Genomic DNA, 72,089 nt, shown 5'->3' with positions numbered 1-72,089 from the left:
TATGCTTTCCCACGGTGCCGCCAGCCACCGCGTCATGGTGAGCGGAGATGGCGGCAACGTAAACCTTGAGAGTGGAGGGCGACAGCCTACTGTCCAGCTTCTCTTGAAGGAAAGAGAGCACAACACTGATCTGGCAAGATCGGGGGTCTTCTCTGCGAGAGACACACCACTCAGTGAATAGACTCCACTTCAGGGCGTAGGCGCGCCTCGTAGAGGGGGCTCTAGCCTGAGTGATGGTATCAACCACCGCGGGCGGCAGGTTACCTAAGTCTTCCTCGCGTCTATGGACCACACGTGGAGGTTCCAGAGATCAGGACGAGGGTGCCAGACGGTGCCTTGTCCCTGAGAAAGTAGGTCCTCTCTCAAAGGGATCTGCCATGGGAGGGCCGTTGCGAGGAGGGAGAGCTCTGATATCCAGGTCCGGTTGGGCCAGAGGGGCGCAACTAGCAGAACCTGCTCCTCGTCCTCCCTGACCTTGCACAGTAACTGCGCGATCAGGCTCACTGGGGGAAACGCATACTTGCGTATGCCCCGAGGCCAGCTGTGGGCCAGTGCATCCGTGCCGAGAGAGCCCTCGGTCAGGAAATAAAACAACTGGCAATGAGCGTACTCGGGGGAAGCAACAGATCGATCTGGGTCTCCACGAACCGCGCCCATATCAGCTGGACAGACCCGGGGTGGAATCTCCATTCTCCAGAGTGAATCTGCTGCCGTGAGAGCACATCGGCTGCACAGTCGAGCATACCTGGGAAGTGAATGGCGCGCAGCGACTACAGCCGCGGGTGACTCCAGAGGAGCAGACGGCGGGCGAGCTGAGACATGCGGCGAGAGCGCATACCCCCCAAATGGTTGATATACGCTGCTGCCGCCGTACTGTCCGTCCTGACCAGCACGTGTTGCTGCTCCAGCACCGGAAAAAAACGGCGGAGAGCAAGGAACACTGCCAACAGCTCTAGGCGATTGATATGCCAACACAGCTGGGCACCTATCCACAGGCCCGCAGCTGCATGCCCGCGACACACGGCTCCCCAGTCTGTGCTGGAAGCATCTGTTGAGACAACAATATGACTGGAGGCCTGTCCCAGAGGCACACCGGCCTGCAGGAACGAGGGGTCGTTCTAGGGGCTGAGGGTGCGGCGACATAGCGCAGTAATGGAGACTCGGTGTGTGCCTGCATGCCATGCGCGTCTTGGAACTCGATCTTGACTGCAAACCAATCCTGAGGACGAACGCATCGGAGGATGCGCCTCTGCGTAAGCATTCTGAACGACAGCTTGAGAAGGCAGAGATTCAAAACGCGCAGATCTAGGATTGGCCGTGACCCACCGCTCTTTTTGGGTACGATGAAGTACGGGCTGAAAAACCCGCTCTTCATCTCGGCTGGAGGGCAGCAATCTCCTCTCGCAAGACAGGGGCGGACAGGGGCTATTGACCCTGGTAAAATACCCGCCCGTGAACTTGGGAGGCCATTTCGAGAACTGAAGTTCGTAGCCGAGTCTGATCGTGCGTATGAGCCACCGCGAGGGGCTGGCCCGCGCTAACCAGGCAGGCAGAGCCCTCGCTAATGACGTCATCGCAGCAATCGCTGACGTACCCGCGGAGGGGCAGCACGGAGCGGGTGTGCTGATCCGGGGAGCGCGAGGGTCCCACAAAAGAGCTGGAGGAGAGCGATTCGCTCTGGCTCCGCACCCTGACTCCGGAAAAGGGGCTTGGGGGCTGGGAGAAGGGAGACCGTCCCCCCAGCACCCGTGAGCCGCTGGCGGAGCATGCAGACTCTGCGAGCTGAGAGGCGGCGCGTCCCAGACTGGCAGGGCTTGCAGTGCTTGTGAGCCACTGGCGGAGCACACCGAACCTGCTAGCTAGAGAGCACAGTGTCTCAGACTGGCAGATTTCGGGCTGTCACATCCGGGGAAGTGAAAAAGTGCCCTTTCATTTCATGGCAGTAAAAGGTGCCGTTGGAAATGGTGCCCCGCCCTCCAGCGGTGAAGAGCAAGTTCCCTCTTCTCCAGATGACCTGTCCCAGGGATGCTTCGCGGTCCGTTGCCGGACTTAGCGGCGTTCTGGGCTGGGGGAGCTGCCTGCTTCCGAGGTGCTCGACGCGCTCGCTTCGCCAGAGGCGTGTGCGGGGGCAGTGCAGCTCTCGTAGGCGGGCGCCTTCGGCGAGGAGCAGGTATGGATAGCACGGCGGGCGGAGCGGGCTACGGATCCGCCGATAAGACATCACCCATCAGACTGCTCTCTCACTGCCTCGAATTCCTGGGTGAATTCGCAGACAGTGTCGCCGACCAGCTTGGGATATGGACGAGTCAAGTAAGCGGACTTTGTCGACTTCGCGGATACCAGCCAAGTTCTAGTCAGGGGTGGCGCTCCTGGATCACTAATGTGGACATCGTCCTCCCCAAAGCACACGCAGCGGACTCAGTGGTCCGAGGAGCTTAGTCGGCTGCTGTGCGAAGCTCATAAGCCTGGGTTGGACCCACCCTCGTGCAGCTCGGCCAGCGCCTGCGCTTGGTAGAGCTGGTAGGTGGCTATCGCTTGCAAGGCGGAAGCAGCCTGGTCCGTAGCTTTGCAAGCTCTGACTCCGGGGAGCAGAAACTTACAGGCTTTGGATGGGAGACGAGGCGGACCCCACCTAGAAGAGGCGCCGCGCGGACTAACCGCCATAGAGCACTCAACCTGAGGAGTTGCCACATACCCCCTGGCCGCTCCACCACCAAGTGTGGTGAGGGTGGAGGACATGCAGCACGAGCAGAAAAAAGTGCTCTTTAAGACCGCGTGAGCCTACTGTGCGTCACCGGGAAGAAGGGAACGCCCCTCTAGTCAGTCTGGCCGCGGAGCTGGGGGATAAACCATCTCCAACCCACGGCCGAAGCAGCCCGGGAAAGCATGGCTAACACGTCCGTTTCAGTATCCGTTTTGACAGCGCTCACCTGCCCGAAGGGGGCGAGCAGGTCCGGATCATCGTCGGACAATGAAAGCCCACCCTCCGATGCCGCGGGGGACATTTGATCTCCGGTGTCAGCGAGCGTGAGAGCTACCATCTGATTAGACGGATCACTCCCAGTACCCGAAGCTTGGATGGAGCGCTTGGAGGAGCGAGAGGTCCGCGAGCCCTTAGACGGCGGATTATCTCTCGCTGGAACCCTCAGATCTGCCCGAGCGCCTGCTGCAGAGCAGGAGGCGACTAGGGTGGCTCGCTCTCTTACGAAAGCTAGCCGCGATCTCAACCGCGCAACGGTCATGGCATCGCAGTGACGACATGAACCGCCCCCGAGCACCACATTAACATGCTGGACCCCCAAACATGTAATGCAGTGAACGTGCCCATCATCCGGAGCCAGGAAACCCCGCAACCAGAAACGCACAGTCGGAGCGCCGTCCTGAAAAGGACGTGCTGCACGACTGTGTTGCTCTTTTAGGATGCTTTGCAGCAATACGCACCGCTCTTGGAGGACCGGACCCAAAGGGACGCCAGGCAAGGGAGAAACCCAGCTCGACCGTCTGCCGCTGCGTGGACTCACTCTGGACCGGGAGACATTCTTTCGCTCGAAGTGGCTGTAGACAGCAGGAGGAACCCTCATGAAGCTCGATCAGAAAGTCTCTGAAGCGAAAAGGATAGCGTCTGCTGGCACCAGGTGTGCTTATATACTCAGTTGATTGCATATGCTGCACACCTGCGCAGGCTTGCGCTGCCAATTCATTCTTAATTGGCCCGTTCAATACTCTTTCAGACGAGTAGCTTCTGAACCGAATCTCCCATACGTGGATTTAGAACATCAAATCCACTTATAGTGCTGGAGTTCCCCCCGAAGGGGAACCATATATCTTATCCATCAATACTTAACTGTTTCCACATGTGTTGCTCTATTTTCATCCATTTCCTGTGACACCTTAGTTGTTTACTCAGGCTTTCTCCCGGTCTCTTCTCATCCACTTCTTGTGACCCTTAGTTGTTTACTCAGGCCATTTCCCCTTTCTAACTCTACATAGCACCTTAATTCTTCTAATGGTATGCAAGTCCACAAGCAGACCACACACACACAACCCGAATATACAGATCAACCTCACACCTCACGATCGTTTTACAATCGTTTTACAATGGTTTTACAATCATTTTACCATCGTTTTATAATTGTTTTAACATCGTTTTACAATGGTTTTACAATGGTTTTACAATGGTTTTACAATCGTTTTACCATCGTTTTACAATCGTTTTACAATGGTTTTACAATGGTTTTACAATTGTTTTACAATGGTAATTGTTTTACAACGGTGGTAAAACAATTGTAAAATGATTGTAAAACTATGGTAGAAAGATTGTAAAACGATTGTAAAACGATGGTAGAACAATTGTAAAACGATCATAAAACGGTGGTAAAACAGTGGTAAAACAGTGGTAAAACGGTGGTAAAACGATGGTAAAACAATTGTAAAACGGTGGTAAAACGATCGTAAAACAGTGGTAAAACGATGGTAAAACGATGGTAAAAAGATTGTAAAACGGTGGTAAAACGATCGTAAACGGTGGTAAAACGATTGTAAAATGGTGGTAAAACGGTGGTAAAGCGATGGTAAAACGATTGTAAAACAATCGTAAAACGATGGTAAAACGATGGTAAAACGATGGTAAAACGGTGGTAAAACGGTGGTAAAACGATTGTAAAACGGTGGTAAAACGATGGTAAAACGATCGTAAAACGGTGGTAAAACGATTGTAAAACGGTGGTTGTAGAAAAGGCTCTAAGGAAAGCTAGACTTTTATTAACAGACTTGTATTCTGAAAACTTAAGAGTGCATTTCCTGATGCTTCCAGTAGGAGGCGTTACAGTTATAGTTTCACTTTTCTGCTGCTTTCATTATTCAGTCAGAGATCAACGGCTGTGCAGCTAAAGTTTAATCCTTTCACTCCTGAAGTTCGTTTGGTGTTTTAAGTTTTTCAAGTGTTAGTGCATGACCATAAAGTAAGTTTTTCTCTTTATTTCTGTATGTTTTAGCCTTGTTGAAGTGTATTAGTATACATTTACATCTGTATGGGCATGCCCAGACATGCAATGCTTGATGCTTCATGTCCGATCGAGTGATGATTAAGCTATATAGAGACAGCTAAATGCCTCATTAGCCACTATAAATGTTAAAATCTTTTATACTGCAGTTATTAATCAATATTATTGCATTTGTGGTGATGTTTGGGCAATTATTTAATTATTAATGCACTTGGATTCAGTATTATTGCTGATAATGTATCATCATTATTTGTAAGATTTATATTATTTAGAGCTATAATTGTTATTTAGGATAAGCCTGTAAGCTTTATTATATCTAACTAAGCAAAGATTGATTATTTTGTGTACATGTACCCATTCACCTGTACTAATTTATCCTCATGTTATTTGTTATGTTATTTTTAGACTAAATATCAATACACTTTGGAAAGAAGTTCCAGTCTCCTCATTTGTTGTGTCCTGACCGACACCCAGGATTGTTTGCTGAACATAATTTGAACTAGAGCCTAGCAGTTTCCTTTCCTCTCCAACAAACTGGTCCTTCGAGCCGGATATAGCATTCATTCCTGATATTATGGAGTCTGATGAGGAGATGGTTTGTAAGACCCGACCTAAACGCCAAATACGTCCACCAGCCCGATGTCAAGACTTCCAAGTGCAATATGTAAGGAGCCGACCTATGACTGAACATGCTACCTCCTATTCATGTGAAGTCCCAGCCCAAGTGACACCTTTTCAGTCATCATGGATTAATCATGAATACATAGATGATGATACTGCATATCCTACAGGCCATCAGTTAAGACCATCTGACTACAGTTATACAGCACGCAGTCAATCCTTACCTCAGTCCTTTACCCCAGTCCAGCAGCCTAATTACCCTGAGCCTGAACTTTATAGTGAGCTTCAAGCTATTCGTAGAGAAAATGCGCAGCTGCTGCAGTCACAACAAGCCTTTCATGCTGACTTAATGGAGTTAAATGCAGTTCGTACTGAGTTCAAAGAACTGGTTAAAGTTGCTCAAACCCTTAGAGCCGATCTCCATACTACCTCACAACATGACAGTGCTACAAGGCAACCAGTGTCCCAACCTCCATTAAGTATTCCTACTTCTACTGATGATGAAGAGTGGCCTGAGCCCCCTGCTTGGCCTGAACCAGAGTCAGAACTGATAAATTTTATGGAGAATGTGAAGTTATCAAACCCTAGCACTGTGAATTACCGAGCCGAGGTACCAAAGTATGTTAACATCTCACAGACTCCACATTTGCAAGGATGTCAGTCTTCTAAGTCTTACGCTCGTGTCCAGATGTGCCCAGATGTGCTTCCCCCACCTCCAACACCTGAAGATCTCAAAGTGTTATTATCCTCAGTTGCACAGCCCCAGTATTACAGTCCCTCACGTGCCCAAATTCCTTTCTCATCTTCTCAGTATGGAGTCATGTCAGATCACCCGTGCCATTCAGCTCATCCAATGAAGGTAAAATCAAACATGCCATCTCTAACCCACCCTACAGGATCAGAGTATGTTTATAGAGGGCCTACCCCTACTATCCCTAAATTCAGTCGACCAGATCCTAGTGAGTTTGCCAGACTTCGCATAGCTTTAGAAAATCTGCTTCCGCCCGATGGGACAGAACTGTTTAAATATCAGATACTGGTTGACCACCTAAAGTTGGATGAAGCTAAGCTGATTGCAGATGCATTTCTGAATTCTCCCACTCCATTTACTGACACCATGTTGGCTCTTCATGAGAAATTTGGTCAGCCCTACCAACTGGCACTGAGAAAAATTGCAAGTGTTCTAGAGGCCCCTGATGTAAAACGTGGGGACACTGTTGGATTTCAGAAGTTTGCTCTCCAAGTACAGTCGTTGGTGGGTCTGTTGAAGACATTAGGGCCCAGAGGTTTGGACTCGAGTCATGTGACTTGGACTCGAGTCAGACTCGAGTCATGAATTTGATGACTTCAGACTCGACTTGACAAAATATAAAAAGACTTGCAACTCGACTTGGACTTGAACATAAATGACTCGGACTTTCACTTGGACTTGCGCCTATTGACGTAAAGACTTGCTACTTTCTATAAAAAGCCCAAAGATAAAAAGTATGTTGACACAGAACGCTCTATCTCTGCGTGTGTGTGTGTGTGTGTGTGTGTGTGTGTGTGTGTGTGTGACAGAAAGCATGCACGCATACTTTCGACCACTAGCGCTTTGTGGCGCACTTCCGTGTTTTTGCACCAGCGGGAAATTTGAAGATGCCATTTTCATTCTGACTCGGAGAGTGAAATAAACACATCCCGATCTGCTCCTTTTGTTTTATTCAGCGGATTTACAACATCTGTCAAAGGTAAGAGACTTTACTACTTGCAATGTGTTACTGTTGTGCAAAAGCATTATTTTACTGTTGTGTATAAGTCAATGAACTTCAGTTTTTTTTAAACCAAATTTACCCTCTCGTGATTTATTTCATATAATTATGAATGAACATGGCTGTAATTTATGTTTTTGCACTTGGTCGTTTGTGTCAATGTGCATATAATGTTTTATTTTTGTGTTTTGCCCATCCTCTGACAGTATTTTCTAACTATTTAATTAGTAGTAACATTAATTACATGCCATAATAACTAGATATATAATTTATTTTTAAAGCTCTTAAAACTGTAAAAAAAAAAGTTTTTTGTTATTTTCTGGTGACATTTTGCAATAAGGTTTCTTTTGTTAATCTATGTACTAACATGAACTAATAATGAACTATACTTCTAAACCTTTATTAATTATAGTTTAACATTTACTATTGCATTATTACAATTTAAAGTTATGCTTGTTAACATTAATATTAATGCACTGTGAGTTAACAAGAATTAACCAATAATTTTATTTCCATTAATAAAAGCATAAAATAATGAATACTGTAATGAACTGCACTGCATTGTTTGTTCACATTAGTACATGCATAAACTTAATTAATTAATACAACCTTATTGTAATGTGTTACATTTTTCATATTTTGGATTAATACTATTAATTTTATTTAGTATTTATAACCTTAAAGGTATTTTTATTATTGTTGATGTTATGCCCCTTAGCAATATTTTAGTCCTCTATATGGTTTTTAATTAAATTTTTATTCTAAGATTGTAATGTAATGCATATATATTGTTAAATTTCTGTTTGTTTGTTTTTCTGTATTTCCCCCTCTATATTTAAGGATTATCTACTATTTTTAAAGTACTTAAAACCAACCTCTAATAAAAATACAATTAACAATCACATTTTGTTTCATGAGTGTCTTTGTTCCTGTTTTGTAGGACTCTTATTTTAACAGATTTCATTTGGAAACACTTGACTGATCATTGAATTAAAGTATTACCTTTATTATCACTCAATGAGATCATTTACTTGTGAGTTGAATTACTCCATTTGTAATTGTTTTTAAATAAACTAAAAACGAAGACTTGTTTTATTCAGTTTGTTATATGTGAACTTCTCTACTTTACATATTAAAAGATATTTAAAACCACTATGAATGTATTTAAACTAATATTTAAATTTATATAACTGTTTCACTGGTGGTATTTCTATTTTAATTTATTTAGCACATTTATTGGCTATTCAAACATGAAAACAAGTTTTAGATACTTTGTGGCTCTAATAAATGGTTAAACATAACAATATCCCTGCAGAAAAATCCAGCTTAAACCAGCCTATGCTGGTAAGCTGGTTTTAGCTGGTCGGCCAGGCTGGTTTTAGAGGGGTTTTGGTCATTTCCAGGCTGGTTTCCAGCCATTTCCAGCCTGGTCTTAGCTGGTCAGGCTGGAAACTGACCAGCAAAATCCAGCTAAAACCAGCTTGACCAGCCTGGTTTAAGCTGGACATAGCTGGTTTTAGCTGGTCATCTCCCAGCCTGACCAGCTAAGACCAGGCTGGAAATGGCTGGAAACCAGCCTGGAAATGGCCAAAACCCCTCTAAAACCAGCCAACCAGCCTAGGCTGGTTTAAGCTGTTTTTTCAGTAGGGATTTTTGACAAAATGTTCTAAAATGATTGTTTGCAAGTGCCTAAGTGGGATTCGAACCCTGTTCTTTATGAAAAGAAAGAAAAATCTGATTGGCTCTGACATTACTTTCACCAGTGGGCACGTACTTCAATCTGATTTGCTAGTCTCTCTGCATTTGCTTGAGTTTTGTCCACACTGGCGCTTGATAATTTTCCTGCTCTCCAGAGATCCTCCTGATAAATTGATTATTCCAGAATGTTGATATGTTTTTTATATTGCTACACTATTTAGTAACAATACAAGAAAAACTATGAGGTTAAGGTAAATTCTATAATAAATACTAGTGTTTTTGAGAGTTAGGTATACTGCCTATGTTTAAGCCTAGTATTATTTACAAGTTGTTAATGAATGCTTCAGCATACTGTAGTATTAAGAATAGTGAACTAATAAAATTAAATACAGAGTGTAGTTTTACTACAGTAAAGTGTGGTGAATTGTAGTATAATATACCCAATACTGTAAAAAAAACTACAGCACTGGGTCATTTGTTTATATTACACTTGTGTTACCATAGCAACTATAATATTACCCCAACAGATTAATTAAAGTATTTTACTATAGTACTGTTCAAAACCCTGTCAATGCCAATAGATGTGTTCAGGGGCCCTGTGGAACAGCTTTTCCTCAAAATGAAGAGGATGACATGGAAAATGTCCTCCACAATCTCATCAATAATGTGGAAGACAGCAGAGACTAGTTCACTTTATTTTAGTTGCCATGATAAAATGGGATTGATAGTGAGATTTATTTAAAGAGTGAATAGTACAGTAGGCTATAATGCCAAATCAAGTTTTTCCTTATTTTTATCACAGTTACATTTCTGCTTGCGTTAGTTATATTTTTGTTTAAATGTTTTTTATTTGATTAGTATGGTGAACCTTTTGGATGTTTATTAAATGTTTGTAAAACAAAATGGATTCTTTATATCCAACCTCTATTCTCTGTGTCTTTAAGTGTTTGAAACTGGAAATATCTCATCATAAAACATACAGCCAAAACGTTATGGTTTATTAAATAAAAAAATTAATATGTAAGTCTATTTTAGTATTTTGGTTATTGTTAATAAATAGTGCCTCAATATAAATCATATCAAAAAGCACAAAAGGAAGAGGAAACACAAGACACAAATTCTATATATTATCTCTGAGAGCGCGCAGGAAAATGTGTGCGTGAGCAGTGCATATTTAAAAGTGAGAAAATTTGCGCGTGAGCAGCGTATATTTGAGAGCTCGCAAGCAGTTTTGTCCACAGAGGAAATCGGTGCACGAGCATCACACAAGGTAGAGAGCAAAGTTCTTCATTGTTATGTGAAGAAAACAACGTTATTGTTTGTATGAAGTAGCCTACTTCATTTAGAATATGTGCTACCATTTTACATTGCTGCTAGACAGATTTGCATCTCCATCTCTTTAGCACACACAAGATTCAATTGACAAAATAACAATTTCACTCAATTTTACTTTGCAGCATACAGGAGTTGTTGATCTACTGCTGCCTCATTGAGGTTGTTTATGTAGTTTTAGTTAATCACAAGTTGATCACTGAAGACATAACATAGCACAACTAAACTTAATGAATTAGACAGCAGCAGACCTGCAATTTCTGTGTGATGTGAGGCAAAATTGAGTATTTTTTTGGTGGAACTCATTCTTGTGCATATAGCAGGATAATGAGAGAAATAATTTTTGAGAAATTGTTATAACTTTTCTTGAAATTCAAATTTACATACAATAATTATTTCTCTGAAAAAGCTCAGATGATTTCTTCCTGATTTTGAAAGTTTCTGATTGGCTAACTAACAACATTTGAGTTAATTGGAGGTACAACTGTAAATAGTATTTAAAAGAAAACTTAAAACACACTGCTTCCTTGTGTGACAACATGGGAAATTTAATAAGAAAAAGCCAGATTACAATTTGCTAAATTACACTGGGAAAAATAAGAATTTTGGAGACATGTTCTGTGGTCTGATGGGACTAAGATTGAACTGTTTGGCCATAATGATTTGGAGGACAAAAAGGGAAGCCTATACAAGTCTAGGGACACCATCCAAACTGTGAAAAATGGGGGTGCCAGCATCATGTTGGTGGGGTGTTTTGTTGTAGGAGGGACTGTTCCACTTCACAGCATAGATGGCATCATGAAGAAAAAACATTATGTAGAAATACTGAAACAACATCTCAAGACATCAGCCAGGAAATTAAAATTTGGGCACAAATGAATCTTCCAAACGGACCATGACCCCAAGCATATTGCCAAATCAGTTAAAATGTGCTTTAAGGACAACAGAGGGAATGTTTTGGAGTGGCCATCACAAAGACCTGATCTCAATCCTATTGAAAATTTGTGGGCAGAGTTGAAAAAGCTTGAGCGAGCAAGACAGTCAACAAATCTGACTCAGTTACACCAATTCTGTCAGGAGGATTGGGACAAAATTCCATCAAACTATTGTAAAAAGCTTTTGGAAGGATACCCAAAACAGTTGACCAAAGTTATACAGTTTAAAAGCAAAGCTAAAAAATACCAAGGAAATGTATGAAAACTTTTGACTGTTTATAAATGATTAAAAAATTATCTCAAAAAAAAAAAAAAAAATTATCTCATTATTTTGCCATTTAGCAAATGTAAATCAATAAGGTAAGTCTAACCAACCTAAAATAGTAAACATTTAGTATGATTTACCATCAGACGTTTTTTTTTTTTTTTATTTAATGGTTATGTTCCTTTTTTTTTTAGAGTTTATGTAAACTATATATATATATATATATATATATATATATATATATATATATATATATATATATATATATATATATATATATATCCTTTTAAGGCCCAATGTGTTTTTACATGCATTTTGTATTTCTCTTTGCTATTGGGCTTATTGGAGTCTAATTACAATAAAACCTTAGTATTATCTTTAGATATGATGTACTTTTAGAGAAAAATTATGTCCATATATGTGGAATCGTGGTCTAAATTGACATAAAACGTTTTTTTCCTGACTGTTTTTTAATGCAATAATAACACATTCATATTTTTAACATGTTTGACTATCAGAGAGTAAAGCTATTTTTTTATTTTTTGCTCATTTTGGACAGTTAAAAATAGTGTTTGAGACATTTCATATGCTGCAAAATATGTTGCAGGATCAGGATGATGCTGTATGTGTAACAAAATATAAAGCATTCAAAAATGTTTATATATATATATATATATATATATATATATATATATATATATATATATATATATATATATATATATATATATACATACATACACACACACACATACACAGACACACACACACACACACACATATATATATATATATATATATATATATATATATATATATATATATATACGTACATACACGTGTTCTGTGTCAAGTAGCTCATTTATTTAGTTTATTTCTTTACTTTGAAGAACACGTGCAAATATACTTAAATAAACTGTTCTGCTATGATAACGTCATATATGACAATACTCTGACCACACAATTTATTTTAAGCTTTTCTTTCATTTTGATCTCAAATATACCAATCTGCAAGCTGTAAAATGCAGTTGAGTTCACTAGATGGCAGCAAGACATAACACACCACATGTTATATGACTTGTCAGTAGCTGAAGAGGATGACAAGGCCTTCATTGATATATTGTATGTGCGCTGTGTTTAAATGATTCATGGCTGCTATTATAATTGACTTTTACATGCAAACAGTGTGAGCCTGACACCACTCACAACACGGCTATCAACAGATTTGAAGCTAATTGTATTGCCTTAGTGCTTAAAGGTTACTCAATCAACAGTATCTACCACTGGCTAATTAGTAGCCAGAATCAAAAGTTGAAACAGAAGCTAATTAGCAGAACTAAAAGACTGACATTGAGTGATTACTGATATTTGTATCATCACTATTGATTCAAGTTCATATGAGCAGAAAATGAATGTCAGCGTAGTGATTTTATTAATGAGTTGAAACAACAAATTTACTGGTTTTACTACAGTAATGCAGACATACTTATGTAATTATGTGCAGACATAGTGATTTGTCTTTTTTGCACTGCACTGACATTCTGTATAATGATACGCATAATAGGGTTAATATGAATAGAGTTCTCATTCTAATGTGATTTATTCTTTTTTTGCTTAATAATTTATAAAAGCAAAATCAGACTTGGATTTGAAATGTCGTTATGGCACTGCATGAATACAGTAGAAAATGTGCCTTTTATACAAGTACGAAAACTTTAAGAGCAATCTGCTTCGCAGTTTTTTCCCATCTGTATAAAAGACACACAGCAACCAGAAATCCTGCTGAATGATAGTGAATCAAATACTTTTTGCTCAATAAAATGAAAATCAGTTCATAACTTTTTTGAAATGGAATTTTCTTTTTTTTATGCCATCAAATTAAAAAATAAACCTATCATTACAATAATACACAACCTGGCCACTTTATTGGGTACACCTTAGTACTAAGTTGTACCCCCTTTTTTCTTCAGCCTTTCCTTAATCATTCGTGGTATAGATTTACCATGGTACTGGAAATATTTAATAGAGATTTTGGTCCATATTGACATATTAGCATCACGCAGTTGCTGCAGGCTGCACATCCAGGATGTGAATCTGCCCTTCCACCGCATCCTAAAGGTGCTCTATTGGATTGAGTCCTGGTGACTGTGGTGACCATTTGAGTACAAGAATTCATTTTTATGTTCAAGAAACCAATCCGAGATATTTTGCGCTTGGTGACATGGTGCGTTATCCTGCTGGAAGTTGCCATAAGAAGATGGGTACATTGTGGTCATAAAGGGATGGACATGGTCAGCAACAGTATCGGCTGTGGCATTGATGCTCAATTGGTACTTATTATGGGCCCAAAGCGTGCCATGAAAATATCCCCCACACCATTATACCACCACCAGCAGCCTGAACCATTGATACAAGGCAGGATGGATCCATGTTTTCATGTTGTTGACACCAAATTCTGACCCTACCATAAACAAGTCAAGACTCATCAGACCAGGCAACGTTTTTTCATCTTCTATTATCCAATTTTGGTGAGGCTGTGCAAACTGTAGCCTCAGTTTCCTGGTCTTAGCTGACAGGAGTGGCACACGGTGTGGTCTTCTGCTTGTTACGTGTTCAGAGATGCTCATCTTCTTATCTCAGTTGTAACAAGCGGTTATTTGAGTTATTGTTGCCTTTTTATCAGCTCGAACCAGTCTGGCCATTCTCCTTTGACCTCTGGCATCAACAAGGCATTTGCACCTACAGAACTGCCACTCACTGGAAATTTTCTTTTGTCAGACCATTCTCTGTGAACCCTGTGTTGTGCGTGAAAATCCCAGTAGATCAGCAGTATCTGAAATACTCAGACCAGCCCGTCTGACACCAACAACCATGCCATGTTGAAAGTAATTTAAATCACTTTTTTTACCCATTCTGATGCTTGGTTTGAACTGCACACACACACACACACACACACACACACACACACACACACACACACACACACACACACACACACACACACACACACACTGCTAAACATTAAAGTTTTTCAATAGTTTTAAGACAACTCAGATGAGAGGTTTTTATCCACTTCAAATGTTGACTACTGTGTATGTGTGTGTGTGAGGGAGAGAGTGTGTGTATTTCAGCAATTCAGCAATGTTCAATCAAGAATGAACTGTTCACAAAGCTGATTTTTCTTTTCTTTTTTTTTTTTAGGGGGATTTGGCTTTAACGTTTCTTCTATATTCTAACTCTTCTTCTTATGCTGCTGTTTTCAGATTTCAAGCACAGTAAGAGCTGCTCTAATGGGAATAACACACAAGAATGAATACAGTACATTAAAGTGCCAAGCATGGGGCACTGCTGCTGACTGTCTCTGTCTGCTACAAAGAATATTTGTAAGAGATGTTTTTTCTTTTGCTCCAAATATTTATGCTCTATCTTATATATTGTCTTCCAAAAAAAAAAAAAAAAAAGAAAGAAAAATCTTTTCAGCTGAAATCGTTCAGATCTTCTTCAAGGGGCTTGTGTTGGTACTGGAGTCCACATTATTGTTTCTCAAATAGAGATAAATATATACGTTGACAAAAACCTAAGCACTTTAAACCTAAAGTTAAAGCAAGCTTTTTCTGCTTTTATTCTCCTTCTCACATTAAAAGTGAAGTTATTCTGCTGCCTTGTATTTTAATTCCTAAACAAACTGTTTTTAAATCAACACATTTTCATGGGAATTTGTAACTCTTTTAAATTTTGCCATTTTACTGGCTAATTATTTATTTATTTATACAGTTCTGTACAATTGGCTTTAAAAAACACCTAAGTTATTTTGGACATGTACAAGTGGTTGGTACAACTTCAAGACATTATAATGTTGGAGTTATCCACAGTGTGAGTGAACATGGTACAAATGAGTACATCAAAGATCTGGACTTTAGCTGCTGACAAAATCTCCTTGTTTATTGCACAAAGAAATGATCATGATTAAGAATGATTGCATTGCTTTGTATAATTGATATTTGATACTGTACTCTGTTTTTGTTTTTATGTTAACTTCTATTCATTGGATACCCCAGGTTCAAGAGACCGCAGGGGAAGGGGGTGGGAGTATTTGAATTGATATGTTTCATTATATAGTTTTTTCAGCCTGTAAGTTTTGTTAACAATTACAGTAATTAATAAAAACAAACAAATAAACAAACAAACAAACAAACAAATGCACATCTCACAACAAGAAAAAAAAAAACACAACAAAGTTAACATTTGTAATATTTTTAAATAATTTTCATTTGTTTATTGCAAATAACGGAGACTTTTTGACCTTAAATATTTTTAGTTAACAGCTGAATATTAGTATTTACTTTATTTGTTAAAATACAAAGAAATTAACCATTTTGAGCAGATTTTTAATAATTAAGTCCATGTCTTATAAGTGATTTACTGAAACATTGATGCAATCAAGTCAATCAAAAATAGAAACAAAGCTAAACTTCATAAACTCTATCAAAAGATAGCAATAAATGTCACACGGAATTCCTCATTAGCCCTCTTCTATCGTATGAAGCACTACAGAAATAAAATCGGCTATTTTAAGGCATCCTGAAAAATCCCCCTCGGTTGAGTTGGCTCTCTGGTGCTGTTTTACTTTATGTGAAAACAGACATCCTGATATGATCTTATAGTGCTTTGGGTGGACAGCAGTAAATAGATAAGCACTAAATGTCTCTTACATTTATTTCGTATGCAGCAGGGGGTCTCTTGTCCAACTTTTGACCTGAAAGAATGTTTGCATCAGATGAAAGTAAGCCTAAACCTTGTTATGAGGCACCCTAGGGACCCACAAGGGTTGGTTATACCACACAGAAGGGTTGGTTCATTGATTTAGGCTTCTTGGTTTGGTGTGTTCCTCTAATCGGTATAATGTTGAAGCCTGTTGGCCTGATACAGCATGTTGAAGAGAGTGCTCAGACTGATTATTCAGCTATGAATCAGTGTGAGTGTGATTGTGATATTAATGTGATAATGGTACTAAAAGCTGTTTTGTTTACACTTTGTTTATATGCGTAGGAAATTCGGTAAACAGGAAAACAGACTACTGCCTCTTGGGAGGAAAGACGGGTCCCCTTGTGCAGATGCCGAACATGCTCTCTTCTTTCAGTTGGCTTTCATCAGTTTGGTGTGTTTACACACATCTAATGGCTGGGACACACCAAGCCAATACCAAAAACAAACACCAATGAAGCTTAACTGTGTTTTTGCCTTGTGTTAGATCATGTCTGGACCAAAAAAAAACTGGACATAAACACACCAAACAGATAAATGGCTTAAAAACACCAAAGTTATCATTTATAATACTAGTTTTAAATAATTTACTTTTGTTTATTGCAAATAGCGAAGACATTTTGACCTTATATATTTTTAGTTAACAGCTGACTATTAGTATTTACTGTATTTTGACCTTATATATTTTTAGTTAACAGCTAACTATTAGTATTTACTGTATTTTGACCTTATATATTTTTAGTTAACAGCTGACTATTAGTATTTACTGTATTTTGACCTTATATATTTTTAGTTAACAGCTATTAGTATTTACTGTATTTTGACCTTATATATTTTTAGTTAACAGCTGACTATTAGTATTTACTGTATTTTGACCTTATTTATTTTTTGTTAACAACTGACTATTAGTATTTACTGTATTTTGACCTTATATATTTTTAGTTAACATCTGACTATTAGTATTTACTGTATTTTGACCTTATATATTTTTAGTTAACAGCTGACTATTAGTATTTACTGTATTTTGACCTTATATATTTTTAGTTAACAGCTGACTATTAGTATTTACTGTATTTTGACCTTATATATTTTTAGTTAACAGCTAACTATTAGTATTTACTGTATTTTGACCTTATATATTTTTAGTTAACAGCTGACTATTAGTATTTACTGTATTTTGACCTTATTTATATTTAGTTAACAGCTGACTATTAGTATTTACTGTATTTTGACCTTATATATTTTTAGTTAACAGCTGACTATTAGTATTTACTGTATTTTGACCTTATTTATTTTTAGTTAACAACTGACTATTAGTATTTACTGTATTTTGACCTTATATATTTTTAGTTAACATCTGACTATTAGTATTTACTGTATTTTGACCTTATATATTTTTAGTTAACAGCTATTAGTATTTACTGTATTTTGACCATATATATTTTTAGTTAACAGCTATTAGTATTTACTGTATTTTGACCTTATTTATTTTTAGTTAACAGCTGACTATTAGTATTTACTGTATTTTGACCTTATTTATTTTTAGTTAACAACTGACTATTAGTATTTACTGTATTTTGACCTTATATATTTTTAGTTAACATCTGACTATTAGTATTTACTGTATTTTGACCTTATATATTTTTAGTTAGCAGCTGACTATTAGTATTTACTGTATTTTGACCTTATATATTTTTAGTTAACAGCTAACTATTAGTATTTACTGTATTTTGACCTTATATATTTTTAGTTAACAGCTGACTATTAGTATTTACTGTATTTTGACCTTATTTATATTTAGTTAACAGCTGACTATTAGTATTTACTGTATTTTGACCTTATATATTTTTAGTTAACAGCTGACTATTAGTATTTACTGTATTTTGACCTTATTTATTTTTAGTTAACAACTGACTATTAGTATTTACTGTATTTTGACCTTATATATTTTTAGTTAACATCTGACTATTAGTATTTACTGTATTTTGACCTTATATATTTTTAGTTAACAGCTATTAGTATTTACTGTATTTTGACCATATATATTTTTAGTTAACAGCTATTAGTATTTACTGTATTTTGACCTTATTTATTTTTAGTTAACAGCTGACTATTAGTATTTACTGTATTTTGACCTTATTTATTTTTAGTTAACAACTGACTATTAGTATTTACTGTATTTTGACCTTATATATTTTTAGTTAACATCTGACTATTAGTATTTACTGTATTTTGACCTTATATATTTTTAGTTAGCAGCTGACTATTAGTATTTACTGTATTTTGACCTTATATATTTTTAGTTAACAGCTAACTATTAGTATTTACTGTATTTTGACCTTATATATTTTTAGTTAACAGCTGACTATTAGTATTTACTGTATTTTGACCTTATTTATTTTTAGTTAACAACTGACTATTAGTATTTACTGTATTTTGACCTTATATATTTTTAGTTAACAGCTGACTATTAGTATTTACTGTATTTGTTAAAATACAAAAGAATTAATCATTTTGGACAGAATTTTAATTATCGTCTCTGTCTTACAAGTGATTCACCAAAGCATTGATGCAAATAAGTCAATCAAAAATAGAAGCAAAGCTAAACTTCATAAACACTATCAATAGATAGCAATAAATGTCACCCAGAATTTCTCATTAGCCCTCTTGCTTCAAATTGACTAATTTGAGGTGTCCTGAAAAATCCCTTTCAGTTGAGTTGGCTCTCTGGTGCTGGTTTACCATTTGTGAAAACAGACATCCTGATATGATTATAAAGTGCTTTGGGTGGACAGCAGTTAATAGATAAGCACTAAATGCTCCTACATTCATTCCATATGCAGCAGGGGGTCTCTGGTCTATCTTCTGACCTGAAAGAATGTTTGAATCAGAAGAAAGTAAGCCTAAACCTTGTTATGAGGCACCCTAGGGAGGCTTACCATTAAAAACAAAAGATCTGTTTGAACTGTTTCCAGCTCCAGGTGTAAAGCTGCCACTGGAGTGTGTCTCAGCACCGAGCGGCATATTCTTTTGTGTTGGTAAAATAGATCTGAGACCTTGAAGCTTAACTTGGTCAGACAACCAGCAGTCTGAGAGATGAGCTGAAAGTCTAGTTACTCATTTGCAGCGGGCAGCTTGTTTGTCTTCCTGTCATCCTCATTGTGAATCACTGGTCTTATTATCAAAACCTTGCTAGTGTAGTCTTTGATGTATCGGGACAGCAAAACATCTATCTGAAAGAGATTGAGTGCAAATAGAGGAGAAAAAAGAAAGAAAAACTCAAATGATGTACTGAGACGGTCTCCATAGAAACGCTTCCCTTTTTTTATTGGTTTGTCTTTTGTCTCTATACCTCATTTTCATCTTTGGGTGTTGCGGTGAGGATATTAACATGCCCAGACGTTTCAAAGGTTACTGACTGCCATCTCGTTGTTCTTTTCATCAGTTCATCTCCCTGCTGTTCATATCCACCAGTGGCCCTTTGAATTAGCATGTGAACTGGTGGAATCTTCAGCTCTTTGTAATAAAGTTAAAGCTAAATTTAACAATGTCAGTGAGATTACAATGGTGTTTTATCTGTGCAGATTTCACCAGTAGAGTCTTTGGATTGGATTACTAACGTAACTTCAATTGATTTAAATTCATGTTTATTTCTATAGCTCTTTTACAATGTAGAGTATGTCAAAGCAGCTTAACATAGAGGTTCTAGTAAATTGAAACTGTCAGTCCAATTTTCAGAGGTGAATTTTAGTTCAGTTCAATATGGTTTAAATTCCACTGCTGAAAGTCCAAACACCAAGCAAGCCATAGCAACAGTGGTGAGGAACAAATTTCACCAATTGACGAAAGTGAAATAAAAAACCTTGAGAAAAACCAGGCTCAGTTGTGGATGACCATTTCACCTCTGGCCAAACTTCCTGTGCAGAGCTGCTGTCTATGTGCCGGTGGTTTGTATTTGCTTTGAGTGATTTTAGCATAATACCACACAGAAGGGTTGGTTCATACTTGGTTTGGTGTGTTCCACACATTGGCTCTAATTGGGTTAATGTTAAAGCTTGTTGGCCTGATTAAGAATGTCGACTCAGCGTCAAACTGTTGGCTGAAGAGAGCACTCTCACTGGTTATTCAGCTATGAATCAGAGCGCAAGTGTGACTGTGATATAACGGTGAGAATGGTACTAAATGCTTTAAACTTTGTTTATATTAGAGATTGAAGAGTAAACAGACTACTGAAAGACATGTTCTCTTGTCTATATGCTGAACATACTCTCTTGTTTCAGTTGGCTTTTATCCATTTTTGTGTATTTACGCACACCTAAGGGCTGGGACACATCAAGCCGATGCCAAAAATCACCATTGAAACCCAACTGTGTTATTGCTTGCATCTGGACCAAAACGTTGCATGTGAACACACCACACAGATAAAAGCCAACTGAAATGAGAGCCACATTTTGCGTCTGCATAAGATGACGTGTCTTTACACTCAACAGTGGGCAGTAGTCTGTTTTCTTGTATACTGAAGTTCTGATGCATACAAAGTGTAAACAAAGTAGCATTTACAACCCCTAGCAAAAAAAGTATAAAATCACCACTCTTGGAAAATGTTTATTCAAATGTTTAAAACACATACAAACACATACATGCCACAAAACCAATTTCATCCAACAACCCAAGCCTCTGATTGGATGAAACACTTAAAAAAAAAAAAGAAAAGAAAGAACACTGTTGTCAATTGAAACTGTTTTTACAGATCAAACAGAGGAAAAAAAATATGGAATCACACAAATCTCAGAACAATTATATGGAATCATCAAATAAAACTGGTGGTTCCATACTTTTTTTGCCAGGGGTTGTAGTAACGTTATTACAGTAATTTCGCAGACATACTCATGCTCATGCCATTTGTGCAAATTAAATGCCAACATATTTGGGTGAAATCATGTTTGATCACCATTCAGGATGACAGATGTATTTATTTAAAAATTAAACCCAAATACATTCTGAAATATTGAGTGGTTGTCTAAAGTTTTAGTTTATTAGAAATTATTCCAAATTTGCTGACAAATTGGTGGAATATAGTAGTTGGATTTTGGGGCTGTACTGCAGGCAGTTTTTAAATGAAGTTTTTTTATGTCATGAATTATGTTTATATATATATATATATATATATATATATATATATATATATATATATATATATATATATATATATATATATATATATAAACTTTAGTTACTTTTTTTGCTATATGAATGAAAAAGAGACCTATATTAGATTTTGATTATTTTGCTTGAAAAAGATTTTGGTCTTTGATCCATGTTTGCTTTTATTCATTGACTAAAATAGTAAACACACTTTAAAGTATAGAATATTAAGAAATAAGTCATCTGCATGAAAAAGAATATAGAAATGTAAAAATACTCTTAAACTGCATTAAATCTAGAAATAAATGCAACATTGTCTCCACCGTTCTTGTTCCACTATGTGAATTCTTTAAGTTCTGACCAATTGCATGATTTGCAAGTATCTGTATCACAAACACTACTATTTGGAGGTTGACTAAATTTCAGTCATTTTGGTTTTCTCACACTGCATTCATTTACCAAAACAAGTATTATATTTTGACTAATTCCTTCATTTGTCTGTAAATAATCAATTCACTGGGAATTTTTGAATGAACAACACAAAATATTGGGACTTTCTTCATCCTTTAATTAGATAGATTAAACATCAATATAAAAAACTGCTAATCCAGACATTTTTTATTGATGCAACATTGCACATACATTTCTACAGAACTACAATGATAATTATGAAATATGCCAAAAGAGACTCGCAGGTTGATACTTTTGAACACTTTTTAGTTGTTGTTTTTTTTGCTTCAGGACAAGTAATATATTGGATTTTTGTTTCAACAATAAACAATTACATTGCAAAATATTCACGGAATCATATTATTGCATATAAAATAAAAATAACATATTTGTATATAAATACAATAAGATTGCATATTTCTGCACACTTTATCACAAGCACAAAAGCATATAAAAGCAATTAGCAAAAGGTTTTAATGTATTAGATATTTTTAAGCTGCGTCTTTTTAATTTTAAATTTGATTTTGTGACAGCAAATATATTTGAATGAAAATATACTGTCATATTTATTCATATACTTTATGTATTCAAGTCATCTTAAAAATGCATTTATTTAAGATGTACTTCACCATTAAGGCTTAGTCTTTGCTTTTTAAAAAAAAAAAAAAAAAAGATGGGTGTCAGAAGTTCAGTGTTTCTGTTTTCTTCGTGATGAAATCGGCATCCAAAGCAAGATTTCTTGATATCCAAATCATAGACAGAATGTTGAAATCTTGTGGCTCTGTCCAACCACTTTTTCACCACCAGGCATGGCTTGTACACCCAAGAATGACCATCTGTGTCCGACAAGAACAAGATGCATGTGGAGGAACCTTACAGATGGTATAGATCTAGCCAAGACAAATGTGTACTGTTTCTCTTCAAGCATTAGTGGTCTTTGAACTAACTAAGCCCTCTTTTTTCTGTCAAAGAACCACGCTAGCGGTGGCACAGTTGTTTGCCGGTATCCCAATGCCAATCCGCCGATGACAGGTGAACATCTTCCGTAATTCTGCCCTGAACCGATCATGCAGCCATGCATACAAAAATGGGTTGCAACAAGATGAACTCATTCCACACAAGTGACACAACAGCTGTATCAACAGAAAGTAGCGCTTATCAATCAGATCTATGTCAATATCCCGAAGAACATTAAAGACGCTTATTGGCAGCCAGCAGATCCCAAAGGCAGCGACGACCAGAGACACCAAGCGAAATGTCTTCCGTTTACGAGCTCGCTGGGCCTCAGCTTGGCTTTGGGTCCGATGGCCTGGTACCACGCAATTACGAAGCTTCACCGAAATGCACAAATAAGAGATGCAGAGAGCGGACAGTGGAAGGACATATGTGATGAACAGCGTGCTGTAAGCGTAGGCCAGCCGCTCTTTCTCCTGGCCCATCCAGAACTCCTCGCAGATGGTGAAACCTTCGTCCTTGAACTCCACGTGGTATGTGTGAGCCACAGCAGGAGCTACCAGACCACAGGACAAAATCCAGATCCCTGAGAGAAGGTATGTGCAGGCCAGAACTGAAATGCGCTTCTTTAGAGGATGAACTGTGGCGTAGTATCTAAAAGTTAAAAAGACAGTTTTAGGGGACAAGATACACCTCTTTTTCATACTAAAAATAAATAAATAAATAAATAATTGAATAAATAAAGTTGCATCATTTCCCTCATGCCACCCTACATAACTTTTAAACTAAAACCATCTCTTTCACCAAAATGGAACACAATGCAATAAAAATGTGTTCAGCCACACAGCCATGGAGTAGAGCAGAATCTACCCTGTGCCACGCAGTTTTTTTACGAGCCAGTCTGATGTGCGAGCGGTTTAGCTTTCTTCCTTGCGCTCGCCACGCGTCTATATCTGAAATAACAACCTTTTTGAGCTGATGATAATAACGTGCGCTTGATTATTGACGTGCTTTTGAAACACGATCCTTTCAGAAACTGACAAACACGAGAGTGACACGTTCAGAAAGAAAAGGACAAACGCAAGAGTGAAGCACGGGAAAAAAGAGCACGTTATTTCTTCAGCAAACGTGAACAAACTGCCTTGTTTTATTTATTATTATCACCTTTTTGACTAATTTCAACTCAGAATGATGGAATGACTCTCTAACAGAGGCTACATGTGCTGCTGAAGATTACAGACACAGATAAGAGGTTTTCACTGACTGTAGGCTATAATTAGTGTTGTTTTTTAACCTAATTAAGGATGAAATGTCTGCTGTGTGTAGTTCGTCAGTAGTTGGTAACATATCGGTGACTATAAGGGGCTGTATGCATTTATATGTTTATTTATTTATCTATTTATTTATTTATTTTATATAATTACAGACATTGCAGTAGGATATTTCGCACTGTCATTGATCTGCAGTTATAATCAAATCCTGTTCATAGAAAAGTTAGTATTAAACATTTATACAGAAGTATTTATGTGTGCAAAGTGTCTGTTTTGTAAGAAGTGCTTTACATATGATATGTGAGCGACCCGTACAGCTTTACTGTAGACATTTCCTTTAGCGAGAATGATGCGACTGAAACTTTGTCATACACCACGCCCACCGAAAGGGTAACCTTGGTAGTGCAAATGCAAGCCTGATAAATATACTGTATCTGTGGTTGTTGTGCGTATGGCTGAGCATTAGACACACACAGTCATTCTTCCATGGTGTATATGCAGTCAAATCTCCAGCTCTTTGTTTCTTGTTGTACATATTGAAAGGGTAGTTTAAATTGATATGATAATACTTAATAATAGGCATAATAATTATTTATCTGTCCCATCCACTTTTATTGTCCCAGTAGCGTAAGGACAGCAGAAAGCAGTTTGGGTAACATAAGTGACTTTACTGCCAATTGTTGTGTTTTTTTTTTTTTTTGTTGTAAAACTACAACAAATAGGGGGAAAGTATATACATATTCACATTTACTGTAACAAGTTCAATTCAACTAGCAGTACAATTTTACTTATCTACATAGTTTTTATGCAAATATTAATAACCATATGAGGAAAATCTGTTTGAGACCATTTAAATCAAATATTTTCAAAATTGATCATATTTGTTACACCATCAGCAAGCCATGAAGAAGTGTTTGTACAACACAATACAGGTGGACTAAAACTAATAATAATCAAATGACTCTTGAATGGTATAAAAATAGACCTTTAGCAAAACTAGAGCACTTACAGACATGTATTTCAACATTGGTCACACTTTACAATAAGGTTCATTAGTTAATGTTAATTAATGCATTTACTAACATGAACAAACAATGAACAATACATTTACTACTGTATCTGTTCATGTTAGTTAATGAAAAAACAGTAGTTCATTGTTAGTTCATGTTAACTCATGGAACATTAACTAATGTTAACAAGCATGGACTGGGATGTTAATAAGCCATTAGTAAATATTCAATTATGATTAATAAATGCTGTACGTGTGTTGTTCATGATTAGTTCATGTTAGTAAATGCATTAACTAATGAACCTTATTGTAAAGTGTTACCTCAACATTTAAGTCAGCCACAGTATTAAAACGCATGTGCATTACTTTCGACCGTACACTGAGAGAAAATAAAAGTAAAACCAATCTGTTTGCAGTACTTATCGACTTGGTGGTGGGTCAAAATCACAAGTTGCTAGACGCGACTGCAAAACAATGATAGAAGTTCAAAAATATATGATTTGGGGGCCAAATCTCGTTATATAGTTCGTGCCTCGGCTGGGTCAGTTGGCATTTTTGTGTGGAGTTTGCATGTGCTCCGGTGTCCCCCACAACTCTAAAAAACATGTGGTCCAGGTGAATTGACTGAGCTAAATTGTATGTAGTGTATGAGTGGGAATGAGTGTGTATGGATGTTTGCCAATGATGGGTTGCAGCTGGAAGGGCATCCACTATGTAAAACATATGCTGGATAAGTTGGCAGTTCATTCTGCTGTGGCAACCCCAGATTAAAAAAATTCAAAAAGAAAATGAACGAATGAATAAATAATTTAGCACATGCTAAATTAAACTGCACATGCCCCTATTTGCTATTTAAATGATGGACTTTTTAAGCAGAAGAGCTGAATAGGAAGATCCAACCCAAGCTCATTCTGGAAACGTAGCCCCACGGACGTTTCTGGAGACCGTGATTTACGTGGCCGGAGGTACGTATGGCCGCATTTAGTTTTTTCGAGCGAACGGCTGACGGCTCGCCTCCGAGTGGAGGGCTTTCAAGCTGCTACCAGTTTGTCCGCTTAGTTCACAGCGTTACTTCGGCGGAGCAAAGCCCTGGAGTAGGAGGAGGAGCTGGCTGCGGGGACGACCTGGATCGAGTCCGGGGAAGAGTGGTTCCAGAAATCAGGTAAGATGAAAAACAGAATCCAAAAAATAAGAGCGAGAACGTGGCGAGATCTGAAAACGCAGTCGAAATCAAAGACGAGGGTTTTTGCTTTTTTTTTTTTCTGGACGGCTTTTGCAAACCGTCGCTTGGGTTTAGGGAAGGAGGAGGAGGAGGAAGAATTAGCCGCCCGCCCGGTCGATCGTTTAGTCATTCAGCCAGCCAGATGGACGGTCGCTCCACAGCAGTGCTACGCGGGGCTACGTTTCCACAAAGAGCCCGGGTTGGGAAGATCCCTTCCTATTTCCTTCAATAGGAAGGAAACAGATCTGCTTATGTGAAAGGTTAGAGCATGCAGACCATCTACAGAACAAGTAGGATTCCACCGTAGCGGTTTTATTTCTACACTACCTGACAAAAGTCATCGATCCCAGTTGTTAGAGCAACAAATATAATTAGACTTTTAGTTGATCAAGTGGCAAAAGGTAGATTTTTTTTAATAAATGGTCTGTTGAACTGCATCCCAACCATCACAAATACTGAAATAGGCTTATAGGAACCCACATGGACCCAATATTCTCATAGAAATCAGTCAAGTTTGGTGAAGAAAAAATTATGGTTTGGGCTTACATTCAGTATGAGGGCATGCAAGAGATCTGCAGAGTGGATGGCAACATCAACAGCCTGAGATAGTTAGACATTTGTGCTGCCCATTACATTGGATTTATCTTTAATGCCTCCTACTTCATCTTACAAAATTGTTCATGTTCTGACCAATCTTGGAGCACCTTGACCTTCTTTGCTTTCAGGAACTTTAATGTGGAGGCTGAAGTATGAGAAGGAGCACTATCCTGGTGAAGAATGTTCCCTGTTCTGTGGTTTGTAATGTAATGGGCAACCCAAATGTCTTGATACCTCATGCTGTTGATGTTACCATGTGACCATACTGAATGTAACCCCAAACTATGATTTCCCTTTCCCAAACTTGACTGATTTCTGTGAGACTCTTGAGTCCATGTGGGTTCCAATAGGTCGTCTGCAGTATTTGTGATGACTGGGATGCAGTTCAACAGATGATTCATCAGAAAAATCTACCTTCTACCACCTTTCCAAATGATCAACTAGAAGTTATTATTTGTTGATCTTAAAACTGGCATAGACGACAAGACTTTTGTAAGGTGGTGTATATTTATTATTTTAGCAGTTATATCAGTGCCTTATTTAGTATACAAGGCTGGACCCAAGATATGCGATTGAGCTGTTTTTTTTTGTGAGAAGAGTTTTAATTGTTGTTTTATTTTAGTCTAAGAGAATCAAAAATAAACAAAGCAATCTATCTTTTTTTCTGTGGTGAATTGTGATTAATATGTGCTCCTGGGTGTCTCATAACATGACGAGAGCTACAAATAATCCAATGCACTGATGATTCTAATTCTCTATACCTGCATGTTTTTCATGTCTATGTGTAAATGGATGAAGCTGTTGCTGTTTTTTTTTTTTTTACAGCTAGCTTGGTTTTAACTGTGATTGCTGTCTCAGAGTATGAGGAAATGAAAATGAACATTACAATTCCACCATTATTGTATCAAATATAAGCTTAATTTTACATAATAAACTTTCAAAATAAGTTTGATTTTTGAGTACTTGACAAAACTATAAAATAGTTATAATCCAATAATAGGCAACAACAAATTGAAAACAGATTTAAAGGAAAAATCACATGGATTCTTAATATTGTTATATTAATTTGAAATGTACCACTAAACATGGTCTTGTCATGTCATTTTGACATAACTCGATGTTCTCTATCTAAAGTGGAACATCAGCTGACTTGTTGATGAATAAATAATTGGTTTTGAGCTGAGTTTAACAAAGGATCATAGGAGTAATTGTCTGTTGGAAAATGTGTATTATAAACATAAGTACGATAAAGAGGCTGGGTCAGATCACAGCAGACAAGAGCAAGAGCAGGTGAAAGTTCAATGTAAATAAATATGGGTGAGGTTGGAGGTCACGGAACCCAGGCCTCATTTAGGTTATCCACCCTTTTCAGAGTTTAAATGATCTTAAGCAGGGATACATTGTAAGTGGATGAAATACATTGGGCAGATACGGCAAAAAGGTATGAATAATTTGCTTCATGACTTTGAAAGGACTCATATACTAATGTAAGGTTGATATTATGAGATATGAAAAACTCTTATTTTACCAAAATATTGAAAAACTGAGATATGAAAAACTATTATGATATATGAAAAACTCTTATTTTACCAAAATCTTACTCTTATTTTACCAAAATAAAATACCATCATGTCTTGATTTTCAAATATTTAATTAGGACAGTAAAGTCTGACTTTGCTGAGACAAGCCTTGTCACTTAGAAATATTGTAGAGTATACAATAAAAAGTCATGGTGCAGTGGAAAAAAAATATTATTGTGTGTAACTTCCATGAGCTTGGAGGACTGCATCCATACTTCTCTACAGTGACTCAAAAGACGTATTAATTTAGTCATCTGGAATGGCAAAGAAAGCGTTCTTGCAGGACTCCCAGAGTTCATTACAATTTTTTGGATTCATCTTCAACGGCTCCTCCTCCATCTTACCCCTGACATCAGGCACGTGCACACATAGGGCTCAACCTGTGCAGTGCACATGGCCTTTTTAGTCTTGGATAGAAAGTGCCCTTCCAAAATGATCCGAAGGGCCCCCGCGACGCATCACACCCTCGGTCCCGCCCTTCAGTAGGCGCGCGACAACACAGCTGATCAGAACACGCGCGACAACACCACTCTTCAGTACGTGCGCGACAACACCGCTCTTCAGTACGCGCACAACCCCCCCCCCACAACCCCCGCCCCCCGCTCTTCAAAAAATTTATCCTGCACATGCCCTTTGGACGGTCTCTGCACGGGCCTGCCTGACATGCTCAATAATGTTTATGTCTGGTGACTGTGCTGGCCAATCCTGAATCACCTTGACCTTCTTTGCTTTCAGGAACTTGATGTGGAGGCTGAAGTATGAGTAGGAGTGCTCTCCTGCTAAAGTACTTGCCTTCTTCTGTTGTTTGTAATGTAATGGGCAGCACAAATGTCTAGATACCCCAGGCTGTGATGTTGACATCCATCAACAACCTGTCAAAAGCCTAAGACGAAGATCTCTGGTGGAGAGCCATACCCATAATCCTGAAAAGTAGGATGTGGATGTCTGTCTGTCTGTTCCTTCTGTTCATGCTGGTTCATGCATAAGGTGGATTTACTCTTTCTGAACCATTCATTGACAGCAGGCAGGTTATTGGGTTCTAAAAAACCAAGAAAAGAGGTGTAGTCCAGTTGATGGTTTCCATAGTGATTTCTATGTCAGTAAGACCTCATAAAGCAATTGATCTCCTGTTTAAGTCTCTCAGTTTGACCACTGGACGTGTTAACCTGAGGTAAGGTTGGCATTGATATTATATATCAATTGGCATATAAGCATTAAGATTGGCATATAGATAATATCACCAGGTAGACCATGAAAAGTGCATTATTTGTTTGGTGCAATAATAACATGTTTACATATAATTTCTAGGGCTGGTCCAAATATTATAATTTGGGATTTGAAGCTTTGGACAGCATCAAATATTTGAAGCTTTAGAAAGTCGGGTTGAATGTATTTTCACCGCTTTTAAAAAACAGGATTGTGTGTGTGTGTGTGTGTGTGTGTCTGTTTAAACTTATACTATGTCAAGAACCTTTCATCTAATGCACCCATCTATTTATCTGAACTGCTGCACCAATATACCCCCTCGAGAAGTCTCAGATCTTGTGAACAGAAACTTTTTTAAAGTGCACTTTTTTATTATTATATGTATATAGTTGGTCTTGTTATAAATAATGCATCTGTGCACTTCATTATTTTGTAAAAATGCATTTGACCTCATACACTTTAATCAATTAATTTCGTTAGCTATGCCTGTCTTTTGACAATCCAAACGGTTTCTAAAGAATGAAATCATGCACCATGCTACACCTTTTCCCCCATTTCAGGACCGTTAAAAGTGGAGGCAGTGGAGAAAAGGGCAATCATAACTGACTTCTTATTGGCAGCCAGCAGATCCCAAAGGAAGCGATGACCAAGACAACAAGCGAAATGTCTTGCATTTGTGAGCTCGCTAGGCCTCTGCTTGGCTTTTGATCTGATGGCCTGGTACCACGCAATTACAAAGCTTCGTTGAAATGCACAAATAAGAGATGCAGAGAGCACACAGTGAAAGGACATATGTGATGAAGAGTGTGCTGTAAGCATAGGCCAACTGCTTTTTCTCCTGGCCCATTCAGAACTCCTCACAGATGGTGAAGGATTTATCCTTGAACTCCATGTGATATGTGTGAGCCACAGCAGGAGCTACACGACCAGAGTCCAGATTGAAGTGTATAGGTGATCAGCCTTGTTAGTGACTGGTCACGCCTCTGGAATAACTTGCCAGTGGAGATCTCAATGGTAGCCTGACTATTATTCATTCATTTTATTTTCGGCTTAGTCCCTTTATTAATCTGGGGTCGCCACAGTGGAATGAACCACCAACTTATCCAGCACATGTTTAATGTATTGGATGCCCTTCCAGCCGCAACCCATCACTGGGAAACATCCACACACACTCATTCACACTCATACCCTACGGACAATTTAGCCTACCCAATTCACCTGTACTGCATGTCTTTGGATTGTGGGTGAAACTGGAGCACCCGGACGAAACCTACGCAAATGCAGGGAGAACATGCAAACTCTACACAGAAATTGTATATTATTTTTGTTCCATGTCATATTTCTGTTTCTATTTTATTTTTAATATTGGCACACACATCAAACATGCCAATACTTACAAAAAAGTATCTTGGAGCAAAATACGAAACCGAACAGGAAGTCACATATTTTTAAGTTCCTTTGCTGACAAAGTGCAGTTATAGCCAATTTTCAGGCATTGTATTTTAACAAACTCATCCTAGGAAATTTATCAGACCAACACTAGAATTGGGCATTGTCATCTAAAGGCCTTGTTGATGTGAAATTGCAAAGATCTAGAGCTTTCATCGAAGGCATGCCTGTGGCGGCCTCACAAACTTTGATGTTTCGCCACAAAATAGAAAGTTGTTATAACTCAGGCATGCATTGTCCAATCTGCCTCAAAATCCTCACGTTTAATAACAGTCTTGTACATCCTACATGTCAATATCCAGTTATAGCACCCCCTCCTGGCAAGGTGAAATGTCATGTTTTACAGTGTTGCAAACTCCTCGTAGAAATTTCATCAGGTTAAATCCGTTTTGTCAGTATAATCCAAAGGCCTTTGTTATGTGAATTTTTGAAGATCTATAGCAGGGGTCACCAATCTCGGGCCAAGAGGGCTGGTGTCTCTGTAGGGCTTGGCTCCAACTTGCCTCAATACACCTGCTTGGATGTTTCAAGTATACCTAGTAAAACCTTGATTAGCTTGTTCAGGTGTGTTTGATTAGGGTTGGAGCTAAAATCTGCAGGACACAGGACCTCCAGGAACAAATTTGCTGACCACTGGTCTAGAGCAGGGGTGCTTAACACTGTTCTTGAAGATCTACCTTCCTACAGTTCAGCTCCAACCTTGAACAAACACACCTGAAAAAAATAATTGGACCTGAGCATCACTTGATAATTACAAACAGGTGTGTTTGATAAAAGTTGCAACTGAAATCTGCAGGAAGGTAGTTCTCCAGGAACAGGGTTGAGCACCCTTGATTTAGAGTTTTCATCGAAGGGGGCGTGTCTGTGGCGGACTGACAAAGTTCAGTGTTTCGCCATGAAAGAGAAGGTATGGCTTATAACTCAGCCACACAATATCTGATCAGCCTTAAAATTCATGTTCGCTAAAATTTCTCTCCTGATGACATCTGCATGCCAATATCATGTTACAGTCATAGCGTCACCTGCTGACAGAAGGAAGTTTGGCATAAATCTGTGGTTTTCTCAGATTATATTTTATATTTGACAATTATTAGCTTAAATTATTCTTGTCCACTGTTCTCTGTCATCCTAAGGCCAGCGGGCCGTGGTGAGCTCGGGTGCAAGGTGCCTTTCATCGCTGCTTGCAGCTTTAATTCGTTTAATATTTCTAGATTTTTTGATTTTGAAAAAGCACTTTAGCCAGTCTAGTGTTTTAAACGTGCTATATAAATAAAATTAATTTGAAACTCGTAAAGAAACAAACAGAGTTCCATCAAACTTTTCAGAGTAGTCTTGGCAAAATCTTGCTTTGGGATTGCTTGGAGGTAATGACTAAGGTGCTCAATTAAGAGCCAGTGAAAGTGATTCAGAGTTGGGTAAAATCAAAGTTTGTAAAGTCTTCGGCAACTTTTCCATGAGTGATTTAGGGCAAAATATTGTAGCAGTTGTAAGTGGGCAGTAAGAATTGTCACCGACTCGGTCCCAGTCATTCCCCTCGCTGGCAGGCAGAGGTCACCATCTCCGGACTTCTAACCATTACGTCATCCCTTCACTCTGATTCCAGCACACCTGTTCTCCATTCCACTAATGACCCACGTACCACATATAAGCAGCTCTCACTCATACCTCAGTGCGAAGTCTTGTTTAGCCCCGGCCAGCATTTCTGAGCGTTCTATCCTGTCTGATCTCCCGTTTACTACTACAGCCCGTTTCACGACTCTGCTCTGTCTTCTGCCTGCCCTCGACCAAAGCCTGTTTCCTCGGACTCTGATTCTCGCCGCCTGCCCCTGACTAAGCCTGTTACACGGACTCTGAATCACGCTGCCTGCCTCTGACCCAAGCCTGGTAATCACACTGTGTCTGTCATCTGCTACTTCCCCTTTGATGTGTATGTTGTATGTCCGCACAGCCGTGCGAGTTGTTGATGTTTAAGTGTGACTTAATAAATACTGCAAAATGGATCCCTCCGTGTCAGTCTCCCCGTTACAGAAGACTTCGCCCAACATGGATCCCGCAGCCATCCAGGTTTTGTCTCACGAAGTCACAGCTCAAGCTCAGGTATTGTCTACTCACCAACAACAACTAACACACTTAACTCAGTTGACAGACGAACTTGTGAAATCTCTACAAAACCTGCAAGCTGCTCCCACAGCGCAACTCACCGCCAACTACTCTCCGAGTCCACTTGTTGTTACACAACCCCCGATGACCTCCGGAGCTCGATTGGCATTCCCTGACAAGTTCTCAGGTAACCCAGCAAAATGTAAAGGCTTCCTGTTGCAATGTAAACTGTTTATCGCCCAACAGCCCCATCTGTTTAAGGACGAAAATGGGAAAATTGCTTTTGTGTGCTCTCTGCTCACTGGGAAAGCGCTAGACTGGGCTACTGCAGTTTGGCCAGACAGTACCCCGATATTTCCCTCGTTTAATGACTTTCTCAAACGTTTTTGCACTGTGTTCGATCATCCGGAGGGTGGTCGTAACGCTGGCGAGGAGCTATTGTGTATCCAACAGGGAGATCGCTCCGCAGCTGAGTTCGCACTGCAGTTCCGCACCCTGGCAGTGCAAATTGGCTGGGCTGATGATCCGCTCACTACACTCTACAGAAAGGCTCTGAGACCAGAATTGCAGAAAGAGATGGCATGTCGTGACGAGGGAAAAACACTGGATTAACTGATTGAACTTTCCATAAGGTTAGACACTCTCCTCCGCACTCGCAACCCACTGTGCTCCAGTCCTGTATCCCCTGAGAGCTCCGCTGAACCCATGCATTTGGGTGGAACCCGCCTGAACCCAGAGGAACGAGAACGAAGGAGAAGAAATCACTTATGCATCTATTGCGGACTTCCAGGTCATACGAAGGTTTTATGTCCCAACAAGCCTCTCCCTAAAACCCTCTCGGTGAGTGCAACCACTATGTTCACGACCACTAATGATGTTATGAATTTACCTGTCATACTGAAAAACAATGGAGATGAGATTGTGACCATGGCCATGATCGATTCAGGAGCCGCTGGCAATTTTATCGACTACACGTTTACTACCACTCACTCCATTCCTCTAACATCCTGTGATTCCTCCCTAGCCATCACTGCTGTAGACGGGCGCCCATTGGGAGAGGGACGCATAAAATTCCAGACTCAACCAATCTCTCTTCAGACAGGCTCTCTCCATGAAGAAGAGATTTCCCTCCTTGCCATCGACTCCCCTAAGCACTCTGTAATTCTCGGGTTGCCATGGCTACAACTACATGACCCTCAAGTTTCCTGGAGAACTGGTAAGATCACAAAATGGAGCAATCATTGCTTTACCCAATGTCTGCATTCTGTTTCCCCAGTCCAGATCAACACGATTACCAGCACCGAAGACCCTGAACTTTGTCAAATTCCAGAGGCATATCATGATTTAAATGAGGCATTTAATAAGCAGAAGGTTATCAAGCTCCCTCCTCATCGTGAAAATGACTATGCCATCGAACTGTTACCAGGCACCCCTCCCCCTCGTGGTCGCATTTTCCCCCTCTCTCAACCTGAAACTGAAGCGATGAAGAATTACATCTCCGAGGATCTAGAAAAGGGCTTTATCCGACCATCTACCTCACCCGCTTCAGCAGGCTTTTTCTTCGTTAAGAAGAAGGATGGTAGCTTACGCCCATGCATTGATTACTGAGGCTTAAATAAGATCACCGTGAAATACCGCTACCCCTTGCCATTGGTTCCAGCCGCCCTTGAACAACTCCGATCAGCTCAGTATTTCACTAAGTTGGACCTCCGTAGTGCATATAACCTCATCCGCATACGACAGGGAGACGAGTGGAAAACCGGGTTCTCTACAATTGACGGCCACTATGAATACCTCGTTATGCCCTTCGGCCTAGCAAACAGTCCTTCCGTGTTCCAGGCTTTTGTAAATGAGATATTTCGAGACGTGCTCAACAAATGGGTCATAGTATACATTGACGACATCCTGGTCTACTCCAACTCACTATCTGAGCACATTCAGCACGTCAGGGCAGTGCTCAAACGCCTCATCCAGAATCAGTTATATGCAAAAATCTCCAAGTGTGAATTCCACCAAACATGCATATCGTTCCTGGGCTACATCATCAGCCCCGAAGGCGTGGCCATGGACCAGCAAAAGGTCGACTCCGTGACGCAATGGTCACAACCTGAAACCATCCGACAACTGCAACGATTCCTGGGCTTTGCCAACTTCTACAGGCGCTTCATAAGAAATTTTAGTTCAGTTGCTGCTCCACTGACCGCCATGGTAAAAGCCAATAACGCTCGCCTGAAATGGAACCCAGACGCTACTCGAGCCTTTACTCAACTCAAAACCCGCTTCTCCAGTGCACCCATTCTGCGTCATCCTGATCCCGAGCAACCCTTTATTGTTGAGATTGACGCATCCAATACTGGCATTGGAGCCATCCTGTCCCAAAGATCCCTAGCCACGAAGAAGCTCCATCCCTGTGCTTTCTATTCTCGCAAACTCAACTCCGCTGAGCGGAACTATGACGTGGGAAATCGAGAACTCCTCGCCATGAAGGCGACGTTAGAGGAGTGGAGACACTGGCTTGAAGGCGCCAAACACCCTTTCACAGTCATCACCGATCATAAAAACTTGGAATATATCCGCTCCTGTAAACGTCTGAACCCTAGACAGGCAAGATGGGCTCTGTTTTTCACACGCTTCGACTTCCAAGTCACATATATCCCTGGCTCGAAAAACATCAAAGCAGACGCTCTTTCACGCCTCTCAGACGATGAGACCTCAGAAAACAGTGATGCACCCATTATCAAGGATCCCCTAAATGTTGCTCCCATCCAGTGGGACATTGAACACGAAATCCTTCAAGCCGACGAAACCAGTTCCACGCCACAGTCCTGTCCAGAGAATAAAATCTTTGTCTCCCCGTCACTTCGGGAGAGGCTCATCTCCGAGGTGCATGACCATCCCAGCTCCGGTCATCCAGGCAGCACAGCCACCGTGCAATTAATTCAATCCCGCTATTGGTGGCCATCCATAAACAAGGACGTAATCAGCTTCATAAACAAATGCTCACCCTGTCAGATGTCTAAACACTCCTGTCACCGTCCAGCTGGACTACTCCAACCCCTGGAGGTGCCACACCGTCCCTGGTCACACATCGCCATAGATTTCGTCACCGATCTACCTATATCCCAGGGCAAAACCACCATCCTCACCGTAGTAGATCGATTTTCTAAATCCTGCCGTCTCATTCCCATACCCAAACTGCCTACAGCCATGGAAACAGCCGAACTACTCTGCGAATGTGTGTTCCGATACTATGGTCTCCCCGAAGACATCGTGTCGGATAGAGGTCCCCAATTCACATCTCGTCTCTGGTCAGCATTCTTTAAAAACCTGCAGGTGAATATCAGCCTAACATCCGGCTACCATCCCCAATCCAATGGGCAGACAGAGCGCTTGAACCAGGAGATTGGCAGATTTCTCCGCACATATTGTCACTCTAACCAGAATGAATGGGCTAAATTTCTTATGTGGGCAGAATATGCTCAAAATTCTTTGAGAAAATGCATCAACCGGGCTAACTCCATTTCAATGCGTCCTGGGCTTCCAACCGCTGTGGACACCTGGTTTAAAAGCTGCGAAGAGGTTTGGAACGCGGCTCACACTCATCTCTCTCACGCCGTACGGCGTTTCAAGGAACAAGCCGATCGACACCGACGTCCTGGTCCCATGTATTCCCCAGGACAATGGGTATGGCTTTCCACCCGTGACTTACGCCTCAGACTGCCCTGCAAGAAGCTCAGCCCCAGGTACGTGGGTCCGTTCCAGATTGAAAAGCAAATATCTCCTGTTTCGTTCAGACTGACACTCCCTAATCATTTCCGTATTTCTCCCACTTTCCATGTCTCTCTGCTCAAGCCTGCTGTTAGACCCCGGCGTCGAGACTTGCCTCACTTCAGGAGCCGTTCGTTGGGGGGGGGGCTCTGTCACCGACTCGGTCCCAGTCATTCCCCTCGCTGGCCAGCAGAGGTCACCATCTCCGGACTTCTAACCATTACGTCATCCCTTCACTCTGATTCCAGCACACCTGTTCTCCATTCCACTAATGACCCACGTACCACATATAAGCAGCTCTCACTCATACCTCAGTGCGAAGTCTTGTTAAGCCCCGGCCAGCATTTCTGAGCGTTCTATCCTGTCTGATCTCCCGTTTACTACTACAGCCCGTTTCACGACTCTGCTCTGTCTTCTGCCTGCCCTCGACCAAAGCCTGTTTCCTCGGACTCTGATTCTCGCCGCCTGCCCCTGACTAAGCCTGTTACACGGACTCTGAATCACGCTGCCTGCCTCTGACCCAAGCCTGGTAATCACACTGTGTCTGTCATCTGCTACTTCCTCTTTGATGTGTATGTTGTATGTCCGCACAGCCATGCGAGTTATTGATGTTTAAGTGTGACTTAATAAATACTGCAAAATGGATCCCTCCGTGTCAGTCTCCCCGTTACAAAGAATAATGGTTTTGTACACCAAACTGACACAGGAGCATAGTACCATCTTTACTAAACTGATTGAGCTTCAGCAACATCTTAAAACTTAATCATAAGAAAATGTTCATATCATGGTGATGTCTTAATTACTGAAATTATGAATGCTGACTATATATCTTTTGATATGTTGAGTCCTAACATGGGAGGATTGCCATTAAAACATTGCAGACAACGTCTTTGTGTTGTAGTGTTAAAGAATCAGTGATTTTTTTTTTTAAACTAGTTTATTGATATGTACTTTCCAAATTATACAGTTCACGAAAAAAAAAAAAAAAAAAAAACTTTCCATCACTACCAGACATACTAATTCTATTTTCTAATATTATTTAGGATGGGTAGTATGTGATGTGAATTAGGAAGCAGCAAAACAGATTTATAATCAGAAAAACACTCAGGGTTAGCTATGTGTGTCTTAAATAGTCAATATAATATTGATCAGGCGGGAGAGTAATCAGCACAAGACATATTGGTAAATAGAGTTCAGGTAGAAGTACAACTGTATTTTCAATTGATAAGAGGCTGTAGTGTGCTTACTTTCAATGGACAGACCTTTCCCTGATCCTCTTCTACTCTAGTTGAATGTGTTTGGATCTAAACCTGGCAATCATTTCAGAAACTTTCAAAAACAGTATTCACATAGGTCTGACCATATGTAAATGTAGGTAGAAGACAAATCACCAGACAATGAACAGGAGGTGACAGCCTGTGCAAAAAAAAAAGAAAAAAAAAAGAGAGAAACTTAACTGTAAGGTAAATGGATTCTTAATGCACCTATTGTACTACAAACTACCCATTTTTCATTTTCTTTGACAAACATGCAGTACCGTCATCCGTCATTGACTTCAACACCCACACAGAGAAGGTAGCGTGAAGGTTAAATGCTCTTACAAAGCCAGAAAGTTAAACAGAGAACACACTCCAAGAATTTATTTTCAGAATTGTAGAAAACATGTTCTGGTTTATTTAAGGTGTCCTTGGCATTTCACATATGGCACATATTTTGACATTGCTATTTCGGTTTTCTATCCAGGCATGTATGTATCGTTCAAGTTTTCCATCTTTCTATTTTCAGAATATTATACAATTAAAAAATTGACACATGTAAAATCGCAGCGGTACTGATAAAATTTTTTTCAATTTAAAATTTTTGATGATTTATTCACTCTGTTAAACTATCAAGTATTTCATCATTATTCATACTTTGCCCAAACTTGAGATAAAAGCAGGACATTGATCTGTATTGGAGAAGGTGGTCAGTTTGGAGTATGGAATAGACTCAAAACTAAATTTTGCATCACATATTATATCTTCAGAAACATATTTTGTTGTGCTGGTTAAAAGTCTCTTCATATTCCAATAGTAATGATTAAAGTAAATGATCTACATGTATTTATACATATTTTTATATTCTGGATAAGGCATAAAACTAAAAAAAAATCTGATTAAATATTGTCGGACCAACAATTTACTCAATTACGACAGGTATCTCAAACTATCTGTCAACAAATTTAAAATTAATTGACATACGTCACTTACGCAAACAAGTGAAGGATGCATCTAGCACTGACAGAGAGACGTCATATGCCTCCTGAACCTGAACTTCTTTCTGAAAGACAAACGTGGTCTTGTATGCATAAAAAAGAAGGATTGTTTCTGAAAGGGCTTTTACTAAAAGTGCAGAATCAAAACTTTTCTCAACCTTGAATCAATATAAGAATTACTTTTGCACGCTTAAGGGCAATGATGTTATGCAGTTCAAAACAATGATCTGAAGGATGGCGCCACAGCTCAATTATTTCTTTTAGACAGGTATGTTTTAAAAATATTTCAGCCACGCAAAGCTTATGTAGACTGTGTTCTTGTTTATGAATGGGTTTATATGCACGGAAGTGTTGTTCAGCCACTGAAAACATCCGGCTGAAGATTGGCTATTTTTTTAGTTCATGGAGTGCCTCATATAGATCAATAATATAGTCAGTTAAATAGACCTGAGCATTCGTTTAGTTGTTCAAGTGAAAAAGGAGATGAAAACAAGCGATGTACAAGGATCGGCGAGCACAACTGAAAATGAAAAGTCACTAGTTATCTTGGTAACATAAACATAAGTGTAATGAAAAATGGATATTTCTGTTTTTAACACTCCTTTTTTCTGATCTAATTTTTATTTAGCTTAATAACAAACCATAAGTAAATGTGCTCTTCCGCCTAACCAGCTTTACTGAGGTAAAGTTTGATTTAATTTAACACATTTGTTCATTTTTGTACAGCGACAGCCTTTGACAGTTTTGGGGAACTATAATTCCTGCACCCGCTGGCCTGTCAGCAACTATGCTTGATAAATTGCGTGTCTCCATAGAGTTTTCTAACTGGTGAATGACATAATATAATATTAAATCTAATCAGTGCATGTCTGCATGTTTATGACTTAAAGGGCACATAGTTTACCCCTTTTTTTATGATTTAATATTAATATTATGGTTCTTTTGAGTGTGCCAGTTTAGGTTCGGTTCAACACACAGTTCAGATGTTTTTATTATAATGTGTTAAAAAGTGTCATGTTTAGGGCGTTTACACAGTTTGCTGTTTTAGGGGCGTGTTGCTTCACAGTTTCGGCTTCCTGCCCAACGTAACAAGAGGGCGGAGCCAAGAGCTCCCACGCTCTGTGTTTGCAACAGACAGGCTGACAGACAGAGAGGGAAAAGCTAAACTAAGCTAGGATGAGCATTCAGCTGTACATGTACGAGTCGGACACAGACCAAGCAGAGAGTAAAAAATCATTTGTGTCTTTGTATAGTCTCGATGTACAAGTGCCAAGCTTGTACACCAAGACAAGCACACACACTGAATTAACTTTGATTAATGCACCGAATGCGCTGCGACATGGCACACCAGACACACTCAGTGACGTGGCAGAAACACCAGGGCAAACACAACGGCACCGCGCCTAGCCGCTGACCCGAAACGCCCCCGCGTGCACCCTAACAGAAACCCACGCCGCGCCGAGCTGTTGACACGAAGCTCCGCCGCATGCACCCCGACAGAAACCTGCACCCAGTCACTGACCCGAAGCTCCGCCGCGTGCACCCCGAAAGAAACCCACAACAACGCCGAGCCGCTGACCCGAAGCTCCGCTACGTGCACCCTGACAGAAACCCACCCCCAGAACTCCGAAATGCACAGCGCCGCGCCACGCAAAAGGTACAAGCAATAATTTTGATTACAGCAATAATGTCGAGAATATTGATCTTGTGTTGAGCCCAATGAGCTTTTCATAAAAAAATAGAGCAAGGGTGTTCCTTTAATGATGTTGCTTTGACTCACACGCTTAAAATGGCGGACGTGCAACAAGAAACTGAGAATATGATCGTGATGCAAGGCTGTCAATCCATATTGGTGGGCGGGGGGACCACTCTCCTACGTAAAGTTGCGGTAGGTCTGAAAACCGCTGCAATTGGTCCACCGTTTTTTTTTTGTTAAATTGAAAAAAAGGACTGTGTGTGTTTATATTACCACAATATGACGGTCTATATACTATACTTGCAAACATGTCTGTCCAAACAGCTTGAAAAGTAGATTTTTCACCATATGTGCCCTTTAAGGAGACGTGGCTTTGGACAGAAGGGGAGGGTTGTAAAATGTAGCTATTATGCTAATGCTCGCATTCTGGTAGATCACCTACTGCACCTTTAAAGGAGAAATGAAGCACTCAGTCAAGTTGACTTTATTTTGTACATTAGATTCCACTTTGCTGAAAATATAATTTAAAAAAACTCAAATAATGTGACCATTTAGCAGAAAACAGCATTTTTTACTGTAGATTTTAGACCTAGGGCGCTGCCATCTTGGAATGTCGTGTCTGACGTCACGAGATTGGTTGTGTTTTGTCAGCTAAACTTAAACAACGGAAGTAAAGGAGACTGCAAAGCCTAATTTAACCCAATGCGTGAAGTTGTGGACATGGAGCTGCTGCAAAAACAAGCATCAGATGTGTGTCTAATATAAAATATAGATATTTATTCTATTTTTCTTTTTTCCTCTTTTGATTACTGATCATTTCATGCGTTTTGATTCACTCTCTGTAATATGCTGCCTGACTGCAGGTCTGGGTTTCCACCAAGATTGTAACGGACTGAACACAGAGACAAGACAGCCTAATTTAACCCAATGCATGAAGTTGTGGAGGAGCATTACAGAGCTGCTGCAAATACAACAAATACAAGCATTTAAGTGTCTTCAGTAGTGTGTGTTTTTTTTTTTTTTTGTAATCCTCTTGCGCTGATCAAGCGCTGCCTGACGAGGGCATTTACATTCAGACTAATACAACAATTAAAGTCATACATGACTGGGCTGTAGCAGCGAAAAGTGAAAGTACCCGCCCTCATTACATCAGTAGTGATTCACTCTCTGGGCTCTATTTTGACGGTCCATGCGCAAAGCGCAAAAACGCAGGGTGCAAACACTTTCAGGGCATGTCAGAATTAATTATTGCTAATATAAAGACGGAAAAATCTGCTTTGCGCTGTGGCGCATGGTCTAAAAGGGTTGAGTTTATTTTCTTAATGTGTTATAGGTGTGTTTTAAGAAAAAACAATCAGAGTCTCATCTCCCATTCCCTTTAAGAGCCAGTTGCGTAGCGCCAAAAGCGCATTTGCTATTTACATGACGTAGAGTAAATGTAAGTAGAAAAACTGAGCATTTCACTAGCAAGAAAACAGAGCAGCTACAGCGCGAGAATGAGGGATAAATGATCTACTTTCACTTTCGCTCTCGTGGATAGGGAAACCTTTACGAACAGACATCAATTAGTCAATAAATAATTCATTTAGTTTGTTAAGCGTTAATAATTGTACAATAATATATTATTAAAAATAATTGAACAATAATAATGAAGTGTGTTCAAAAACCTGAGTTATATTCTAAAACACATGCTTTGTCCTATATGGTCTAAAACCTGCAGGTGGACAAATCTAAGCCTGTTTTTAATAGAACAAATATAAATATGGATATAATAAATAATACTGCAAATAATAATAACATTATACAAAAGCAAATTGTTATGAATGAACAGAAAGCTTCCCAAGATGAAGAAGGCATAAAAGCAATGGTTTTTCATATTCATGTAGGTTAGAAAATAATAAGTTTTGTAATATTATATATGATAGAAGTATGATAAGGCCCTCTGTATTATGCTGCCCTACTGCCTGGTTTTCAACTAGGTCCGGTGGTGACGTACTACATAAAACTAATAGACTAAGGCAGTGTAGTGAAAATTTGGCAGCATCATTTTACAAGAGATTATATGGAACCCAATCTCAGTCCTTAGAAACAAAGTGTGAAATCTTAAGCAGAGGTGCACAATGCTGTCTATTAAACAGTCATGTCATTGTGATATTAAAAAAAACAATACTAAAAATTATACTAAAAAAGTGGACAAAAGTAGATTAACACATTGAAAAATTGCATTAATAGTCAGTGTAATAAATTTTAAGCAGAAATGATAAACACCATTAAATCCAGGCCAATATAATATTTTATATAATAAAATATAATATTTTCCGTTATAGGGAACTGGATAAGTCTAAAAAATTTCGACCCATGCATAATCTGTTGGCTTATAGATATCGACCTAATTTTGTCATTGAACCGATAACAATAACATTAAAAATAGCATTTATTGGCCGATAACGATATGGCCACTGATATATCAGGCATCCCTTACACACTGTTCACGCACCACACTCACTCACCTTCATTGTGGGATATTGCATTGTGCAGTTTAGTTGTAGTCTTTTTCAGTCATTCTTCTCTTCATGGTTTGCTCTGCCTTTTTGATTCTGGACTGTTTTTTTTGTTGTTTTTTTTGCTGCCAGCCCTGACCTCTATCTGTCTATTGGATTTACCCTTTTTGGATTACCCTTCATATTGTTGTTTGCACCTGTTTTGACCTCTTCCTGGTAACTATTCTTTTAAAATAAAGCTGCAAGAGGAACTCTATCTATGTTGTTAACACTCATTGTTACAAAAATATAAAACTGTCAAGGGGTTGACTAATCATTGTACATTTTTCCCCTTTTAAAAGAGAGTAGAGCAATTTTACTGGTCATGCTATGGGTAAAAACATAACCAGCAGATAAATTAGTCTGAAGTCATCTCTAATCATCGTCAATCTAGTGCACAGTAAAGCTTAAGAATAAGTCTATCATCCTTTTTGACCAGAGATCAGATGTGGCTGCAAAGTGGCTGCAGAAGTAAAATTAAGCCACAGCTGTCAGGGTTGTGAATGGGAAATGGGGAAAAAGGAGCGAGGACTCAAGTGCAGAATAAATGGAAATTTATTAAATAATAAAAATAAAATAAAATGCAAAATAAACTACCCCGAGGGGGAAAACATTAACAAAACAAATACATACAAACAGGACTGGGCAGGCTGGCAACGATGATAACTGGAAACATGACAAGACAAGACAAGACAAGGGTTTAAACAACAACATGTGATGACGAACTGGCACAGGACAGCAAAAGTGAGGGGTATTTAAACTGTAGAAAATTAACACACAAACAGGTGAACACAATTAACTAATAATGGGTTAACAAGGAGGGTGGGACAAGACAATAGACGGGAGAGCGCATGACACAGAGAGACAATACAAGCCATGCGCTCACATAACACAAGAACATGCAGCCAATGAGAGAACTCATTAACCGCCAAGTGTGCCGCAAGCCTACGTTTGAGTGAAGGTTTCGGCCGTTAGATCGCCCCCTGGGGGCTGGCTGCAGTACAAGTCATAAAGCCCGCCTCCTCCGTGTTAATGAAGGAGACTTGAGCCCAAATAAAACAAACTATTACACTTGCAATAAAATGTCCCGAAAGATAGTTCAGGTTGATTAAGGCACTGGTTATTGTGCTGAAATAGGTGCAGATCTTCATTTTTGTAAACAGTTTGTTTTTAGCAGTAATTTAATGCTGGGCGTGTCATCGTGATTGACAGCTGTGATTGACAGTTTCTCAAAGCACGGCGTCTGAGCTTCGGCAGGAGACTGAAGTAGACTGAAATGTTATTATTCGATTTCTGTGTTATTTTACCATGACAAAATGAGTTCAGCAGTAAACTATAGTTTCTGACATACATGATCCTGGTGGAACACTGTTTATTCGCTAAGTTCAGGGCTTTTTTCGGGCTTTATTAGTTTGCTGATACACGCCTAGCCACCCAGATAGCAAAACACAGTTCCGGCTAGATTCTCGCCTGCCGGAGACTTATCTCTTAGAGCTCAGACTGACTAATGTTACCTCTGCTGGACCTACTCCGGATGCCTGGACTCACTGCCCGATTCCAGTCCGAGTCAATCGAGCCAGATGCGGCGGCCGAGCGAGCAGGCGCTGCCGCATGCGAGCCGGAATCAGCCCGCGACGCCGCGAGTAAGTTGTGCGCTGCGGCCTGGAGCTGGCGCGATTGAATATATAAAACCCCTCATATTTGTTAACGTTATTACATCCATTTGTGTTGATATGACAGCAAACGCATGCTGAGAAGTTCGGGGGGTGTAGTTGATTTTACATAAAGCGTTTGATTGGAAGCTCGACTCTGCTCATTTTCGCGGCTCCTCCTCTGGCTCCATCAGACAGTCCTTCTGCGCATGTCTGGCTCCAATTTCAGCAGTCTTTTGCGACAGTTTGTGCCCGTCAAGCAGGCGTTTTGCCCTCAAGGCGTTCAATGGGAAAAAGGGCTGTCGCGTCGTCCATATTTTTTACAGTCATTGTTAACCGCATGTTCATGACAACAAACACAACACTGAAGCACACGACAAAAGCACGTGACCACAATGTAAACACCAAGCCACGTGCTTTGACAAGAGACGCAAGACACGAGCACACGATAGATAAACACCTTACCGTGCGCTCACACATAAGCAACGTACATGCTTCATCTCAGCGCCAACCAAAACTGAAACCAACTAGACGGAGGCGCCGAGAATAAAGCAGCGCGCTGCTGACAGAACAAACACAAACACTAGTACAAGAGCGCGCGCGTCTGAGGGACGCAGAGCGTGCGCGGCCACATCAAGTGGCAGCGCGCACACTCTGCGTACACCCACGACGGCGCGCGCGCGCACACACAGAAAGAAACAGGACCAGACATGGAGTAGTGTCAGAGCTCTGCCACCAAAACAAGAATTTACAAGACCAAAGTGGCAGAACCCTGACAACAGCGGGGTCAAACAACACAAAGGGAAAATAACTGAAAAGAATCGTCCTGAAAACATTAGATTGATTCTGAATGTCGATTACAGTTACTTTTCTATTAATCACGCAGCCCTACTTTGAGATATTTTATGCCAGTGTGTACAAAACGTGATTCAAACTAGTTACACGTTCCTACTATTATAAAGCATAGATATTATCTTTGCAACACAAACTAAAAATGCACAGTTGAGTTTTAAACAAAATGAGTGAAATGCTATAAATCACCCCAGAGTCTGGGTTAATAGTAACACACCCTGGGGTGAGGTGTGACATTATAATTTTCAACAGGGTGAGATGTAACATTATAAAATAAGAATTATAACACTAAAATTGGATTTGAAAACTTTTTGTTCAGCATTGAGCTTTTAGTAGTATTAGTGTGTGTCTCTGTGTGCTTCAGCTTCAAAAATTGAACACTAATTGTGTGTGCAGGCTTCATAAAAAAGGACATGTAAAACACTGAACACAAACTACATTGGGTCTTTTCCAAGACCAATATGAATACTGAAATTAAATCATATCAATAGAATTAAATTTGCTTGTGGTTGGTGAGATGTTTCTGTGATGTTACAACTAACCAAGAGTTTGGTGATACAGCTGAGCCAAAGTCTTGTTGCCATTAACTTGCTCACCTTACAGCTAACAACTAAAACATTATCACCAACAACATGGATTAAAAATATCTACACAGACACACAACTTACATAATTTAACTTTGATGGGTTTATCTACAAATCAGCCATTGCTATCCCACAAATATGTTAAGTAAAAACTATTACTTAACTCAAATGTAGTTCCCCCCTCATATTTGCTGTGTTTACCACAGGACTCTACTTTTTTGTATGTGGAGTAAGGTCTAATCTGAGCAATTGTGACAAATCTGCTGATTTGTAACTAAACAGCAGGCACAGGGCGTTAACATGACGTCAGATTGATGTTGTACCCCAACGTCTAGGGACATTGCAATTTGTTTAAAAAAGAAATATAGGTTGACGTCAGAACCCGACATCAGGCCAAAGTCAATGTTCAACGTCAGACAGAAGTTGCATTTTTGTAAACTTTCCAATGCAGCCTATAAACAAAAAATATCAACATCTAATGTTGTTACAGCTTGACATTGTATGAACATTACCAATAGTATTTGACGTCAATATGATGTTGGTTTATTATGTTGGCTTATGGTTTATGACGTTTGACTTGCTTTCCAACAGAACCTAAAATCAACAAATTAACTTCAACATCATTTCACGTCTTTATTGGACATAATTGTCCTTAGGTGGTGGCAACCTAAATCTAACCTAATATTAACATCACATGACAATGTGTGTCTGCTGGGTAGTCCCTGGTTGTAGAGATTGGAAGTGTTGCAACAAATGTAGCAGTTAGAGTGGCAGACAAATGCAGTAGTATCTGGATGCAGCCTTGATGATGCATGCTAAAAGCTGCACATCTCAGTGATGCAATGTCAAACACAATGCACTCGATGGAGCTAGTGACATCACTTTGAGGGATAGGGTTAGGGGTGGGGTTAGGTGAGTGCATTAAAAAGTATTTGATGTAGTTCAGATGCACCAGGTCTGCATCCAGACCCCTATAATATGCCAAAACGCCATTAAAATAAGATGAGGTACTGTACTATGCAAAAATGATAGGCCACTAATGTTTCACCAACAAATAATAAAATAAAATGTAATTGTGCACTTCAGAATTGAATAAACTAAATCGACCGTAGTGTATCACTTTGTTTGTGAATGGGTGTGTATGGGTGTTTCCCAGTACTGTGTTGCGGCTGGAGGGGCATGCACTGCATAAAACCTATAACTGAATAGTTGTCCATTCATTCCGCTATGACTCCCTCTAAAATAGAGTCTAAGCCAAAATGAATGAATGAATGAATGTGGACCTGTGCACAGTAACTTGTAGTTACATTGTGCTGTTTGGTAGTCCCCTTTTTTTTTTTTTAGCAGTATTTATAATAAGAAACTAGTTGCTATGGATTCAGGTTCCATTCGTTGTTTTTATCAATTAACTTGTTTGTCACTGAGCCAGTGTTGCTAATTAGGATACAAATATGTGTGGTTCACAAACTGTTAATCATTAAACTGCTGGCTGTTAAAACTAAACTTCATCTGGTAGATTGCAGGTATTTGTAAATATCCGATCTGTTACATAGTTGAATATGTCAAATTTATTGCATAACTCAAGCAGATGATGCTGCTGCTATTAAACATTGTTTGCATAATCAACTGAGTCAATGCATTGGTGAAAAGATATGGCCAGTTTACACTGAATAGTACAGTACGGTACGGTACGGGTCACCTTTATCAGGCTTGCGTTTCCACTGCCAAAAGGGTACCAATGAAAGGCATGGTGTACAACAAAAAGTTTCAGTCGACGTCATTCTTGTTTGAGGAAATGTCAGAGTAAAGCTGTACAGGTCGTTCACATATCATATGAGAAGCACTTCTCACAAAAAAGATGTTTTATACACATAAATACTTGTGTATAAATGTGCATTACTAACCTTTCTATGAACATAATTTTATAATAAATGCAGATCAATGATAGTGTGAAAAAGCCTACTGTATTGTCTGCAATTATATAAAATAAATAATAAATAAATAAATAAATGTAACCTATATGAACACATACAGACCCCTACAGTCTCTGATATGTTACCAATTACAGAAAAACTACACACAGTATACATTTAGTTCTTATTTGGCTTCAAAAACAACATGCAACAAACAGCCTACAGTCAGTGCAAACCTCTCATCTGTATCTTTAATCTTCACCAGCACACGTAACCTCTGTCAGAGAGTAATTCTGTCACTCCGAGTTCATAATAGTCCAAAAGGTAATGATAATAGTTAAACGTGGCAGTTTGTTCATGTTTTATGTTGCTGAAACAATTAATTGTGCCGTTTCAGCAACATCGTTTGTTTTTTCCGGCTTCTCCTTGGTTTTTTAGCACTTCCCTCTCGCGTTTGCCCATTTCTGAAAGGATCGGATGTCAGAAGCACTTCAATAATCACATGCATGTTATTGTCCTCAGGTCTTGAAGTTTGTTATTTCAAATATAGATGTGTAGCGAGCTCTATGAAGAAAGTGAAACCGCTCATACTTTAGATCAGTGGTTCCCAACCTGGGGTCCGCGCCCCCCTAAGGGGGGCACCAGAGTTCACAAGGGGGGCGCGGGAGAGGATAAGTGTTGAGGTAGAAAAAGGCATAAAAATGCTCCACTGTTATATAGGGCTGTACAATTAATCGAAAATCCGATTTCGATTTCAAACGATTATAAAAAAGCATTAATCGAGATAAATGATTATTGCATCATATACCGCCACCTTTACAGTTGTACACGTGTTGCTCTTAAAAGCGCGAAGGAGCGCGTGCTTATGTGTGTGTGCAGCAGGCACACGCAGTCAGAAGCATGCGGCCGGTCAGCATTCGCTCTCATTCGCAAACTGAGAAGAGCAGAGGAGCGCAGACATCTAAAGTCATTAACGTGAGCGCTTTAATGGTCAAATAGGTGTCACAACGCGGTGTTTAGTGATTATTTATATTAACCCTCATTTGTGTAATAAACAAACGAGTTGAGAATCAAAAGACACGTGAAAGAGAAACCAAAGAGACAGCGAGAAATATTCCTACTGCCGCCTGTTTCTATGATTATTAATCAAACAACTAGAAAATCCCTCACTAGTCTTGACTGAAGGACTGCTGTAGCTAAAGTGTTTTTCTTACAGTGAAGATGCTTAAAGCACAGTTTGTTTAATATTTTTGTTCTATTGTATTTATTTCTCTTTCCTTTGCAGGGTGGAAAATATTTCTGAACATAATAGTTTTGATATCTCATGTCTAATTACTGATTTCTTTTATTTTTGCTATGATGACAGTACATAATATTTTACTAGATATTTTTCAAAATACAAGCATTCAGATTAAAGTGCAATTCAAAGGCTTAATTAGGGTAATAAGGCAAGTCATTATATAACAGTAGTTTCTTCTGCAGACAATCAAAAATATTTATTGCTTAAGGGGGCGAATAATATTGACCTTAAATTGGTTTCAAAATATTTAAACCTGCTTTTATTCTAGCTAAAATAAAACAAATAAGCCTAGAAGAAAAATATTATAGGAAATACTGTTAAAATTCCTTGTTCTGTTAAACATAATTTGGGAAATATTTATAAAAAAAAAAAATTCTCAGGAGCGCTAATAATATTGACTTTAACTAATAATCGTTTTGAATAATCGTGATTACAATTATGACCAAAATAATCTTGATTATGATTTTTCTCAAAATCGAGCAGCCCTACTATTAAATATGTATTTTTAATAGAAAAAAAAAATAATAATAAAAAAAAATAATAATATATATATGTATATATATATATATATATATATATATATATATATATATATATATATATATATATATATATATATATATCAAAACACATGCTTAAAATTCCAACATAATAGTAAAAATTATTAAAATAAATAACTTTAAATAATTATTTAAATTTTGCTCACTCACGCAATGTGCTTGTCAATGTGTCGTAAAGGTAAAATCAAAACAAAATCGGCAAAGAAACGTAAATGCAGTGATTCTTCAGTATGACAGTATAATTCTAATTCTTCAGATTAGACAGTATGACAAAGCCTACCTAAATTTTGGTTTTATTGAAGGCCAAGACAAGTTAAAACTGATTGATTTATATTTTCTATACATATTATATATTAATATTACACAAACACACACATACAGTATATATATATATATATATATATATATATATATATATATATATATATATATATATATATATATATATAGTACATATGGGTGTGCGTGCGTGTGTATTTAAATGGTGGGGGGGCTCCAATTTTGTATATGTTCATGGGGGGGGCCCCTAAAAAAAAGGTTGGGAACCACTGCTTTAGATGACCTTGTAAACAACTACATGGCACAGAGTAGATTGTGCTGTTCTTCTTGGCTTTGTGACAGTTCATAATGATGATAACAAGGTTGTCAAGCTCGGGTCGACCATGGGTTGTTATTATATGTATATATTATTACGATGTAATGTCTCAGCTCTGTATTTAAAAATGTTGCTTCCTTTGTTTTCATTCTTCTGCTTATGCACGGGCAAGTGACGTATCTCTGTAAACCAATAGCGCTCAGCTGCACATCTTGTTATGCCTTTTTTGTGCTAGGAGCCCTTCCAAAAAGGTACCCAAAAAGTGGTACGGTACCAGACGGTTTACTTTTTGGTACAGTGGAAATGGCCATAAAAGCCTACCAAACCATATCATACCACACCACTCAGTGGAAACGATCCAAAATATGTCAGTTGATTAAAGGTTTGCGTAGAAATGTCATGCTCCCTCATAATTAATTTAATTTTTTTTTTTTTGTTTATGCTGTTTATTTTGATACACTTTAAATGAAAGTATTTGGTATTTAATTAAAAATACATTTTAATGTGTTTTTGCCCAATGCTGCGAGTGTAGATGTGCATTAAAAAAAACTATTACAACATTATGCCAATATTAAACTTTTTATTTTTGCAATAAACCGAACTGATCAGCAGTGAAAGCTGTTCTCAAAATTGTTTGATTTAATTGTTTAAATTAAAATAACAACAGTTGGTTTTAAATACAAATCTTCTTAAGTAATAAGAAAGTTGAAACCAAATTAGAATGTAAACATTTGACACTGAAGCAATGAAAATGTTTACATTTTGTAAGATTTCAATAAAAATTCATTTCATTTTGATTTCATAAAAGTATTCTAAATTAAACATAAATTAAGTCTTGATACTCTTTAAAAAAACATGAAAAACTTTTGAGAAGTCTGCACAATTAATCAACTGAACCGATCTGTTACACAAAGTGTGCACAAATGCCAAAGATTGTTGGTAAAATAAAAATATAAATATTAATTAGTCACACTGTCAAGAGAAACAACATTGAAATACATCACTCACCTGTCCACGCCGATGGCTGTGAGTGTAAATACTGAAACATACACCGTCACAGGCTGAATGAGGAACACCAAGTAACACATGAATCTTCCAAACACCCAGCCACGAGGGTTAAACGCATACGCCAGGGTAAAGGGTACACAGGTGGCACACATCAGCATATCAGAAAACGCCAGGTTACCGATGAAGAAGTTGGTTACGTTGTGCATTTTTTTGGTTTGGCAGATGACGTAAAGTAGCAGGTAGTTCCCAAAAACTCCCACCAGGACCACAAGGGCATAGCAGGGGATGATGAGAGGTTTAAAAGACTGAAGGAGCTCCACGCCAACAAACTGCGGATTGCGTTTAGTCGAGTTGGTTGATTGCAGCATGACTTCATAGATTCGCCCAACACTGGAATTCTCCATTGTGACGTTTTCCAGGCAAGACGAGGCTACAGGAGTGCTGAGCCATTCTCCACCACAGCCATCCATCCTGGAAAACTGCTTTTAGAGACCTGAAGGGTGACAGTTGTGCCATATTAATAAGGAAAGGGATATGTTTTGGTTTGCTTTTTTAAAGTGAACTCATTAGCTGCATTTTATACCAGTAATGGATTGGCTGAAATGTCTGCACTGCAAACAAAACTTTTTCTTACTCAGTTTTTGTCCTGTTTCTAATTCAGATATCTAAACATTCTTAAATCAACGAGCGTTTCCAAGACAAGTAAAAAATATTATCTTGTTTTCAGAACCAATGTGTTTAAATTAAGTGAGTTTTTCCTTATTACAAGAAAAAAGAAATATCCTGCCAATTGGGTATTTCATAACGAAAACAAGATTATTTTGTTTACCTTACACTCTCTGAAAAAATGGTACAGTGTTATACCAAAGAAGGTTCAAACCCTTGTCACTGGGGCAGTACCTTTTTATGGAACATAATTGTACCTTAAGACAACGAAACAATTGTACCATTGCCATTTATACCTGTACAATTTGTACCATTGCAGTTTGTACCTTTAAGGACATGATTTGTATACCATGGAAAACCAAAATGTACCTGGTTGTTAAATGTATTGGGGTTTAAAACTTCAGATACAATATTGTACCTTCATCAAAGGTACAAATCTGATCTATGAAGGTACCACAGTTATAAGACCCTATGGACCTTAACAGTGTCAAATGTGTTCCTTCAAGAACTTTTTAAAGGCATTTTGCTGTATCCAAAATGTGTCAATTTATTTTCAGTAAATATAAAACATTAAATACATTTTTAAACAATGATTTTAAAAAAAAATTATTTTTGTGTATATGCACCTTTTCCATTTACAATAAAGAGTAAAAAATACTTTAACAAAAGTCAAATGATATTTTTTTGCTAAACATTTCACAACACATTTCACAAAAACTTTTTGCGTGAAACATGAAAAATAAGGTTGCGCTGGTCGGAAAATAGCAAAAAAATCACACCAAACACATCTTGCGCTTTATTGCGCTGGGTATTGTGATAGGGAAAACAAGATTATTTTGCTTACCCCAGTGGCAGAATATTTAGCTTGCTTTAAGGAAAAAACTCCCTTAATTGACATGATTTTTGAAACAAGAAATCTCTTTTACTTGTCTGGAAAACACCTCTTGATTTAGGAATTGTTTGATATTTGGAGTGGAAAAGAAACTTAAAAAAAAAATAAGTAATTTTTTACAGTGTGTGAGATGAAAGAAAGCCACTCAAGTATGATCTGTGTGGGTGTGTGGTGCCAAACATGCAGTTTTCACCATATTGGTGCTATTTCATCATTAAAGTTAGGCTGACACATATAATGAAGTGACTTTTTCGAACTTTAATGAGCACACAGGCACAATTTTTTCCCTGAAACTTCCTGTTCTCTATACCAAATCACTTTCCTCACAGAGGTACTTCTGAACAGTAGAGATGCGGAAATCACTCCTAAAAGCCTTTTATTACAATCTAGACTTGCCTCTTAAAAACTGCTTTCTGCAGTCCTCTCATCAAAACGAATCAGCGTGACGTGAGATTTTGTCTGTTTTCCTGAATATACAATAGGCTCTCTCAATACAAACAGCAGTAAACAGAAACTCTAAAGGAGACTAATGAAAGCCAGCATGATTTTTTTTCTTTTTCTCAAAGATGCATCGCGGCTGCAATCACACATGGGCTTCACTATGTTGCTATTGAAATGCTAATGAAGCTCATTCGCTAGTTCCCCCTCTAATTAAGTGAGTAAATGGTTCATAGATTACTCATAAATGCTCTTTGGTCTTTCCTGTAACAAGCTACTAAAAAGCAGAGATTGTTTTTTTTTGTGTGTATTTTCTTTCTCTCTCTTTACCAATCAGTCAGTTGTTACAAGAGTAGGAGACTGCTCAATTCATTTGTTTCTCAAATTTGTATTTTACTGTGATTGTCGTCTTCAATATTTTACCCTCTCAATTGCACCCCTTGAATGGTAGACAGATAAGACAAATGAAGCTTGGAATTAAACAACATCACGCTTCACAGATTAAACATGTTTTGACAGAAATAAAATTGCCATGTTTGATCTATTTAATTTTCATCAGAATGATAAATCTATGCTTGTCAATTGCAAGGATGCATATTAAAACTGCATATCCATGCTGCCATGTCATCCCCCCAGTCTATAGGCATCTAACACTGAATAATCCTGAGTTGGTAGCTTGTTCAGTTTAATTTTATAGTGCATAAAAACATCAAAAGTTCAAAATTGTAAATAATCATCACACCATAGATGCCTTTATTGTATTGGATAAATATATATATATATATATATATATATATATATATATATATATATATATACATTTACTGTCTGAAATTATAATTTCAATAATATATTTGTTCCAGGATCTAAAAATGTATGACAGACTTTAGCTATGTATACTTATCAGATCTAATTTTAGCACTTAATGCTGAGAAATACTAGCCTAGAAACCTTACCGTACGTTCACACCGAAAGCAGCGAGAGCGTCAAAGTAGCCGGAAGTCATTCATTTTCAATGAGAGCCGGCGGCGAAAGGCGGTGATAAGCGGCGAGGAGCAGCGCGGCGCGTCTTCGCCGGTGTGAGCGTCAAGGAGAGTTGAAATGAAGTCAACTTTATGGTAATGAGCTATGACGCGGTGAAACGACGGCGGCAAGCAATCAGAATGAAGACGTCCATCGCTTGATAGCAGTTCAGAGAGCACAGACCAGTGAACTTTGGTTCCAACCACAATTGTTCCCAAGGGTTTGATTATTGCGGTCGCCGGATTTCCAATTATTTACAATTTTTTCCTACAGGAACATACATTAAATAAGTTACTGGCGAGCTACTGATGTTCATTAATGTTATATAAATTTATCTTAAAAAAGCGGGAATCTCACGCGATGTGACAGTACAAAACAGTATTGCTGCTTCAGGATATTTCAGACATATGGACACATATTGGATAATTAGAGCAAAGCCACACCTCACGCAACTTGATCTTCCATTGTTGTATGAATTTGATAAGAAGTGCGCAACATTTTCACGCTAGAAACATGTTTTATGCAGGAATGTAACTGATATGCTGCAACGGCTCCTTTAAACATGAGATCAATGTAGCGAGTTTTGACGCTCTCGCCGCAGGAGCTGAAGGCAAAGAGCGTTGTCGCCAGGGCGGCCAGAGCGACCTTGGACGCACTCGCCGCTTTCGGTATGAACGTACGGTTAGAAAGACTGGTCAAGGAAGGATACATCCTCACTATACATCCTTCTATTTGAGAAGCACTCTAAAATGTCAACATATTTAGCGAGCTCTAGCCTTTATTAAGCACATTTCAGGAAGAGATGCCCCAGGGTGTCCTCTTGTCCAATAAGATGATCAATCAATTAACAACCCTTCACTGGACATCATTAAGCGAATACCAAAACAATCTTTACACATTAAGTTTCTAAAAGACCTTGCTAGTGTGCTTATTTGTGCTGCCTTCTTGACACACAGACTTAAGTGTTAAAAAGAAACCGTTTGTCAACATTAGTCGTTAACATCATACGCTGTGAATCCCAAAAAGTTAAGGAAACTTAAACCATTTGAGGAAACTGATTGCAACAAACCAGTAACGTTCAAAATCTAATCCTAATGAGTACTGTTAACTCAATCCATTTAAGTAAACAAAGCAATTTGAGCTCAGTAAAACCCAATAAATGAAGAGAACTCAAACCAACTGAGTACTGTAAAACCCAATAAGTTAAGGCAACTCAAACCGTTTGAGGCAACCGAATGCTACAAACCATTTGAGTTAAAAACTAAACTATATGAGTATCGTGAACTTACTCCAGTTAAGTTGAAGTAATGAGGTATTTAATTAACTAATTACCTTTAACACTGAGTTCAAAACTTTTCAAATGAATAGAATTAACTTTCAGTCAATTTTAAATTAATTACACTCATTTCATTTAATAAAGATAACTGTTGGGTTTTACAGTATACAATTGTAATAATGTATGACATCATATGTGCCTTTTTTATTTCTATGATTTTCTCAAAAATACCACCAAAATAAATGTAAAATGACTGCAAAACAAGCAGGCCTGTAGCCAGCCTGCTGAAAAGAGTGGTTCTTTTTGATCAAAAGGTTGACCTTTTTGGAGTTATTTGCCTTATTTTATATTTAATTATATGATTTATTGACATTTTAAGCACTACTTTTAGCTGGATTTACTTGCCGGATTGTCACCATAACCACATTTTTTTGATGGTCCACAATGTGTCCTTAAAATTTAGAATAAAGAAATATAAATAAATGCTTATTTTTGAAATAGAAATTTATATTATTAAAATTAGGAATCTGTTAAAGTTTTAAATTGAAAAGCATAGCCTATTGTCATTTATTAGGCAAATAACAAACTGGGGTGTGTTTCACAAACAACGACATAACTCACGACTGATCTATCCTAGTAAGATGCATCCATTTGGAAAAAGAATGATGTAGTGACAAGTGTTTCCCAAAACCTGTAGTTTCTGTCGCAGATCCATCGTTTAAGCCACTTTAGTTATAATGTAAAACGCCTATTTTGATGCTCTAAACGGGGTGGAGTAACAACTTCTTTAGAGATGAACATAATTTCTTTGCGCAAATTATATTGTTTTACACGCACATGCAAAAAAAAAACAAAAAAAAAAACAATATTAGTTTTGGTAAAAACATGCATATGTTTTTCATAATAATTGAAATATATGTAAATGGCACATATAGGGCTGATGTTTCCTTTACAAATATCATTGAGAACATTACATATTCTATTTTAAAACTTAAAATCCCTTAAAAAAGCTAAAACGTATTCTAATATCATATATAAATTATATAAATAAAAAAGTAAAGAGTCTATTTATTAAAAAAATTAAATGTAATATTTATTATTTATTTGAAATGAAAAAATCCTACTTTAATAATATTGATGATGATGATGATGATGATGATTATTAATATTATGATTATTATTAAGTAGGATATTATTTTTATTATTTTTTTAAGTCTACTTTTACAATTTGACACATGCAAACTACTGCAGAAATATTCTAACCTACTGTCCATGTCAAATACAGTACAGATACTTATATATGAAAAGCATTAAAGTATGCTAGGTTTTTTTGTTTTCACAAGCTTTGGAGATGTAACATAAATTCCCTTTTTAAATAATAGGTCACCCATAGCTTCCGTCATGAACCATGGCTGTGTTGAAAATGCATCAATGTTTTCACAGTGCACTGCGAAGGGAACACAAAGGTAAACATAAAGATCGCTAAAACTGAACTGTAAAAATACTTTGAAAAGCAAATTACACCTTAGAGAGATGACTTTAATCTTTTTTTTTTTTTTTTTTTTTTATAAATCCAAGTTTAAATGTTAGAATGTTCTAAATGAATAGGGTGCAGGGGTATCACTGGGAATAGAACAAAGTCAGGAACTATGGTCACATTTACAGTACACTGTCAGGTCTTGATGCCCAATTCCGGTTTGTTGCCTATATCTGATTTGTTTGCCTGTGTGTTTACACGTTCTTTTAATTGGGACCCATATCCAATTCATGCGTTTACACTTGCCACAGAATTTACAATGTCGCGCATGCATAAAGGCGGGTTCTAGCAGCTGTGCCACACTAGCCACGATGGAAGAAATTGTCTTGTTTTTAGCTCTGCGAAATATGCAAAGTGTAGTATAAGCAGTGAATGGTTTAGTCCAGATTTACCCCCACGCAGTTTATGTAATGTATAGCCATGATGTGTCTGTGTAGTTGAAGATGTAGCCTTTGCCTGTGTGCGGACTGGTGTTGGAGAGAATAAAGTTATTCTATGTGTAGCCCGCAGTGCGTGTATTAATAGAGAAAAAAAAAGCAAAAGTTACAACACAAAGTTCGCCCAACTTTAAAATGATTTTGAGGCAGAGGTGGGAAAGGGCCCTTATCGCAGCTTGCGCTTATGGTTTATATGCTTTATAATGTCCTGCACCATTCTGAGGAATTTGTGGGTACGAGAAAGATCTCAGGTCTGGTGGGAGCAAATTGTGGCGATTGATCACTTTCCTCCTCTGTGTTTCCTCTGATATTATTTACCGCGTTGGCATCTCCACACACGCTCTTCTTTCTGTCATTAAACCGCAAAGAACACCACATTGTCGCAAGTTTAATGATGTACAGAGTGGAATGCCTCAATAAATCTGATCTGCCTCTTTACATGACAGTCGCATTGCCACATATCCAATCTATATCTGATTTAATTCCACATATGAAGGAGGCCAGAAACCGATCTCTGAATATCCGAATGCATGCATTTTTTTCGTGTTTACACGGTCAAAGAACAGATCTGATCTGTGTCACATATGAGCAAAAAATCGGAATTGGGTCACATTTAACTGGCAGTGTAAACGGGGCATATGTTTCCAACTACAGCTCCAGAGGTGTAGTTACAAGCATAAAAGTTTGCAAAGCAGTTTGTGTATGTTCGTTGAAAGGATAGATTTGGGAACTGCCAAATTAACGAACAATGTGCGAACTTGCAGCCTTAGTTGACTAGCAATGGTTTTCGGAAACGCACCCCTGGCCAGCACATTCAACTTTCTTCAGTCATAATTTTCGGTCGGAATTTATTTAACTAATAATAAAATTAAACAACAATAATAATGTAGAGCTTCACAACATTTTAGCATATTTTGAAAAAAAAAAACAGTATATTTGAATATTCATCAATAACAACTTTAGCTAAATTAGTGTTTAAATTGTTTTTAATAAAGGTGCTTTTGGTGCTAAAGGTGCTTACACCTTTTTATTGGTCATTTTTTAATGTTAAGAATAAAGAGTAAAAGTTAATTGTAAAATGATTTCTTTAGTTAAAAACAATACAGTACAATAGAGTAGGTCAATAGTGTAAGAGGACTTGTCTTACGTCAGATTGTATGTTTTCTCGCATAGCTGGATGTTGGACTCATGAAAAATAATTGTTTGCATTGATCAGAACTGATTAGCTGAAGTTACTAGAGCCAACAGAGAATCCAATAGTTTATTTTCACAGTGTGTGATGGCAAAGCAGTCAAAATGGGACAAATGAGGTTATGAATGGGACAAAATCTGGACCCTTGTCAGTCAGGGGTGGGTCTTTCGTACCACCCCCACCCCACCCCCCAACGGTAACGTGCATGACAAGCAATTTAATTTAAAAATAAATAAAATAAATAAAACGTTTTTTTTTTATATACATATATAATAAGATATATTAAATTTAAGCAATATAAGCAAACATATAATCACAATTATTCACTTCTATGTATTTCCAAGCAACACATTCATTGAACTGCTTTAAAAGAATTGAATAAATTGGCTGAATAAAGGAAAGAGAAAAGTTCTATAATTAACATTGTGCATACTAAGTTCAGGTCCTGGTTCATGGACCTTTCCAGATCCCACACGCCTCTCTCTACTCTCATACTTAAAGTGAAATTAAACAACATTAAACAAATACCAGACTCATTTCTACAAGTTAAGTTTTCTAAAGGCCAAGCCAGTGTGTTTGTTCTGCCCTCCCTTCTTGCCATGCGACTTGTTTGAGTGTATTTTTAAAGTTAATACATCAAGTGTTAAAAGGTTCTCTGTTTTACACCTTTTTAACAAAACCGTGACAGCTTTGAAAATGTTAATATCACTGAATCATTTCTTTTAAACAGTCCATTTTAATGATTCACTTCAAAGATTATTTATGCCATTATAACCATTTAAACCAGTACCTGCTGTTTTAAAATATTGGATATTTTTCTGATTATTTTACTCACTTTTTTTCTTGATGGATTACATAATATTAATATCAATAATAATTTGTAGTCAAATGTCATAAATTAATTTTACTGAAAAATATAACCATAGAAAAAGAAGAAGAAAAAATTGACGAAGAAAAAACTGTCACTTTATTGCGTTAATTTAAGAGATGTTAATTTACAACTGGATGATAAACAGCAGCAAGCTTCATTGACAGCTGTTACAAACACAATTTTAGACTAATATCAATACTGTAGACGCATGAAATTCTGTCAAAATATTTATGGAAGCACTTTTTTTCTTGTATGATCATAACACATTGAGCAGAAACATGCAACACTGTCTGCTTCTGAGTTGCACACGAATTAAATGGCTCTTGATATCTATATTATGATTAGGCAGGCGTGTTATGAGGTATGTGCTATTCCCAGCCTCCAGCATACTGTGAGTTTCTTTAAACCACTCTGGGTGGTAGCGTCCCCTCCCTGTGGGTGTTTCAATTATACTCGGCTGCTAGAAACAGACTAATGGAACTATTGAGGTGTTCTTTAGGGCACACGTTAGAGCAAGAGCACTGGTGCAAAAACAGAGTAAGTGTTCTTGCATTTGCTCTATCAATAGACTAGTTTGATGTACAAACTAACTGAAACAAATAGGAGAAACAGCTTAAATACAAATGAAAATAAAAGCGCCTATACAAAGATGTGTTATTAATTAATACAAAACATCACATATCAAGTTTCTTATTGTGCTGAAAGAATATGTCAAAGCTCTATTAGCAAAAAGCTGTTTGCTTCAAAGCTATTAGGTGGTCTTTTGAGGAACAGCGGCTATGAAACAAGAAAACCAGGGCCCTATTAAAAACTTTATTAGAATAGGGCTATAACATTAAAAATCACAACCGAGAATTTCCATCAGGGCATAATAACTTCATTTTCTAGTAGCAATGTGTCGTTTTGCCTTTTATTGTTATATGCCTAGTTTAATATTACACCTTGTGTGAGGGCCTTTTTCATTTCTATGATGCATTACATGCTCAAACCATAACGAATAAGAATAAGAAAGCTGACTGCAGGAAAAAAGCAATGGAAAAAAATAGTAACTAGTATTGGTCTAGACCATTGAGTTTCTTTCTTAAAAATTCCATTAAAAGGAATAGAAATGCCCCTAAGGTTGAGATATGATTACACAGGAATATATATATATATATATATATATATATATATATATATATATATATATATATATATATATATATATATATATATATATATATATATATATATATAAATTCATTTTCTTTTCAGCCTAGTCCCTTTATTAATCCAGGGTTGCCACAGCAGAATGAACCGCCAACTTATCCAGCACGTTTTTACGCAGTGCAACCCATCTCTGGGAAACATCCACACACACACGCATTCACGCTCATACACTACGGACAATTTAGCCAATCCAATTCACCTGTACTGCATGGACTGTGGGGTAAACCTGAGCACCCGGAGGAAACCCACGCGAATGCAGGGAGAACATGCAAACTTCACACAGAAACACCAACTAGCCAAGGCTCGAATCAGCGACCTTCTTGCTGTGAGGCAACAGCACTTCCTACTGCACCACTGCGTCACCCATATATATACACATATATATATATATCTCCATGCTATATATATATCTCCATATATACACATATATATATCTCCAAAGCTAAGTAATTTTCCTTTGTGCATTTCTAAGCAACACATTTAATTACCTTCTTCGGTTGGATTTGGATCCGAACTGAAGAAATTGGTTGACTATAGTAGTTAATTTATTGTGTGACGCTGGTGAAATTAGTGTCCTATATACATGTAGCATTTTACTTTTCAATCATATTTTTTTTGCTCAGTTTGTGCCTATTGTAAATTTCGGGATTTCTATGCAAAATATCCCCAGGGACTACATAATTCACTTGTCCAGGCTGTAAATCATACTGTTAGTTTATTGTGTGTGAGACTGTTGAGCAAATAATATATATATTCATTAATTAATTTTCTTTTTCGGCATTATTTATCAGGTGTCGTCACAGCTGAATGAACCGCCAACTTATCTAGCATATGTTTTACACAGCAGATGCCCTTCTAACTGCAACCCATCACTGGGAAACACCCATACACGCTCATTCACACACATACACTATGGACAATTTAGCTTACCCAATTCACCTATGTGTCTTCAGACTGTGGAGGAAACTGAAGGAAACCCACATGGACATGGAGAACATGCAAACTCCACAACAAAATGTCAACTGACCCAGCTGGGGCTTGAACCTATGACCTTCTTGCTGTGAGGTGATCATGCTACCCACTGTGCCACCATGACGCCATATCACAATATAGTACCTTTTCAATTAAATAATTTCAATCAATTTAAATATCAATATAAACACATGAACACACATACATTGATTGTTCCAGACATGTTGACATCTCACAGTAAAAATCAAGACATTTTCCAAGGTCTCAAAACCAAAAAAAAAAACCAAGATGTAAAATCCTGTTGAAATGGCAGAAACTCTGACAGGTTTTGATGATGATTTTTTTTTTTATTTTTAAAAATTGATAGTTATTGAGTTTTTGTGGAATGCGCTGTCACATATGTATCTCTACAGTATAGAATTTATTTTTCGGGTATATCTAACTTTATTATATAACAATATACAGTGGTGTGCAAAAGCAGTTGGCCAGCCTGACCACCTAAGCCAGATCAGGTAAGCACCCCCTCCCCTAACTCAATTTAAACCACAAGAACTCAGTACCACTGTGCCCTCCTCTTGTTGCTTAAAAACAGAAATGCTGCTTAAAGTTATTGCTTTTGCAATGTGCTTTATGTGCTCAATAGCATCAGGTATGATTGTACAAATATTTTAGCTTTAGCGAAGTAGAGGCATTCCTGTGGTCAAACAATAGACATGAGAGCACACAGCCACACCCTCAGGTAATCTGAACACATGCATATATATGTAATAGGAGAAAATGAAAATAAAAACTTAAGAATGAATGCTGTAAATTTAGTGAGATGCTTGAGCTATTTATTTTTGTGCTTCTGATGAAGTAACATTTACCCCCCAACCCCACACCCAAAGGCAGCCCCCTAGTGACACATCGCGACCCCCTCATTAGGTATTCCCTAGCGCTGACCCTACAGTAAAATAACATTATTAAAGGAGTGGTTAATGATACTCTACCCAAGAAACTAATGTTATCAGAGACTGAATGCATGGCAGAAGCAATTCTGATTAAAGATTACCAAACCATGTCTGCACCAATAGGGTCAAGGATTATGCACCAACAGTGCCGAAACATATATTCTGTGAGTTTAAGGCAGGTCATGGATCTCTCTGTATGTCCAACATCACTTTCTGTCTGATTACTGTTCTATCACAGTAAAAGGCCAAACATTTATCTAAAAAACAAAACAAAACAACAAACAAAACATTCCTCTTGTGGCTTAACTTTGATTAATTTAGAAAAAAGTAATGCATGCTAATGCACTTTGTTAATTCTGATTCCAAAAGGATTTTAATCCTCTATAGTGTTTCTCAAATCCATTTAGGGACACCACTTTGCATATTCCTTTTTTTATTTAACAAACCTGATTCAGATCATCAGCTCATTAGCAGCGATGTATGAAATGCACAGTGTGTATAAAATAAAACAAGACATACAAAATGTACACAGTGGTGGATCACCAGAATTTGCTATGAGAACCTCAGCTCTGAATACAGTTCTGGCAAAGTTGTTTTTGGCACAATTGAAGTATTTTCTAGAGCAATGCTTTTTCCTTCCAGCTCATCAGCTTTACAATTAACTAACACCACCAAAGAAACACAAGGCCATTGATCAATTATATGTCAGCATGCATTGTTCATGCAACAACTCTCGCTTTCAAACTAGTTTTGTTTTCACTTTAAAGGCAAATGAAATTGATCGAATGAGAAGAAATTGATCGATCTGTCAGAAAAGACCTTTTCAAAGACATCCTTTGTCTAGTTGAACACATTCATTTTCATTCCAGGTATTTGTTGTGAATCAGGTGATGGAAAGCAGTGAGTAAATCACTTTGTTGTAGTTGTAAGTTTTAACAACTTCCCCCAGCAAAGATTGAGATGTGTAGTATACAGATTCAGATGAACAGAAACAAAACATTTTAAAGGGGTTGCTGTTTCGCACAAAATTGAAACTTCTCTCATCATTTACTCAGCCTTTACTTGTTCCAAACCTGTTTTAGTGTCTTCTGTTGAACACAAAAGAAGATATTTTGAAGAACTGCTGACTTCCATAATATTTGTTTTTTCAAACTATGCTATGATTACAGGTTTTCACCTTTTCCAAAATATCTTTTTTTTTTTGGTTCAAAAGAAGAAAGAAACTACCTGAGGGAGAGTATATACTGTAGTAATTACATTTTCATTTTTGGTTGAATTATCCTCTTAATGCCATATCTTCTAAGAATAAGTGATGAGCTTTAAATTATTTCTACTGATGCATACATGAAGGCGTTGCTTAAAGAGGTCTGCTTATCTTTTTTCAGGAATAAAAATAGCGATGATAAATTTCTCTAGACGTCACACGTTTTATCACATCAAAGGATTGCATCGAAGCATATTGCAAATCCAGGTAGAAATCCACATATCCATATACTGTATATATGTTACATTCCAGAAATTGCACAATTTCTTAAACATTGCACCAGTAGTGCTACAACCACACACAGAAACTTACAGGGTACAGAGCACTGAATAATTGTGCTATACAGGGTATACAAAAATAATGAATGAATAAATGAATGAATGAATGAATGAATGAATGAATGAATGAATGAATGAATGAATGAATGAATGAATGAATGAATGAATTAATGAATGAATGAATGAATGAATGAATGAATGAACAAAACAGCTGTACAGAGATCAGATATCTGGGTGAGGCACTGACTGCTGTCAGACTCTGAACAAGTCAATATTTTTTCTGTATTATTACAATTAATGTAAACTATTAGCCTAAAATTTAATAACTATTACATGTAATGAAAAAAGCAATTACAAGTAATGTATAAATACTGACTACAACAAAAGATAGTTAGAACTGATTTTAAATAGCTTGTGAAAATAGGGTTATAATAATAATAATAAAATAATAATTTTGTCCACCACTGTACATACATGCATACAGTGCACACTGTACATACTGTATACAATACATACTGTAGGCTATATGCAAACACGTGAAGTTGACTAAAAGACAGTATTTCTTAAAAGCAAATTAAATAAATAAATTACTTAATTAAAATTAATGACAATATTCAAACAAATCAAATGGTTATTTCATGTGTAATAAAATGACAGGTTATGTCGGTCCGCAAATGGTTAATCTGAAAGAAATGACAGAGGGACTCAAAGTGAGGAGCAAAAAATGATCGCTTATAATAATCTCAATAACAGAAATGCGATTTCCTTTCATTTACAAAAATGTAGACTACGTGATGTGTAGGTTTACTGTTCTTAAGCTAAAAGCACTGAACCCATTTAACTTCAAACTCAAATTATTCGCCAATTCAATTTGTATACTAATTTCGTCATAGCTCATCATTGTTGTAATGACAAAGTAGGCATCACGTAAATGCATGCCTTGATTAGTATATTAGGCTACATCGTCTTAATAAAATATGCTACTGATATCATATTTATCATAAATTGATTTCGCTTTGCTGGAAAGTTTGACTAACAGTCAGTTATGTTCAATCACAGGCTATAGCATGGAAAATGCATGAATGAACTGACTCTGAGGAATAAAACGAAAGATATGCCTCACCTTATGAAACGGAGATATGGTTTAGTTGTTATCCCTCCTCGTGGATGTGCAGTTTCTCAATCAGTGGACTCGCGCGCGCTTGTTTATCTTTGCGCTACCGGACCTGAGTGAGTGCGTGCTCTCTACTGCTGAGGCAGGGTGATGTGCGTGAGACCAAGACTTTTCATTGGGGTGAGTTAAAGAAAAAAAAAATCTCCAGAGATTGTTCACACTATCGATGAACCCGAAGTAAGGTACAGTATAGCTAAGTAGTGAATTGTTTTCACGTTTCACTAATTTGGTATATTTTCCACAAAATTCAAAAACGTTATGACATATATATCCTTGACCTTGTTAGATATATATTCCTAAAAAAAACGAACAAGATATTAATAAACACTAAAAAGCCTACTACCTACATCAGCTTCACAGAGAACAAAATAAGCCCTACACAGTATTTCACATGACTCATGCACTATAGTCTCCTGAAATAACGTGATGGCTTTAGTGAAGAACAGACACTTCAACTTTCATAAAATGCAATCCATCGTTTTCTGATGTTACTAGTGGCTGCATACATAAATTCAAAAAGACTGATATCAAATCATATTGGTTTGTGGAGCTTGAATGTGGTCAAGTCAACTTGAAAATACATAATATATAGCTTGTAATTGAAAGGCTTTTCAAACCAATTATGGTTTCATCTGTAGACGTTGTATTGTTCCAGCTGCCATGTATTTATGTCAAAGCACTACAATCATAGCATGGATTCCTTATGGCAATGTCAGATGTATATTTTATCATTGACAATCAGATTTACACTTCCTTATATATATATATATATATATATATATATATATATATATATATATATATATATATATATATATATATATATATATATATATACACACAGTTGAAGTCAGAATTATTAGCCCCCCTAAATTATTAGAATGCTTGTTAATTTTTCCCCAATTTCTGTTTAACCGAGAGAAGATCTTTTTCAACACATTTCTAAACATAATAATTTTAATAACCCATTTCTAATAATCAATTTATTTTATCTTTACCATGATGTCTGTAAATATTTTTTTTCACTAGATATATTACAAGACACTTCTATACAGCTTAAAGTGACATTTAAAGGCTTAACTGGGTTAATTAAGTTAACTAGGCAGGTTAGGGGAATTAGGCAAGTTATTGTATAACAGTGGTTTGCTCTGCAGATTATCGAGAAAAAATATAGCTTAAAGGGGCTAATAATTTTGTCCCTAAAATGGTTCATAAAAAAAATTCAAAACTGCTTTTATTTTAGCTGAAATAAAACAAATAAGACTTTCTTCAGAAGAAAAAAATATTATCAGACATAGTGTGAAAATGTCCTTGCTCTGTTAAACATCATTTGGAAAATATTTTAAAAAGAAGAAAAAAAATCGAAGGGGGCTAATAATTCTGACTGACTTCAACTGTATAAATTATTATTATTATTATTTTTATTTTATTTTATTTTTTATTTTTAAAGAATGTTGCTAGCTGGTTACCATTGACATACATCTTACAAAAAATACTGTGAAATGAAGTAACTTGTTTAATTCTATTTTCAACACAGCATAAGTCAAGGTTGGGAATAGTAAATTATGACAAAAATTTTAATTTTTGGGCTTGATTTATCCATTTAAGCAAGGGGTAAAACAAAAAGAAAATTGTGAGTATTTCTAATATGCTCAGTCAATGCTTTTTTTCATTTATTGATTTAGTTTTTTTCCATTCAAAATAATTATAATATATTTTAATATTATTGTTATATTCCATATGACTACTACAAGTCTTTTGAAATAATATGATGGTTTAATGTTATAAACAGGCATTTTTGTGTGAAATGTCTCCCCATGTTGGCTTAGGTTTCCTCCGGAAATAAAGTGACTGAGCCAAAAGAAAATGAATGAATATTAGGAACAGACACAATAGAATATATACTCAAATCCTCATTCTCTGCTGTAATTAATGTCTACATTCAGATCCCAAAAGGCTGTTAAACAAATACAATTGCTGATTTTTTGTTAAATCTGGAGTTTTTTTTTCAGCTTGTCAGTTTTGCGTGTCTCCATGGTATACGCTCACAGAATGGACTTCTCATGTGCGTTGCTGTATTTACTGAGAATTTACTATTTATTGACAGGTTAACACTCTGGATTTTAAATGTGTCATTTGATTACCAGAGGTTATAAAAATAGCCCTAATTATTCATATGCAGAGGTTTCACACTGAACTTAAAATGCTACTTTGTATACTTGTTATTTCCGCATTTTATGGAGTGTCTAATTTGTGGATCATTGCCATTGGTTGCTATTGGTCTGCTGGAATTTATACTTTCAATCACAGTATATTTAATCATCAGTGTTATGTTAATAGTATAAAAGCAGATGCAGTAAAAAACTAAACAGTTCAATGTAGAGTATGTAGTAATATAACCGGTCTAAAGATTTGACATTTTGCTGGTCTGTGTAGTCTGGGTTAAGTATGTTTTTTTGATGCTTTTTTGATGCAAAAATATAGCTACAGTGCTCTTGAACAAATCACTTTAAATCTGAGCTGCGGTTCAAAGAAATAATGAGAGGTGAGCTGAACTCAGAGGTCGAAAGAGCAATTTAGTTGAATAAAGTGTATAATTTTCATTCTTGCTCTCCTGTATGTTATTCATTTGAAATGAAATTTCTGTGAAAATTAAACCATTTTTTTTGTAAGTTAATTAGGTCAAAACATAATCACTATAACTAAAAAGTAAAATAATAATAATAAAAAGAATAATAAAAATATTAATAATGATGATGATGATGATGATAATAAAAACAACAACCACAACAATAATAATTATAATAATAATTACTACAATACTAATAAATAAATAAATAAATAAGTAAACAAAGAGATTAAAAATACATAAATAAATGAATAAATGCATACACAGATAAAGAAATACATACATAAATGAACAAAGAAACAGATAAATTAATAAATAAATATACAGATAAATAAATAGCTAAATAAATAAACAAATAAAAAATAAATAATTAAATACATTAAAAACTGATAAATAAATAAATAAATAAATAAATAAATAAGTAAACAAAGAGATTAAAAATACATAAATAAATGAATAAATGCATATACAGATAAAGAAATACATACATAAATGAACAAAGAAGCAGATAAATTAATAAATAAATATACAGATAAATAAATAGCTAAATAAATAAACAAATAGAAAATAAATAATTAAATACATAAAAAACTGATAAATAAACAAATAAATAAATAAATAAATATACACATAAATAAATAAGGCGATGCAGTGACGCAGTTGGTAGTGCTGTCAACAACAACAATAACAAACTACAAAAGAATAAATTAAAAGCTTAACTAAAGAACAGATAAGTTTTAAAAGGTAGTGTTGTCGCCTCATAGCAATAAGGTCACTGGGTCGCTTGGTTCGGAACCTCTGCTCAGTTGACGTTTCTGTGTGGAGTTTGCATGTTCTCCCTGCGTTCACTTGGGTTTCCTCCGGGTGCTCCGGTTTCAACCACAGTCCAAAGACATGCGGTACTGGTAAATTGGGTATGCTAAACTGTCCATAGTGTATGAGTGTGTGTGTGTGTGTATGTGTGTGGATGTTTCCCAGAGAAAAGGGTTGCGACTTAAAGGGCATCCGCTGCATAAAAACATGTTGGATAGGTTTGTGGTTCATTCCGCTGTGGTGACCCAGGATTAATAAAGGGACTAAGCCGACAAGAAAATGAATGAAATAAATGAAGCAGAGCATTCAGAGAGGCAGATAATTGCACAACCTGAAGTGTACAAGAGTATGACCTCCTACCCACAGTTTAGAAGTTTTTCCACCAACCTCAAAAAGGTTTTACAGCTAATATACACCTTTAAGTTTGTAGCCAGTTTTGAAGTTAAGTTAAAAGCCTTGAAACACAAAGTAACATTCACAGCCATGATTAAATACAGCTCTTGACCTTCACCCTGACAAATGTGGTCGACAGTCCAATCAGACACACCATGCAAACAACCTCCATTTTTGTGGATGGATGCAGGATGAATTAATTTTTACACTGCAAACATACAGGTAGCAATCCATTTGGGAGGAATCAGATGCTTGGCATTCAGGCTGAAAATAGCTATCGATTTGAAACCATGACTCTTATTGTGATTTACACAAAAGACGGATGGACAGAACCTTACTACAGAGGATGGTTACTGTGGTGACAAGAATGTTCTGTTTTTTTAGAACTGCGTTTTGACAAGCGAGAGAATTTGGAGTTTATATAAACATATTATATAATATATTTTTATGTTTTACAAAGGAAAATTACATTTGCTACTCGAAAGCATACATGCAGTACCAACACATTTTGAGCATGCTGTATGTCAAATATATTGACCTGATTTCATTTTGGTTAACTGGTAGACATTACATTACTGCAGGTTTTGCAATCTACCTAACTAATTTCTACATTTTCATATAATCTCACACATTATCATATGCTTGGTATATTAAATCATACAAACTAAGCAGCAGTTCACCAAAATGAAACATAAATCCCTAATAACAGGTTTTCATCATCCTTAACCCTGCTTTTAAGCTTGTGAAAAGGAACATTTCACACATTCACACATTTTTAAAATCCAGGCTTAAGCAACCTGCTTTTTTATTCACGTGGTAATCCTGCATTGTAATGCCAAATGTGCAGTGTGAAATGTGTGTGCTGATAGAATGTGATGGCAAGACGCATATAGGAACAGACATTCATTTTCTTATGCTTTATGTTCACATTTTGAGGGACACACTGATGGTAAATACTTCTACTGGATTGAAGAAAACAGTGTTTTAATGTTGATTTTATCTTATCTTTATAGACTGAAAAGAAGGATTTTGAAAAAAGGACATCACAAAACAAAAACAACAACAAATTTATTAATAATATGAATATAGTATAATATATATTATAATAAATATTAAATACAGTAATATAAAATGTTATATACTATAATATGAATATATACTATAATAAATATTAATATGGTATATAATATATACTATATATTAAATAAATGATTTAATATATAGAAGAATTTAGATGCAAAAACCTCTAAATGCCATCTGATATTTCCCTCTATTTTCCTTTTCCTCTAACTGATTTTTTTTTAATATCTTTGATGATAATAAATACATATTATTTTGCCTAATAATTTTCAAGATACTAGTATTCAGCTTAAAGTGCAATTTAAGGGCTTAACTGTAGTGAATGTAATGTAATGTGTGAATTTAAATAGTGCACTTACAGTATCATGTATGGCCATACACCCAAAGTCTTTACAATCATAAGAGGGAGGGTCTCTCCACTACACCACCAGTGTGCTGCATTCACTTGGATGATATGATGGCAACCACAGGACAACAGCACCAGTGTGCTCACCACACACCAGCTATAACTATAGAGGGTGGAGAGGCATTTCGGTGGATGGGGATGATTGGGAAGGCATGATGGTTAAGGGCAGATGGAGGGAATTTGGCCAGGACACAGAGGTTACACCCCTACTCTTTAGGAGAAGTACCATGGAATTTTTAATGACCACAGAGAGTCAGGACCTCGGTTCAACGTCTCATCCAAAACACATCTCTCATTGACAGTATAGTGTCTGCGTGATTAATTAGGTTAACTAGGCAAGTTGGGTAATTGGGCAAGTCATTGTATAACTATGGTTTGTTCTGTAGACAATTGAGAAAAAAATACCTGAGGGCTAATAATATTGAAAAGGTTTTAAATGGTTAAAAAATGGTTTAAATGATTAAAAAAACTGCTTTTAATCTAGCGGAAATTAAACATAAGACTTTCTCCAGGGA

The 72,089-nt window shown here is 37.5% G+C and overlaps 1 protein-coding gene across 2 annotated transcripts; it reads right to left on the bottom strand.

Moving 5' to 3' along the window:
- Positions 1-22,063: 22,063 nt before the first annotated feature.
- On the bottom strand, positions 22,064-66,260 carry prlhr2a (prolactin releasing hormone receptor 2a). Of its 2 annotated transcripts, XM_005167225.5 has the most exons (3): positions 66,203-66,260; positions 52,075-52,567; positions 22,064-23,572 (listed from the first exon to the last, which is right to left on the bottom strand). In XM_005167225.5, the coding sequence occupies exons 2-3, from the start codon at positions 52,542-52,544 to the stop codon at positions 22,930-22,932; spliced, it is 1,113 nt and encodes a 370-aa protein (XP_005167282.1). In that variant the 5' UTR covers positions 52,545-52,567; positions 66,203-66,260; the 3' UTR covers positions 22,064-22,929. The 2 variants fall into 2 exon arrangements, with proteins under 2 accessions (XP_005167282.1, NP_001034615.1); NM_001039526.1 differs by lacking the exon at positions 66,203-66,260 and having other exon boundaries at positions 22,930-23,572; positions 52,075-52,544.
- Between the last annotated feature and the right edge of the window lie 5,829 nt (positions 66,261-72,089).

The sequence above is a fragment of the Danio rerio genome, chromosome 8 (genome assembly GCF_049306965.1).
Source record: "Danio rerio strain Tuebingen ecotype United States chromosome 8, GRCz12tu, whole genome shotgun sequence".
NCBI lineage: Eukaryota > Metazoa > Chordata > Actinopteri > Cypriniformes > Danionidae > Danio > Danio rerio.
The sequence above is the reverse complement of the archived record's forward strand: the minus strand, read 5'-3'. Positions and strand labels throughout refer to the sequence as shown.

Excerpts from the sequence above, each read along its gene's own strand:
- prlhr2a (XM_005167225.5), bottom strand. The coding sequence starts at position 52,544 with ATGGATGGCTGTGGTGGAGAATGGCTCAGCACTCCTGTAGCCTCGTCT. Across the intron at positions 23,573-52,074 it reads ACAGCCATCGGCGTGGACAG|ATACTACGCCACAGTTCATC; the intron begins GTGAGTGATGTA and ends TTTAACTTTTAG.